The following is a 72,089-nucleotide window of genomic DNA, read 5'->3' on the forward strand; positions in this document are numbered from 1 at the left end:
TAATATATAAGAGTGACCCATTAGAAAATTTCGGTTGTGGTGGAGGAATTCACCTGAAGACTCTTAGTCGAAAACGGGGGAATTAGTCAGTATTTAGCCCATAACACCTCAGGCAACCAGTCACCAGGAAAATAAGGAATAGCAGCCCAGTTGTTTAAGGATGAATAGAAAAACAATCGTCTTTCTTCCCAGTCACTCTTTCTCGATCTCTCTCTCTTTCTCTCTCTGTGTTTGCACATTGAGCCTGCTGACATAAAACCCAGGGGGTTAGAGGTAGAGGCTTCCCTACCTGGAAGTCCCTTCTGTTCTGGAGAACCAAAAGGACAGCTGATATTTGTTTAAAATGAAACAAATCAACCCTCTATAACTAGAAGCGGTTACTGTAAGTTTCTTAACTCAGGAGGAATGCAGAAAGCTCTGACCTCTGGATCTATGAGAACTAAATCCTCTTTCCTTTTTGCTGACAAAATTGGGCTATCCATTGATAGACAGTTTGTGAACCCTGTAATTAATAGACGGGAACTGTAGATAGGTTGGAAATGGGCGGTGGAGCAGTTCCAACTACTAACAACACAAGTGAAAGTTGAGGGCTAAAGGTTTTTAGTGACATTTGTGCTTTGTCTAGGGAAGCAATCACAGGAGCGCCCTGCGCCTAGAGACGCTTACGGGTGATTGTGCGCTTTACAAATGTGGATTATTATTTGCACTTTTCTTTAAAGAACTTGTCTTGGAACATTTAGCTTTTTACTAATGGACCTGAACTGTCCTGCAGCTTACGAATAATTTATAGAAGTTCGCCTGTCTTTCCTTAAAGATTGCAGAAATGGCATTCCCTAAAAGGCACACAGTTCTTTGAGACCAATTCGTAGAAGCATTATCAACAAGGGTTCCTCTCAACCACACTTGCTCTGCAATGTCCAGAACTTTAGTTAGTGGGCCAAAAGACGAGGCAAAACTATGGCCTTCTAGGGGCCCTTAACCTGCATGGAAAAAATGTGACCACATTACAGACAACAATACAGTAGCAATATCGTTATTTACAACTGTTGGACGAGGGTTTTTAATTTTTATATTACAGAGCACTGATTTATGTAATGGTAGCTTTAACCTGGTGTGTATATACAGTTACTGACACGTTCCACTTAAGCATTGTTGTGCTGGCCCATGTTCTCCTCCCAATTTTCTCCTTGAGCCCTCCATTGTTCTTCCCCTCATCAGCATCCTTGAGCTTCCTTTCAACAATCCATGTATCGTTTCCCTATCCCCCTCCAGTGTGTTGCTACGGCATCTCCCCTGCCCATATTGCCTCACCATCCCCACTCTCCTCCATGTTGATTCTGCTTTACTGTTGCTTTCGTTCCCCCCCCCCCAGCATCACCCCCATATAAAGAAAACAATAAACGCTTTTGCATGCTTGATTTTATATTTAGCTTCTAATCAAGCTTGGATTGGCAACTTAAATGAAAAAAGTACCTGCATTAAATTGTAGGTGCATGCACCTAGAATATGACAAGGACAGCCCCTCAAAGGCCGTTTTTTCTCAACTTTAGCCATGCTGCACAGCATCAAGCATGCTGTTCTGCCTAGCTAAAATCCATTGGTTAAGTCAATAAGTTACAAAGGCAAGACCTATTGACTTTAGCAATGCTTGTTTTAACATCGCTTGTGCTGTCTATTTTCTCTGTCTGTGTAAGAAATCCAACTTTGTGACAGTGGTTTGATATTTTTTTTTTTGTGTGGAAATCTCACAGAAAATCTTCTGCTGGGTGGAATACACTGAGGTATGGCAAAGCCTCCTTCAAGTGCCCTAGTCTCGCCCTTCAGTAGCGTAAGCCAAACTTAACACTTAGGAAATCATTAAGGTGGAGCCTACTCCGCGACAGTGGCATGGCAGCCCGGCCACCATATTTAGAGTTCCTAACACTGTGGCAAGGAACCTGTGCCAACAGAGAGGCACACCGTCAGCACAGATGTCAATACTGCTTTATCTGCCATGTAATGGGGACAGAGTTTTTTTTTGCTTTTTCAGAATCAAATCCTGTGTTATCCCCTGAAACACAAATCATACATATTCCTGACATGCTGAGAGCTTTCTGCCAGTGCGTTGAGGACGTTTTCTCAGGATGAGGCTAAATAGATTCTAATATTGTATTGTAGTGTAATTGAATTTATATAGCGCTTACTACCCCTGACGAGGCGTCAAAGCACTTTTTCGGCGAGTAGGATGCTACTTCGGAACCCACAAAGGATTAGTGGTGAATTAGTATAGTGAAAATATGAAAGTAATAATATGGAGGTAACAGGTGTTTAAAGTGGAGAGGGAACACAGAGATAGAAAACTCAGCATAACAAAGAGAATAAAGAGGCCAGCGATTCTGCAGCTTTTCCAGACCATCACTACAATGCCAATGGAATTTCAATTTTTTTGTAATCCTTCGAGGTGTACATTTTCACAGCTAAAAATTACTGACCATAATGTAAACACTGCTTATTTGAATATGGATACAAATCTTCAGCCTACGTTTTGGTATGTCAAAGGTCTAACAGGCCACCTACTGAGTGTCTTTCACTCCTTCACCTCACTAGAAACTGACTTTGATGAGTTGTCAGTCTCTGAGATTCAAGGAACTACCTCTGTAGTCGTCTGGCTCCCTCTCTTCTCCTGGATGGTCACGTTATAAGCCATTCAGGTTTCTTAACACTTGAGCCCCACTCATCAGGCAAGCGAAGCACCAGAAGGCAGGCAGAATGTGCTTGGAGTAAATTATGAAACTCTCTCCTAAAACTTTGGTGAGCATGGTTAGTACAGAGAGGAAACAGGTGCAAATGAGATCGGATATTTTGCTTGTTACCCAGGGAAACAGATATCCTTTTACAAAAGTGCTGCAATGTTTCTTGGTACATTACAGCTTTAAAACACGATATAAATAACACATGTTGTCCTGTTAATGCAAATTCTAAGTCCTTAGAATACCAAACCTAACTTTTCTATTCAGCAGGGTGTCATTCCCACAATTCTTGCGAAATTTCGTTTGTGGCTGCTAAGTTTACCTGCCACACTTCCGGTAAATGTAAAATGGTTCATTCTTTTATATTCTGTGATAATCATAGGTCTCCTACTTTGCTAGATCGAAAGCAGAGTTTTAGCCATAGGAAGGAGGATACAGTCAACCACTGTGTGTTCTGTTGCTGGTTCCCTTGAGTTGAGAACAATTGCTACTGCCATTTGAGGTACCTCAGCAAGCATTCGTGGATTGTACCTTGATTCTAGAGCTTCCACTAGAGGCCAGCTAACATATATATGGGACTTTCAATCAACTGTCCGAATCAGAAGTGTGTAGATTTCTTAATGCCTGTGCCAAAGATACAATTTTCACTTTTTTCTAAAATATATCATTTCAGATTCGAGAGTTTTATATTAAAGACGCTATATACCTTCCAAAATTGTGCAAATCAAAGTTGCAACCAATTTAAAACATATATTTAATTCATTTCTAGACAGTGACTCACACAACAGCTTGAAGGATAATTGTGCACCATTTGTTGTCAAAAACAATCTGCTGACCTAATTTAAAAGTTGCATTCTGTCTGAGCTGTCTGTCTTTAAGCTCTCAATGCGGCAGTTTCTCTTTAGGTCTCCCCTGTGCTTTCTGCAATAATTTTCCGTGTGACTCGGGCTCCTTATTTCAATGTGCCTCCTATGTGTCTGCTGACTGTCCTGTGCTCGTCCCCCACCCTACCAAAACTCAAAATGACCCCTTTAGTTTTCCAAGGGTTGGATTTTAAGACTTCCACATCGGTGCCTGATTTTTGTTTCCTAAGGTTAAAGACAGATGCTTGATATCAGCAGGTAAGGCAACGTTCAAGTGTAATTGTATATCATCGCTCTACTGATGATGACATAAACCTGTACCTCGCGATTTGTCTTGAAGAGACAACAATATTTATTGATAATGCTAGGATCAAAAATAGAGGCTTTCCAACCCCATCTGCGGCTTCCATGTCGGCCGGACCTTCTCACGAAGTTCGGGGGCAGATGGTGCACCCCAACCTCTCATCGTTGAGTTTGGCGGCATGGCTCCTGAGATAGTACAATATGGACACTTGAACTTGCCTGACAACTGCATGGAAATACTCAAGGACGCTTAGAGACCATCCACCAGGACTTCTTATGCCTATAAGTGGAAAAGGTTCTGCATCTGGTGCACGTCCAAGAACGCTGGTCCTACTTCCTGCAAGGAAGATGTCATCCTTCCATACCTCGAACATTTTTTTCACCTTGCAGCTTTAACTGCGTATAGGAAATGCCCTTCACAAACATCCTTTTTCCAGATACCTGTAATTAAAGATTTTTGGGAGGATTTGAAGAAGGTATTTCTCCCGTTAGGCGTCCTTCGCCTTCATGGGAGCTGAATGTGGTGCTGTCAAGGTTGATGAAGGAGCCTTTTGAGCCTATTTGTAAGGCTTCTCTACAGCATTTATCCTGGAAGGCGGCCTTCCTTGTGGCTATAACATCGGCCCGCAGGGTGAGTGAGATTCAGGCCATGTGTTGCCAAGAGCCTTATACTGTATTCCATGCTTCTAAGGTTGTTATGAGGACTCACCCTAAGTTCCTTCCTAAAGTGATTTCTGATTTTCATGTCAATCAGACGATAACTTTACCTACCTTTTTTCAACATCCTTCCTCTCCGGCGGAGAGGTCTCTTCATTCCCTGGATGTGAGAAGGGTGTTGAAGTTCTACTTAGATAAGACCAAGGACATTCGCAGTTCAGACCAATTGTTTGTCAATTATGGTTCAGTCAGGACAGGTCTTGCTACCTCTAAACAGTCCATCTCTAGGTGGATTGTGTCCTGTATCCAGTTATGTTACCAAAAGGCTAACAAGACTTTAGGGGGTAAGCCTAAGGCTCATTCCACCAGGGGCAAAGCAGCTACAATGGCTTTGCTACGTAATGTTCCCATTGCAGATATCTGTAGGGCTGCCACTTGGAAGTCGGTCCATACCTTTACCAAACACTACTGCCTAGACATTGATGCCAGGGCAGACGCTCAGGTTGGGCAGGCTTCGTTGAGAAATCTCTTTGCACAGTAGTGGTTTTGTCTGTTTCCTCCACCGGCGGTTTGGTTTGTTGGGATGGGCTTGCCATTCTATTCACAAGATTATGACTATACACAGAGATCCCCTACTACAGAAGGAGTAGTTTCTTACCTGTAACTCCAGTGCTGTAGTAGGGGTATCTCTGTTATAGTCATAAGCGCCCGCCCTCCTCCCCGGTGGATTAAACGATAATGTACTGAATGCTACAGGCCTGGCTTTATACGCCTTCAAAAAGAACTGAAAGTAACTTGCCTTTGGCTGTGCATTCCGGGATACCGAGGGTCTCTGGAGAGTTCCTTAAAGTCACGGTATCCCTTTTCCAGACATCTAAATGGCAGCCTATGGGGCTTCTCTGTCCAACCCTTCCTCTCTATCATGACAAAGGATTTTTGTGGAGGGAAGTTTCTCTAGGTGTGAAACTTTACAAAGTGTGTAAAATTTAATATTATTTGGCTATCTTTTTCACTTCGAGATGAAGTGCTGGCCAATGTAGCCTTGTAGTTTTAGGCTGCATTATTTGTCTTTGATTTTCTCTTAAGTGTCTTTGCAGGACTGCAGAAGAAGACAACTTAAGAGACTATTTTGATTCCTCCGGGGTCCACGCATATGGGCGGGACTATTCACAAGATTATGACTATAACAGAGATACCCCTACTACAGAACTGGAGTTACAGGTAAGAAACTACTCCCTCCTTACTGGGATCAGTATGCTTCACTTAGGGGGCCGCTTTATGGTTTCTTATAGACATATTTCTATCTCTTCTCTAGCCAATTCTACTCCACGGGCACATCATTTTAAAAGATCTCGGTTACCCTGCTCATTTTACCTTATAGGTAAGCGCGCCATAGCTCGATCTTCGTTCCCGGTTTATGCTTGAATGTATATATCGGCAGTGCAAACTATGAGTTTATCAAGAGACTGCTTCCCAGCATTCATTATATTCTGCAAGCATACTATGAGTGAGCCGGTTACCAGTTTGGGCGCTGTGCATTTATATCATGTGTTTAGGTTGAGGCCCTCACCCACAGTACAGGTATATTAGGTTGCGGGCACTCTTTGAGTAAGCCAGTTACTACTTTGGCCGTAGCATTCTAACATCATGCATTTTAGACCCTTACCTATGTTGTGCATAATGATTTTCTCTGTGTTCTTAGTGGCACTGAAGCTTTAGCACCTATATAGAAATGACTGATATTTAATTGACCGTTTAAATGTATAAGAGCTGGACTCTATATTTTGTTCATTCGACTTCTTTAGCTCATGAACCTTGATTGGAGGATGTACGAACCACCTGTGCTCACCTAACTTTTACGTGTATTGGATTTCATCCCAAGTATGTGGACTATATTGTTCATACCTAGTTTTACCTCTAGGTGTTTATCATGGGGTGCACTATATATTTTTTCATTTTTCTTTTATGTGACTTTGGATGGTGGTTCTGCCAGTTCTATCATCTTTTTTACTTCATTTCTTATCTTTTTCTGCATCTTGTCATGGTATATATAGCCTTTTGGTGGTAGTAATATTTCCTGTCACAGTTTTGCTCCGTACTTGGACTATCTGGAATGGTTATTTGCTCCTTTTTTTAATGAAAAAATGATCTTTACTTGAAGTATTCATTATATGTTTCCCTCCCACAGACCAATACTTTATTGTGAATGAAGCCCGGTATTTATTTGAATATGTGTTTACAGCCAAGATGATGGTTATCTCTAAAATGAATAAACAATTTGCGCCCTGAAGAAGGAGCTTGTTGACATACATGGGATCTCCTAAAACGCGCGTCGGCGCTTCTTTTCTTGTCCGCTTTTGTTATTCTTGTACTTTATTCTGTCATAATTTGTTTTGTTTAGCTAATTGTTAGTTATTGTTGGTTTTTCCTCATGTGGTGATTGGGGTGATTACATGTATATTTACAAATAGGTACCCTACAATATTATTGTGCTGGGCTTTTGTCTTGTTTTATTGAATTTTAGTGATGTCTCATGCATTGTATATGAAAATGAAGAAAAATGCATAGAAAATCATGAAGAAAGATATATTTTGATAAATAAATGAACTGGAAAAAAAATAATAATAATTCTATAAAAAAAATTTTGGTCTGTAGGTTTCTGTAATTAATGGACTTATTGCCAATGTTAGATGTACATGTGTGAGGGAAGTTTTGTGTGATTTGGTAGTTTCTTCCCCAACCATTATAACTTTTCAGGGTCCCTCTTTCGTTTATTGTTGTCTGGAAAGGTGCAGCCATAGGTCGGATGGGTCCTTGGATGCAGATGAGGCAAAGGGTGGAATTGATCTCTTGATTCAGTGGCTCTCATTTGTTGCAAGAGAGGCTCAGATCACACCACACTCAATCACATGACACAGCAGCTCCACCAACAACTTTGGCTGTGTTGGAGATTTTTGTACATTTATATTTTTGTGCATCATTAACAAGGTGCAGAATATATTTTCACTCTTCATTACACATGTACACACTGCTATAGTGCTGTTGCTTTTGAAACTAATTCTTTATGATATATAAAAGTTACATTTTTTAACCGTTGTTAACTAGGCTTTAATTGAGGCACAAACTCCAACTAGTCCAAAATGGAAGTCACCCATGTCACTCATGGTTCGTCCCTGCACCTCACACTGCCTGTCATTTCTGCAGCATGTAGTCAAGCAGATTAGTATTATTTGTTTATTTTCACTGTTTTAGTTCCTCCTGGCTTCAATTAGCTTCCTCTGCTCAGTCATGAAACTGCAACTATTTCTTAAAGTTCTTCCTGCTACATCACTGTGCTGCATTCATTCATTTAACACACTGTGGTTCATGTATCTAGTTTGTTCAGGCATCTCTGGATGACTTTAGTCTAGAGGACACAGAATAATTATTCCTGTAGTGGGATAGTGTTTAGATGTTAAGGTAATATGATATTTAAATTTACTGTGCTCTGATTTGCTGATGAAATTATACATGTTTTCCCACCACAGTGATGCTGCAGTTCTGATAATTTCATGTGTGAAAGTAATGTTTTAAAAAAACCTGATTTCGGAAAAGAGTGAGCCAAAAGACTTTCCTATTCTACTTGGGATGTTGTCTGTTACTCTCTCGATGTTGCTGCCCACATGGGACTTAGACTAATTTCTGATTTTGTGTTTCTTTGTATTGTCCTTTCCATTGAGAGCCTTCGACTCTGTATTACTCACTTTTCAATTTTGTAATAAAAGCCTTGAACTTTTCACTGATCTAGTACTCAGTTATTAAGTGGACCCTACCATTTATTTAATTGACTGAATTTATGATTATTGATGCATTTGGGAGGTGTATTAATACAAGGACACATTGCCTCATGAAATGCAGTTTTAACACCATCTCCGATCCAGATACGTTGGCATTATGATTGAGATGATTTTTTGGTTGTCTAAGATTTCAGGGTACCCCGTGCCCATAAGTGTAGCAACTACGTCCTGCCTTGTCTTCACGATTTTGACTGGGAATAGCTGGAGAGCTGACACTTACACTGGAGTCCACAGATCACTCTAGCTAGTCTTCTGCTCCAGGGGCGGCTTCTCCATTAGGGCGGAGGAGCGCCGCCTCACTGCTTTTTTGAAGTGCTAGAAGATCACACATAAAATTGTATTTTAAATACCATTTTATGTTTCTGCTTCGCGCGCTGCGAGAAAGCAGAAGACAGGGGTATGCCTGGTTGGGGGCGGGCGGGAGGGAATCCCTGGTTGGGGGGAAGGTGGGTGGGCGGGTCGGGGAGGAGTGGCTTGCACCATTCTGAGTACCCTGACCGTTTGGTCGGCCCTGGCGCGACCAAAGCAGTCATGCGCACTCTACATTTTTTCTATGTAGGCTGCGTGCAGACTACATAGAGAAAATGGCCTCTCTTCACGTGTCCGGCTGGGTGCTGTCCGCGACTCCTCACCAATCACAATGCTGCGACTGCCGCGTTGTGATTGGCTTACAGGAGGGGAGGGAGCATGCCTGTTCCTGTTTCTTTTGAGGAGCAGGAAAACACGGAACCCGGCCCAGGAGCAAGAAAGGCGCAGGATCTGGTCAGGTAAGTGTTATTTTTATTTTAAACACCCCCCGCAGTAACCCCTGTGTGCCTCCCGCCCCCTCCCGCGAGTATTGCGAGCCGCAACTGTTCTGCTCCTTCAAAGCCACTGCACCAGGGCCAGGTTGAACCTCCCTCCACCAGTTAGTTTGGGTAGTTCTCTTTTCAAGTATCCTCTCTTGGTTGCTCACCAGACTAAACGTCTGTGTAGAGTTATGCTTCTCATAGCAGGGTAGTCTCCCACCTGGAACACCCACAACAGATGCACATGGTGGTGTGAGCTTATTGCACTATGGGATACAAGAGAAGTACAAAAGTGAGAGACAGCAAAGCAGAGCAGGGGAAAGAGAGAAGCACACAAGCAAGAGAGATCAAAACAGAGGGAGGGAGATAAGCACACGGATTAGAGAGAACAACATGGAGCGTAGGGGAGTGGGGAGAAGCACACGAAGAGAACTAATGAAACAAATATGCACTCATGGAGTGCTAAGCAAAAAGAAGAGTGGTTCTCTAAAAGTGAGAAGTGAAAGGTCACAAGTAAGAGGTGTTGCTCTATGGAAGGGGCAAACATAAAATGGACAAAGCAAGCCTTCGAAAACGAACTAAGTAAATGAGAGTGACAAAGGCAATCAGTGGTATGGTCTGGGAGGGCGTTTTGGATCACTGTCAGTTTTTTGGTAAGCTACCAATAAGTCATTTTAAACCAGGCAGGGACCTGAAAATGAAATTAAACAGAGGTCACAAAGTTAAAAATAAGCATTGTCAAAACCAAAAGGTCTTGTCTATGGGAACAACTGCCGTTGCCAATGACTCTAGCCATGGTATGCAGCATCCTAGATGCTGTGCAGCATTGCTTTTAAAAATCATAAAAAGCATTCACAGCCGGATTCATCATTGTATAGATCTGTGCACCAAAAGCAAGTATGAGCGCACCTAAAATATGACGTGAGCTCTTTTTGGAGTTTGCTTATCCGTATCGGATTGGTAAACCCCAACTTTTTTTGCATAGGTTGGGAAAAACAACATGGGAAAGTGGGAATCAACGAGAGAGGGCAAAATCGAGAGTGGGGGGAAAGCAACACAGAGGAGAAAGCAAAAGGGGTGCACAAAGCAATAGGAGGGGAGTGTGGATGGAGGGAGCACCCTGGTGGGTACAGCGAAGGAACGCGCATAGGAGAGCAAATGGAGAGAGGGAAATGTGGGGGAGCAAAGGAATGAGAGAGAGCACAATACGGAGGTTGGGTTAGAAGAACACTGGAGAAAAAGCAAATTGGGAGCATGGATGTAATTTTAAAGTAGTCTGGGGTCCCAGCTCCGAACTCTAACTTGCTCCCTGCTACTCCTGGCACTTCCTTTACGACCACTGGACTCAGAAGAGGTAAAGGCTTTTTCCCCTCTGAGTCCAGGGGTCACAAAGGAAGTGCCAGGAGTAGCAGGCAGCAAGTCAGAGGTCGGAGCTGCCATCCCTGACTACTCCCAAATGACGTCAATGTGTAGGTTTGGGATAGCCATATACAGGCACAAGCACAATGGCAAATGAGGAGAAGACGTGCACAAGATAGACAGCAGTAAAACACAGACACTCTTGTAAAGTGTTTAAACAAAAAGAAAAAAGTAGCATCGGAAAACGAAGCAGTGGATGTCCACAAGTAAGGGGTCCATGCTCTAGGGGAGGGACACACCCAAGAAGAGAATGTGAATGAAGCTCACATGCACTAACAAATTAGAAGCAAACAAATGAGAGTGACAATGAATCCAAGCAATGGTAGGTGATGGGTGGGTTTGACGCCCACTGTAAGGTAACAAAATGTCTCACAGCCAAGACCTAATAACACGTAGCAGCAGTTTATTCCTTCTATAAAAACTTAGCAGAAGCTGCCATAAAAGCACAGTATGGACCACTTTTTAGTATGTATTTAATCTTCTGGAAGGATATCTGGAGGTGCTACTGCACCCTACTTTGAGAGCTGTTTTTCAAGTTTTTTCAGCCTCTCTGTGTTATGTTGTCCTTCTGCTGTCTCGTATCACGTCTTTTCTCCAGTGTCTCTCTTTAGCACGCCTTTTGCTTGTTGTTTCTGTTTAACTTCTCTGACATCCACGCAGAGAGCTATTTAGCTTGTCTCCTGTCAGATGATTCCTCTTGCCCTTAATGGTTCCTTCTGTGTTGTCTCTTGTCTCTGTTTTGTGTGTCACATTCTAGTATCCCCCACATCCCTTCCCTCTCTCTAGCTTTTTTTCTCTCTCCCTCTCTCTCTTTCTCTTTCTCTCTCCCCTTTTTCAAATGATACACTTTAGTTATCTAAAAATAGACACCGTGACCTTGACAATGCTAAAAACCATACAGCAAAAGGAAGTAAGATTCCAAAAAGGAGGGGGAAAAAGCATGACATGCCTTTTCAGCCAAGCTACGGAAACAAAGTTGATTTGTGGCTCGGTGCGCAAAGGGAAACAATGGAATAATATGAGAACTGAGTAAAGATAGCTCTGTATGGTTTCAATTATAGGCCTGACTCATGCAGCGCCAGCGAGTATCAGATGGTGTCCTTCAGCAGATAGCTGGATGCAGGATGTCGTGGCTCCTGCACGAGGCTTTTACAGGAACAGAACGATACTTTACGCGACGCTCTCCCCTTACTGCGCGGGAGGCGGGCACACCGTGACCACTGCCAAAGTCATAAAGCACGGGGCCTACAGAGGTGCTGTAGAAACAAAAGAGTCACTTCTTTGTCCAAGGCCGAAACTGACAGCTTTAGATCATGTTTCTTTAAAACATTAGCAGTGCAATGTGTACGTACCTGGAGGGTCCCATACGGTTAGGTACACAGAATTCACAGTTCCCTTGGATGAGATGAGGCCCCTTTATTTGTACTCGTTCATAAAGCACTCTGCGCACCAAAGATGAACTATCGCCTGTAAAGTAGGAACTTTGCGAATGCAAAATCCCATTCCTTGTGCCCCCGTGTTTTTCTTGTCTGTGTTTAAACTGACATATGCAAGAGCGGGGCATGCCCTGTCCCGTGCTCAGAGTGGTATGTGAGGGCGCACATATTCCCAAATAGCGTCATCATGTTGTCATCATTCTGCTGACTACAGCAGGTTATGCAATGCAGGCCCCAATAAACGCGCCCCAACAACTCTCCAATAGAAACTCATAATTCACTGGCTGGGTGGCATCCTCAGAGGTTTGTTTACAGTAGGTCGTCGGCCCAGGACACAGCTGACAACAACCCATTCCAACTATATGCACTGCCACAAATACCTGAAACCGACTGGCTTCAAACAATTGCATCTCACTGACTCAGGGATCACAAGGTCACTATTCAACTTAATGAAGGTTCTTAATAAATCTTCCTTCCTCTTCCTCACTAATGCTGGGACACATTACCCTTCTTCAGAATACCTAGGTAATCTTTGTGACTTGGGTAAACCCCACAACCAAGCTTTGAGTGCAGAGGGCCTGCCTACCCCATCACCCACGTGGGCTGGTTGTCCATTCAATGGTGACTCACAGCGTATGTGCATTTACTGCCTACATAAACCATCAGGGCAAGATTTTGTGGACTCCTCTTAGTCTCCTGCACTGTGTGCCTCTTAAAGGCAGGCCAGGCCTAAGAAGGCCAGTGCTGCAAACCTCTCTATTCCCAGACTATGTAGCTCTCAGGTGCCAAGCAGCCCGTTCCACAGTCCAGGAGGAGCCTATTCTAGAATCATGGAGCTCCTGAAGGGAAATGAAAACCCTCGGTGAATCAGGAAGCCAAGGCCGCATTATGGTGCCACACAGGTAGCTCGTCAAGCTCCCTGTGCTGTGCAGACTGCTCTGAATCTGGCATCTTCCAGAACATTCACAGATACGTCATAGGGCCAGCCCTTTGCAGGGGCACACTTAGTCACTACCCTGCAAATACAATCTCTCTGGGCTCTGGCCAAGCATTCATAGTAGCCCATTTCACATATGGTAAACAAAAGCGTCCTATGCGCGCAAAATGGCAATGCTGACACATTGCACAGGTGGTACCGATCCCACCCCTATTTCAACTGGTCAGAGGTCTTGGAACCTCTCAACACACCATTCACATGGTTGAGAAAGTAGGGATACTATTGGACTCCAGTAGGGTATTTGTTGGATAGTGTAGGGGTAAAAATGACTATTCCCACTCCAGTGAGTGCAACAGAAGGGTAAGTGTTGGATAGTGTAGGGGTAAAAATGACTATTCCCACTCCAGTGAGTGCAACAGTAGGGATAGTGTTGGATAGTGTAGGGATAAAAATTACGTCCCCCAAGTCATCCCGCAAGTCAATGCAGTAGACAAATATACCAAGCTCCAGCTCTACACACTCACTAAAATCCTTCCACTTCTTCATACTAATATAGAGGTGTAGAAGGTAAGATCCCTTTCTATGGTACCCCTGGAATATAATATAGTCTAAATGAGCCTCCTGAAGAAACTCGTCAATAGTCTAAAAGGTTAAAAAACCAGGCATCAGGATCTTGCCTATGTCTCTCCAATTGTAGCCACACAAGCCTGCCCGGAAACCTCTCTACTGGCATACAGGAGAAGCCAGGATAAACTCAAGGGCGCATATTACCAAGCAATAGCGATAATTATCGTTATTGCTTGGTTAGAGACAAAAATTTATCGCCAACCTGCGGCAATTTTTATCGCAGATAAACCTTGGTATTACCAAGGTTTATCGCAAATGCGATAAAAATCGGCCGCAATGCATGAATATCGCTGAAAAGTACGTGATATTCATGCCTTACCGAGCTAATGCTCTTAGCCATGTTATCCACCTCCCATTGGATAACATGGCTAAGAACTGCTCAGGGCAGGTGTTAGCTTTTGGAGATATTCGCGCTTAGCGCAAATATCTCAAAAAGTTGGTAATAGGAGATAGCGATGTTAGCGACTGTTTCCAGTCGCTAACATCTTGGCACGCCCACTTTGCATGTCATTAGTGATACATTTCTCTGACATGCAAAGTGGGGCCCAAGATGGTCGCTATCTCCTATTAGCTGTCGCTAACTGGTGTTAGCGACAGCTAGGAAATAGGGAGATCATTTTATCTCCGCTTTCTTGGCTTTTAAAGCCAAAAAAGCGGAGATAAACCCCCTTGATAATATGCCCCAAGGTTCTCTACACCATCTACAGGGCTTACTGTGTTGAAGACCCACATGCATGCAGCAATATAGATACACTTTAACCTCAAGTAAGACACCTCTAACCAATGTGGAAATACTACTATAATTAGAGAATCTCCCCATTTGCAAGATTGAGGTTATGGACAAGCCTGGAGGTATTGCTTGTGTTGCCAGCCTGCAAAAGTAGGTGAGCACACAAAAACAAGTTTCTGGGTATTTCCTTACCTCTTGCCAGTGGATTTCTATCCCTGAGTCACAGGAAAAATTAATCCTGTCCAAGGCAGTGGTGAGTACATTGCCGAGACAAGAATGGGGGAGGGCACCAACATAATTAAAAGGAATGTTAATGAAGGGATTTCAATAGTTAGCCAATGAAGATAAAAAGGTTTACATCTGCTAATACACATTTACATCACAGTTTCACGTGCAGATTTTTCAACATGTCCAAGAATTCCTTAGGTACTCCTCAGAATCTTTTTGAATCCATAAAAAGCCAGAAATTGACCCCAAATGTAGGAGGAATCCAACAGGATCAGCACATTTCAGACTTTTCAACTGCGAAGTTTGAGAGTCGGGTCCTGCTTATGATTATGGGGTGAAACACGTGAGTGAGTCACTTTGTGCAAGCCACTGATTGTCATGGATTAATGAATTAATTAATTAATTAATGCATACATGAACTAAGGAGTAAATGGATGTGACGCGATCCTTAGATTGTGAACTCTATTTGAGCTGCACTATGCTTATGAGTTGTGGGACAGATTCTGAGTGGTAGTGAATTGTCAGAGAGGACATTTCTTTTTTTTCAAGTTATTTTCCTGACGTTTATGTGTATTTACTTATTATTGTATTAAATGCAGACAAGGTGCCTATCAGCATTGTACAATATTTTAAAAAGCAAAATATTTTTTTTAAAAAATACTGTAGATTGACTTCATGGTTAACGAAGAATGCATTGAATTTGAGCTAAGTGGGAGACAATGTAGTAAGTTCCAGGTCCAGGAAGGGGAGCTGCACCCAGTGCCTTTCCTTTAATTCATCTGTCTGTCTGACAAATTGTGGCTCACTCAGAGGCTTCAAAATAGATATTATGGCGCATTCTTTCCTGCCCTGCTCTTTGCCGAGAACAGGTTCTTTTATCAAGAACACCAATTTGGATTTCAAAACCTTTTAAGCAAAGTTACTGAATTATGAGATACTCGTGGTTAATACCACTAAAACTAAAATCAGGGGTCTATATTTACAAGGATGTAACGCAGTACTGTGCCCTTTGGCTGCACTGTGCTGCATTACTTCCAAAGCAAAGGGATGTCCTGTGTACCTGGAGTGAGATCTACAGGCTCACTCACTTTTTTAAAGTTCTGCTCCTGTCTGCTTAATCACTGTTGGCCTACATCAGGTAGATGGAATATATGATGTTACAACACATGCAATTACAACGCATGCTTTCACAACGCAGTCTTTACATTGCAACTACCATTACATTGCATGATTTTATAACACATGCCATTACTACGCAATTTTAAAACTACAATTACAACGCATTCCATTACAGCGCATGCCATTACAACGCAAGCCATTACAACGCATAATACTTTTGGGCAACAGTAGGGTACGTGTTGGATAGAGTAGGGGTAAAAATTACTGCTGGCAAAGTGTAAGATTTTGGCACATCCCCTGGTTTACAAGTTATCGTATATCTGGGGATATTGCATGGGGACATCCGTGCAATACCCATGGAAGCCTTCCCAGGGCAGGGAAAATCAATGCAGCGATTTGTGCTGCATTGTGTCACTCTAGATGTTTGTAGTATCTCAGAGCCACGTAAAGTGGCTTTGCATGGCTTAAAAAATCTGGCTTAGAGGTTTACGTCATGCATGTACCACGTTGCGTGGTGCAAATGTTATGCAACCCTCATAAATATGCCTCTTGGTGTCTGGCAAAAAGACTAAAATAAAAGGAGGAAGAGACCAAAAAAGTGTAATCTGACAAGCAGCCAGATGAGCTGTGTGAGAAGAAGAAGCTATGCGGGAATTCTGCCTGTGACCAGGACTTGAGGCAAAGGCTGCTAGTCTCTCTGATGGATGAGGGGATACCACCCTGGAAAGCCAAGATAACCCACCCTGGAGCAAAAAGCACCAGCATTTGCCTTCTTGCCAAGATCAGTGTGCCCTGTGAGGAACAGGAGAGCACTGGAGGGAGCAAGGTGCGAGGATTCAACTGAGCCTCAATCGGGCCCGTGTGCAGGATTGTATTTGGCGACCCCCATATGCCAGCGGAGGGCCGCATTGGACTGAGCTGAGCGTTGTGCACCATGTGGGTATCGCTACGCCTGTAGTGCTGCAGTGTTCCCATTTGGGGGCCACAGGCAAAAGTTACTACTTCGAGAAGTAGAAAGACTTGTAACTGTCTGAGCCGGGCTCATACCCCCGGAAGAGCCTGCGCCCGTATTGTCATGTACCGCAGCAACCCCGTATGCCAGGAGGGGCAGCTAGTAACAACATTTTCACAAGATTCGGGCCACCACCTAAAACGTAGACTGAGACTATGATTGGCAGTTTGGACCTGCACTGCAAGGGAACTCTCTGCTTGACTCACCACTAAGGACTGCCGAAGACACCAAGGATGATGTTGCACCCTTGCTGGCTCCAGTCAAGAGCTGAATAAAGGATTCACCCTCCGCATAGGTTAATAGTCATCATTCAGTATCTTCACAAGCTGGAGGCTGCTCTGACAACAGAGAGACTTTCGGCAGTGCCATACAGGAAAGCAAGCCTGTGCCGCTTGGTGGTGCCGCATGGGAGGCAAGCTTCGCGATTTCTTTAGGCTCAGCAGAACAGGTGCACATAGAAGGCACCCACTGCATTTCTGAACTGTTCCATGTTATGAGACTGGTAAATACATGAATTGGACTGACTGGGCCCCAGGGGACTTGCTGCTAACAGTGCTGCAGCAGCATAGGCACTTTTGACAAGAATACTGAAGAGTCAAAGGGGAACTCTTGAGTACGGCCTGATGGGAATCATTTCCTGGATGCAGTCACTGGCGAATGGATAATAACTCGCCTATATTACACAAAGGAGTGTGGAACAGGGATTTGCCAGCTAACTACTGGTGCACCAACCGCAAGGGAATTGTGGTATTGCTTGTGAATGTCATATTACTTTGCCTGTGTAGAGATAGAACATAAAATAGTACTTTCTTTATAAAAGAAAGTATTTGGCTGGACACTGATTTATTGTTGTACTGTTTGCACTTTGAGTTACGAGTCGTGTTCACTGATCTGTATCTACAGTCTCCTGAGAGAACCTTGATTGCTCGACCACAGCTACCACTGAAAGTTAAATGCAAAAGGGGTATTAGGCCCAGTTGAGCAGGATCCCCCTGGAAAATTAGTTTGGTCCCAGTCACTCCTACATACCCCGTTGTCCTCTGAAAGGGATTTTTACAGTCAATTTTGATTGTTATAACGGTGTAGAAGAGTGATAACTGGGACTTTTCTCTAACCTGGTTTAATATAGTTTTTGGAATTTCATACTCTTAAGAATTGAAGAGTGTAAATGTGTTCTGTTGTGTTGTGTTAATTTGAATACACATCTGTCTTTTGGTGCGCTCCTGAGCTTTGAATCCATAAGGTTGTTCCTTTTACCAGGGGCTTTGTTTTTTAGTTTAGCTGCACCTTTAATATTTCCGAAGGGTTGCTATTACAATTGCTTTTTCATTATCCTGTGAAAAGATCTCCTCTCAAAATTAATAAAATGTCATTTGAAAGTCAACCTCAACTGTTTTGGACTCCAATTCTAATGGCTATTATTATAAAAACAGGAGTGTGGACATGCCCCATGTTTCTGCCTGCTTTTTTAACAATACCGCCAAAACTATATGATCTCTTACAAGAAATTCACCTCCTATCAGGATTCTGCAATCCTGCCATCACTTGGCATTCACAAAGGCCATGTAAAGATCATGCCTCCAGATGAGTTTGTATCATATCGCTCTCAGGCACATTGCGCACCTTCACCCTAATATCACTTGGATTACACCCCTCCGTTCTGATGCATTATTGTCCACAACATTCTTTGGGTTGTTAAACCTTGACTAGATCAGGTCCTGGAGATGGAGTTCTGTTCTGTACCTTAGTTCATTGTTCTTATAGATACAATATCCTGTCTATGTCTTCGGGACTTTTCTCTCTCTCAACTCTGATCTCATTCCATTTCTGGTTTTCTGTTTCTTGTTTGTGCTTGCTGGCTTTCTTTACCTTTCCCTTTCTAGTCCCAGTCCAGCCATCTCTTCATTTATGGCTCCCTGGACACCAGCACCTGGTTAGTTTCTGAAACATGTCTCTCTTCCTGCACCTATGCCCATCTCCTGAGTGTCCAGCTATTTCTTTCTTGTGAGCTCACTGCTTGCCTTTCTCACAAACGTCAAAGCTCTGCATGACGTGGTGCTGTCTTGCTGCTTTTCTTTAATATTTGCTCCTACTTTCTGTGTGCTTTGGGCATGTTTTATTACTTTTTTTCCCATTACCTGTGCTACCACTATTACTCTGTTCCTGTCCCTTGTTGTTACAGCCTGTGTCCCTGTTGTACTCCAGTGATCTTTTCAGTCATATCCTTGTCTGTGTGCAGCTTTGTGTCCCAGACTCCCAGTGTTCCTAGTTCTGTGCGCATACTTCCAGTCCTTTCCTTGTTTCCTAGAATCTGATTCTGCTTTTCCCTGAGCCCTGTTTCTGCATTCAGTTTATCTTATTTTGTTTGTCCTCTTGTCTTTATGTTGAAATCTAAATTATTGTTATCAGAGAGTGCCAGCGAGGTCCAAGGCATGTTGCCTCTTCCAATGAGTCTCTCTCATCACCCCCTTCCATAAGAGTTACTGGGTGTCTTACCAGAATCAGTGATTAACTGACCCTTGCTTTACTCTTAGGTCTTTTCCGTTACAGACAGATTATTTCCATAGAGCATGCAAACCATCATTTATGGTATTTTGTCTATTTTTGCTCTGCTTTGTTTTTTCATATTGCCTCCCCATTAATTATGGTATCTCTGTGTTATCTTTTTAGTTATGTCTTTTTGTAGGTTCTGCCCAGTTTATGTCTAGTGTCCCTATGCCAGCCCCTTCCAACCTGATCCATTCTTTAGTTTCCGTCCTGTCCTTCTCAGTGCAAGATTTCAGGTACTTCTGTGGGTGTTCTAAGCCCCTCCTCCTGAATTCCTTGGTACCCGAAGAGAGCAAGCTCTCTTAGGGGGATATTCACAAAGACTCAACTCCGAATTCTCCCCACCATAATGCAACAGATGTGGAGCGAGATTTAACACCCCATTCACAAGCTGGTGCAAACTACAGACATCACCTGTGTTGCCGCTATAACTGCCCCAAAATTCATCTCCACAGTGGACACCACCAACTAACCCTAATGAGAAGCAGAGTAGGCGTACCCGTGCAAAAACACACAAAAAAACAAAACACCACTTTCACAACGAAATGCAAGATCTGCGATGTGAACCACAACCACGCGATAAGTAGCGGTAGCAGCAGGTATTTAACACCTGCCTCCTGCAGGTGTAAAGCTGAACGACTACCTGCAGTAGGCAACGGATCCCCGCACCCAGCCACACCCGAAGAACAAACAATGCTATGGAGCTACTCATCATGCAGCATGGAACCCCAACAGGGCCACAACACCCACCGCCACCATCCCCAGGACCGCCACCACCACCAACCCCAGGACCCGGACCCGACCCCCGCGGACAACCACAGAGGCAGCGCAGAGTAAGACAGCGGACCTACCGAAAACGCACCAGTCTCACAGACATAACACCTGAGGAAGTCATTGCCCACTACAGGCTCAAAAGGACAACCATCATCTGCATCATGACCCACATCACCTACAGGTTGACAGTCCCAACACAGCGGAGAACCAACATCCCTCTGCAGACAAAGCTGCTGGCTGTGCTGTACCTGTTGGCCTCTGGTACCTTCCAACCAGCAATTGCCAGATTCGGAGGGTCTCACAGCCAGCCCTATCAAAGTTCATCACACCTGTCCTGGATGCCATCCTCAGCTTCATACCCCAGTACCTTCACTTCCACCACACTGCACAGGAACAGCAGGAGACCAAGCAAGGCTTCTACACCATAGCCAGATTCCCAGCTGTGTTGGGGGCAATAGGCTGCACACATGTCGCACTGGTGCCCCCTCCGATACAGCACAGCACACCACTACCGTAACAGAAAGCACTCGCAATTCCTCAATGTGCAGGCAATAGTGGACCACCGGGGTCTGTTCACCAATGTCGTCGCAAACTACCCAGGCATTGTGCATGATTCCTACATCTTCCGGCATTCCATCATCAACCAGCTCTTCCAGGATGGCACATATGGAACTGGACTGCTCGTTGGTAAGTGCCAAATCAACATACCACACACCTCAAAGCCACCATCACACAACACACAATTGTGGGAATGTACACATGACCAAACCACATACAACATGGCAATGAACATGCCCACCTACCAGGCACGACAATACCACTTCATGGTGATCCTGGCCTACCCGTGCACATAATACAGCTATATCATGGCACCAGAGCCACACAACAGCTGAACGTGTGTAGATGTGGAATGCAACCATGTGTGTAGGATGCAAGTGACCTGTGAATGGCAATGTACACCACAACAAGTGAGGCGTGGATGTGCAGGACAGACATGCGTGGGCAAACCACAGATATGTCCATGCAGACCACAACTGCTGGTGACTGGAGAGTAGCGAACAGTGGACGCAACCATGTCACAGCAGGCCGGGGCTCAGACAGTGGAAATGTTGCTCGCTCCCCCTCCTGTGTGCATGAGCATAGTGGGTGGGCCCTGAGTACGCCAGGGCTGCGCAGGAGTGTGGACAAAAACCCCGCGGCGCAGAACGTTGTTCTCTCCTGCCCGCACCCGCGCACCAAAGTCGAACCGCTCACCTGACGACACCGTTGTGTGTCAAGGAGGGCCCACGATGAGCCAGGGCAAGCTCCACGCCCCAGTCCCGCAATCTCTGCAGCCTCCGCAGACCATCGCTGACCCCCAGGATGCTGGGCCACATTACTCCTTTCTCATTGACATCCACCACCAGCATCCTCTTCGTCACAGTAGGCCCCACATGTGGAACTGTGTCCTGAGTCCTGAATGGCAGTGACCTCAAATCCGTGGCAGCAGCCACAGCGCCAGCGTCCCTTCGATCAGGGAGGCATAATTCCATATGGCAGGCCCTCGACACGTGGTACCACTAACCCTGTTCAACGCAAGCCAGCGACACATGGTGCCACTAACCCTGTTCAACACAAACCTGCGACACGTGGTGCCACTAACCCTGTTCAACGCAAGCCAGCGACACATGGTGCCAATGACCCTGTGCACCGTGAGTGACTGTCAGCCTCTGGTAGAACATCGTTAGTGTCTGAGCCTGTGCCTGCTGGGCCAGATGAGATTTGCCACGTGGTGCACGTTTGCGGCACCAGTTGTGGCCTGTGTTCTGTTGTGGAGGTGTTGCTGTTTGTACCGGGATGTTGTCAATGTCAAGGTGCACTCATACTTATATGCGCATTCTGCACAGTGGGTGGTTCGCTCCTGCGGCTCTGATTTGTCTCCCACTGGTCCCTTTCATGTGGTGTACCTGTCAGTTCAGTGCTACAATGGTGCTGAGATGTTGCAGACTTGGGTTACTTGTGCTCTTTGTCGAGTTGTGACTCTTGGGCATGGTTTGTCCACAGATGTGTCATTGATGTCAAGGGTTGTTTGTGCAGGTGGCTGTGTCCGAGTGTGACCTGCTTCATTCCCGTTGTGGTCCGCACTCAGCCACCTTTGTGTCGTGCTGTGTACATTGTCATGGTGATTGGACAGCAGCCATGCTACTCGTCATGTGGTGTCTCTTGCATTATCAGTGTGCAGTGTGGCTGACATATATGCCTGTTTGCTGTGTTTTGCACATGCACATGTGTTGGGTGTGTGCTTGTTATTGTGTTGTGTGGGTGCCCCTTTGGGCACATGGTGTATGTGGGACTACTTGGTGTTTGTGTGCTGAGGTGTTCCTGTGAGATCAGGGACATGATTCTGAGTCATTGTGGATGTGCAATGTGCACTGCTTAGTTGTGCATGTGTGTCATTGGGCCTGTCTCGCCCCGTTCACCCACTGCCTGGTCGCTGCACACCCTGTTGATGTGGTCTCGGGTCATGTTGGACCGTGTCCGGATCCCTGACTTGTCACCGTCTTCCGCCTGGTGACTGTGGCCACCATCTTCTCCATGTCTTTCAGCTACTGGTGTTCTGCTGGTCCCCTCCTCCGGGTGTGTTGCTGCTGCTGTGTTGGCAGAGAGTTTCTAGATGGTTTTGCCATTCACATCAGTCCAGGGCCTCTTGTGATCTTCCATTGGCCTCCAACACCATGCGACAGCATTCAGATGGTCCGAGGTGGTGTGCCATCTTTGCCTCTTTGTTGCCAATGAGGTTACGTGCAGTTGGTGGTGGTGTTCTGGCTCATACGTGGTGGTACTCGGGTTTTCCTGGCGACTGTGCCCCGTCTTCTTCTTCTCATTGGCCTTCCACGGGCCCTGTATTCCTGGGTGGTCCTCTGTGGGGATTGTGGGGTTCATGTTGTCCTCTGCAGAGGGTCAGAGTGCATCCCTGGTACTCCACAGTTGATGTTGTTTATTTAGTGGCATTTTCCGTCTGCTGTTCTTTTGCTTTTTCACGCATTACATGTGGGTATTGCTGACCTCTCGCTGGTTGTCACTGTTTTCTTATCACGTTTGGGCACATTGCGTGTTTTTCCGTATTGTGGTTTGTGTTTTTATCTCTGTTGCGGTGGTTGTATCGCGGACATTGCCCGCGGTTTTGGCAGACTATCGCATACTACCGCCTTGTTGTGAATTCCACGTTAATACAGGGATATTTTCCCGCAATCGGCTGCGATGTGTAAAGGTGCGTTAGCATTTTTTGGTGATGTTGAGCACACGTTCTTGTGAAAATACCCCTTAGTTAGTTAGTTAGTTTAATTTTGGACTCAGTACTGACATTGACACCTACCTACTTTTTTTGCACGATTTGATTCCCATGAGTACTGCTGACACCTCACAAATATTATGCAGCACCTTTCATTTTATTTCCACCGTATTGTTTGTTTTGCAGTCCTAGGAATACAGAGTAGCAACATTAACTATACATATGTTGTGAGCTCATGCACTAGGACAATGGCATACAGCGGAGGCGGACATAAAGCCTTGTGCTGCTTGTTCTTCCACTCCCTCCTCATAAGGACAGCTGTGAAGCCGCAGCCCGATGCATAATCTGCTCAGCATTTTAGCAACAGAGGCAGATTTTTTAATCCAGTCTGCCATCAGGTTGTTATTGTCTCCATTTAAGGAAAGAGAAGCAGAATCCGACCCCCCCCCCAACTCTGAAATTGACAGGAGTGCACCGGAAATACAAGTGTGCATAGCTGTGCACAAATTGAGGAAAATGGGGGGCAGATCTGGCACACATCTTATTTGCATGCCTTGCAACTTATGTAGAGACTGGGGCCCAGATTCTAAAAGGTGTCAGGCAGCGCAGCATGGCACTCAAAGATTCTGCGCTGCGTTGCATGACAGGGAGAGATCAGGAAAGCCTCATATTCACAGAGCTATGGCATTCTCCTGCCCTCTCCCTAGCGCCGGTGCTGATTTCAGCTGCTGTGCGTCAAGCACACACTTTAGCGCCATAGTGCTAGGGTGTGTGCCAGAGTCTAGCATATGTATTGTATAGGAAGATACCCTTCCTGTACAAAATACTATGCCTAGACAAGTTTAGAAGCTGTTCCTACTTTGTATGTGTGCTGCACAGTGCAGTGCGCATGCAAAGTCGGAAAAGCATGGAGAAATAAAAACATTTCTTTATTTAATGCCCACTTTTCAACTGCGTTAATTTATTGAGCTTAACCCTTTCTAATAATGTTAGTAAATAGGGTTTAGCATCAAAAAGCATGGGTGTTTTCATGGGAACACCCATGTACCACCCTTGTAACAACCCCTTGATGCAAAGTAATACAGATCAGAGGTTCGCTCCGTTAGATTACTTTTACATACAAACCAACGCTAATACCAATTAGTGTTGGTTTGTAAATCCCAAAACAGGTTTAGTGTCAGGTTTGCGTTGAAAAACAAATGCGAACTCAATCCAAAAGCTTTGAGAATCTGGGCCTGGGAGGTCTATTTACTAAGTTTTAGCACTGTGTTTACCTCACAAAAGGGGCACACAACAATGCTAAATCTTTTTTTTACTAATTTACTTTCCAGCGCTAAATTTATTTAGCTTTGGAGTTTCACTGGAGAGTAGCACCAAGGGTGCATACCATGGGTGGTTCCCATGCAGCCACCCAAGGTATCTGACACTACGCCCTATTTACTTAAAAAAGTAGACAAGGTTTAGCATCAGAAAAGAGCACCCATTTCAAATAGGTGCTATCACAGTGAAATGCTTTTATTACTTGAGTCTATTCTGATTTTGCGCGCATGCTGCACTGTGCAGCACACATACAAAGTGGGAAAAGGTTTTATGTTAGTCTACGTTTGCGACTGATTTACAAAACAATGACACAGTGCAACAGCACAAGCCATTTTCCTGTGCCAGGCCACATCATTTTAAAAGCACAGGGATGCATCATATTAACACCAATTACAACGCACCTGTTTGCTTTCCCTTGCGCTGGTGCACAGTTGTCTGCATGCGCCAGTGCAGGCACCCCTGTGTTATGTTGAAAGGGTGCCTGCGTTGCAGGATGATTGTTTTTGTGCAGGAAGTTACACCTTCCTGGACAAAAACAATAATTGATGGCATTTTCCTATTTATATGCATTCTGCAGAATGCAGCACGCATAGAAAGAGGCAATACCGATGAGAAATAAATGTATTTCACCTCATTGCGCTACTAATAAGCCTCCCCTGAGGGAGGCGTAGGTCTCTAACGCATTCCCAGCTTTACAAAACTTTGTAAACCTGGGAATGTGGCGGGTTCCATGAATGTTGCATGGGAGCACCCAGAGTAACACGCATGGAATGCCCCTTTCACGCAGAGTAATGCACAAAAGGGGCCATATTTAAAAGGCCATGAAAAGTCATTCAGTGTGACTTGACATGGAAATAAATAAGGGCAGGCACCCTGTGCCGACGGTGCGTCAAAAAAAGTGAAGTACCAACAGCACAATTGCCTTGTAAATGAGGCACATAGTATTTTGTACTGTATGCTTCTAGTACAAAACCTATGCTAGACTGACGGAGACACCCTTCCACTATGGTGCAAAGGTGGGTCCATGGCGCATGGCAGCACATTTCTGCACTGGCCCTAAGGAGAGTAGTGAAGAGTTCCATATTTCTGTAAATATTGTGCTCTCCTGCTCTCTTCTCACGTAGCGCAGCATTTGCGACTGCTGCAGTGCTCTGCATGAGAAGCTAGTAAATCTGGGCCCTGGTGCGCATAAGGCAATGGTGGAGCCAGAAGTGAAGGTTAAGCCTGTTTCATGTTTTTTTTTTCTTGATCATAGTGCAAGTAAGGAAAGTCAATGCTCACGGAAATCGCTTGTGTTGAAGCAGAAGCCTTTTAGTTCTGACAAATATCACAGCCGTGTGTTATGCAAAAAACTTGCATTCCTGACAGGCCTGAACTGTATCGTAGACGCATCAAAACACGTACTTATTCTCACCAGGATCAGGCTGCCAGAATTATGCTCATAACGGCAGACATATATGTAGTCAAATGTGCTGTCAAAGCTAAGTATGAAGTTTGTGTACGAGTAGCTGAAGATTCCATCTTGAAACAGTGAATGCCTGTGGCTGGTTTCCCCGCTGGTACCCTGTATGCCTTTTGTACCTCGAAGCCTCTTTGGAAGGTGATGCCTGTAAGTTGTGGGATCATCTCCTCTAGCATGGCGGCACAGGAGCCTGCCTTATCTTCAGCCCCCTCCGGCACTCCTAGTATTCTTACATTGCCCCTTCTTGCCCTGTCGTCCTTCTCCGCTAGCTGTTTTTGTACAGCATTTGTGGCTGTTCTCAGCTCTGCTATAGCCTTGGTGTGTCTGCTTGTTTCATCTTCTACCGAGCTTATTCTGCTTTCTGCAGCTTCTATTCTTGTGTTTGTTTTGTGGAGGTCCGCTCTAATGGCCGCCATCTCCAGTTGCATGTTCTCCAGCTTGAGTTTTGTCTCTCTTCCCACCTCATTGCCTTCGTTCACTTTTCGCAGGATGGTCTCCAGTGTGACAGGCTCGCCTCTTGCTTTGGACGGGGACCCTTGATTGTCAAATTTTGGTTTCTTCTGCTGCTCACTTGCTGGTTTCCCATCACTGCCCGCCATCGTTCTGATGCCCCTTCTTGACAGGATGTTGACCAGCCTCCCTCCCGCTTGTACAGCCTTTGGTGTGCTCGTTGATTTTGAAGTAGGCGGTTGGGCAGCTTGTCTGTATCTGCTCGGTTCCCTGATGTGTCTTGTTCTTGTTTTTGCCTTCGGTCCTGCCAGCGTGCAGGCTGCCCTGTTCACAGGGCTCTTTGCTCTTTTGCTCTTTTGCGTCTCTTTTGCGTCTCTGCCTTCGTCGAGGCGATGCACAAGGAGCGCCCGTGGGCTGTTTTGGCGCAGAGGTGGCGTTTCGCCCTACAGCTGGGGAATTTAGCACTCCCTTCGCTCTGTGCACTCTGTGCCCACTCTGTGGTGCATGTTTGCTGCCTGGGCTGGTTTGGCTGTTTATGTTTATGTTTATGGCTGTTTTTAAGCCCGATTAGGCTATGGTCGTTTTGGGGAGGGGGTGCTCGCTCTGCCCGTTCTGACTCCCTGCTGTTGGTGCTCGCTCTGCCCATTCCGACTTCCTTTGCCTGTTGTCTCGCAGGAGTGGCCGATTCAGCTAGAGTTCAGCAAGCTCAGTGCCTCGTGCCTTTGTGCCTTTGCTGGGGCGCTGTCCCCTTTCTTTGACCCCTCTTGCGTCTAGCGTGTGCTCGGGGGTGTCAGATATTGCGTCCCCTGTTGCTCTGTGCAGCCCCCCTTGTTTCCCCCTTGTCCAGTGTTCGTTAATGAAATATGCCACGTTCACACTAGGTCGCACTAGTTCCTTGTCCCTGCCGGCCCCGTCTGATAGTGGGCGCGCTTACTGAGCTCCTCTCCGTCTTGCCTTCGCTAGGTTCTCGCCTTGCGCTCTCGGCGCGCCTCGCTTCTCAGGCGGCAGTCTCGCTCCTCAGCCCTTCCAGCTCCTAGCGTCAGTTGCGCACCTGTCTTCAGCCTCCGATGGTCGCGCGTCTCCGTCTCCTTGTCCGCTGTCGCTTTCTCGCTGCCTTGTGCCTCCCCTTCCGCTTCCGGGTCACTCGGTCGCCTACCCTCCGTCTTCCGCCTAAAATCGGGGAAGACTTCCGGCAATGGCGCCTTGTAGCCACTTACTTCCGGTTCTCTTGGTTTTGGTCCCCCGACGCTGGAGGCAGCTTGGCTTCAGGATAGGTAGGAGTCGCTTGCTTCCGCTCCTTTTCCTTTTGTGCCACGATCTTCCTCCTCTTTTTTATTGTCGCTGTGCTGTGACTAGTCGTCCGCTTGGGCTCAACAGACTTGCCTTATAGTGGCTGGAACCGATTTAGCCTGTCCTGACAGGCCTCCAGGCGCCGCTGCCTTGCTTCAGAGGTGGGGGCCTCTTTCCCGTCTCTCGCTCCGTTCCTTCGTGGCCGTCCCCTTCTTGCCTCACACCGCCATCTTGCTTCTTTGCGCTGTTTGTGGGTGCTCGGTGGGTTCAGGCGCTCATTCCTCTTTCTGTGGTTGCGCTCTTCACCTCTTGCTCCTCTATCAGTTGCACCGATCTTTCCCACGCCTCGTGCTGTCTCTTTTGTTCTTCTGTGACCGGTTTGGCTGGTTGTTTACCCCTCAGGGATGTGGAGCTGACGGACCTAGACGACCGTCTCCATTGCCGTCCAAGCCACGCCCCGCCATTGCCGTCCAAGCCACGCCCCGCCTAAGAGCGATAATCTGCAACCCGCTGAGACTAAATCAGACGGAGGCCATATTTGCCTTCGCCAGGAAAAATCAGAATCTAACGTGGGCCGGCAACAAGATAGTATTGACCCAAGACTATTCAAAGCCGACAGTGGAGCTAAGGAAAGGCTTCCTGGCACAAAGAGACACCCTGCGGAGAAGAGGAGCCACGTTCAGCTTCGTCAGCCCAACAAAATTCAAGGTAACAGACAAATGGAAGACGATGTTTTTTGAATGCCCAGAGGCTCTAAAACGATACCTGCAAGGTCCAGCAGTGGAGGACATGGAGGAGAACAAAAGCCCAGGGGCAGCAAAGAGGAGCGCGTCGCCGCTGAATGAACAGTCGGAGTAAGAGACACACGTCAAGCTTCAGCAGGGGAACACAGAACAGTGGTCTACCTCAGAATGTAAAGACAAGGAAGTTCACCGGCAATAGAGAGACTGAAGGGCATAAAAGAGACCCGAGTAAAGAGCACACCAACAACGAAAGAAGAAACCAACTCTACCTCAGGGATGATGCGAGCAGAGGAACTTTGTCGTCGCACACCCTTTTTGCAAGTAAGGGAGGGAGGGGGGCGGGAAGGCGAGAATGGGGGAGTGGGGAGGGGGGGAAAAGGGGAGGGGGGGGTTCTGTACATGGGCTTACTGACTATCTTTCATTTCTCTGCAACTCTTGCATCTTTTATTTCTCTTTCACACTCGCACCAAGTAGGAGCAAAAGGAAACATGAAGACATGATTAGGCACATGACGAGGAGAGCAAAAGAGCCTAATGGTAGCCCACCAGCACAGCGAACACAAAGCAGCATTAATGACACATAACGGCCAGAATAGCATAGGGTCAGATATCAAAATAGTCTCCCTAAATGTCAAGGGGCTGAATAGCCCGGTAAAAAGAAGGAAGGTGCTCGAACACCTAAGGAAACTTAAAAGCGACATCTATGTGCTACAAGAGACCAGACTAGAAGAGGCAGACATCCCGCGATTAAGAGCTAACTGGATAGGGGAGGTGGTGGGATCGCCAGCCCAGAACAAAAAGAATGGGGTAATAACACTAATCAGCAAAAATTCGAACCTGTCTCTTACAAGCTACCAAGCAGACACCCAGGGCAGGACACTAGTGACCAGTCTCAAGCGAGCAGGGGAGACCTACCATGTCGCAAACATATACGGCCCTAACAGTGAGGATAAACAATTTTGGGAGGGGATAGGTGCCCAGCTACACAACCTACCAATGGAAGATCTATTGATCGTCGCCGGAGACTTTAACCAAGTCCTGGACCCAGCAATAGACAAGCACCCCTGCAGACGCTACCCAACTACTAGCCCTAACATCCTTAGGAACCTGTGCACAAAACTGAGGCTTAAGGACCCGTGGCGCCTAAGCAACCCGGATGCCAGAGAATATACATTCTACTCCAACCCCCACAACTCCTATAGTCGGATAGACTATATACTAATGTCAGAAACACACACACACCTCATAGACCACACAGAGATAGGACCCAGAACAATATCAGATCACGCACATATAAGCCTATCCCTATCAGGCAGACACAACGAGAAGCCAACACGCAGGTGGCGATTCGATGACGGCCTTCTCCAACACACATCGGCGAAGGCAGAGATAGACACAGCAATTAGAGAGTATCTGACAATCAACGACACACCAGAAACACCTAGAGAGGTACTATGGGACGCCCTTAAAGCGACCATACGGGGGATAGTAATGACAATAAAAGGGAAAATGAACAAAAAAAAGCGGAGGCGGACATAAAGCCTTGTTCAAAAAATGAACAAAGCAAGGAACAAAAGGATCGCCGACCTGGAGAAAGAGATCAAAACACTAGAGAACAACCACATAGCCAGCCTAGAAGACAACAACACACTCACAGAGCTAACCAAACTGAAGTATGAGCTCAACAGGATATTAAGCGAAAGAGCAGGGACCTGGATCAACAAATACAAATCAATCAACCTATGCACTGCCAACAAAGCGGGGAAAAACCTAGCAACCTATCTGAAAGGGAAACAAAAGCAGCACACAATTGGGGCAATCAAAGACAAACACAACAAGGCCCAGACTGCCAATAAGGACATCCTGGAGGTATTCAGGGACTTCTATGAGGGCCTATACACAAGAGACGACACGCTAAAAGAGGACGGGGGCGAGGAATTCCTTAACAGCATAGCCACACCCACACTAACAGACCGAGAACGAGACGTCCTAGAGCTCACAGTCACGGAGGATGAGATAAGGAAAGCCACGGCCAGCCTCAAAGAAAACAAGGCACCAGGGCCTGACGGCTTTACAGCAGGGTTCTATAAACAATACCTGACCACACTCCAACCCACTCTGAAACAGGTATTTCAGGAGTGCGTCCGCAAAGGACGCATTACCCCATCAATGGCTGAGGCAAATATAATAGTCATACCAAAGGAATGTAAGGACAAGACAGAGGCGAAGAACTTCAGGCCGATCTCACTCATAAATGTAGACTGCAAGATATACACGAAGATACTAGCCAACAGACTTAACGCCTACCTACCTAAACTCATACACAACTCCCAGGTAGGGTACCTCAAAAACCGCATGTCCCATGACAACACCAGACTACTATGCCATATAATCAACCACTCGGCCCAGAGTAGCAAAGCCGCCGTAATGATAGCCCTAGACGCCGAAAAAGCGTTTGACAGAGTCTCATGGCCCTATCTAGATCACTGCATGGGGAAATTCGGGCTAGGACCCAACTACAGGAGGATGGTGATGGCGCTTTACAACAGCCCCAAGGCGCGAGTGGTAGTGAACGGCGGCACCTCAAACATACTAAACCTGGGCAGAGGTACACGACAAGGCTGTCCACTCTCACCCGGCCTCTTCCTATTGGCAATAGAACCACTTCTAACAATGATACGAACGAACGAAGATATAGCTGGGGTGCCAATAGGAGGAGAAAAATTTAAGCTAGCGGCGTATGCAGATGATGTGTTAATAATGACAGAAGACCCTGAGAGATCTATCAAGGCACTGACAGACACAATTGAGAGGTACGCCCAGGTCTCAGGGTACAAACTCAACAAGGACAAATCAGAATGCAAGCCCCTAAACATCCACACAACAAGTACAGTACTCGGAACGTCAGGCCTAGCGTGGCAAAATAAACCTATTAAGTATCTAGGCATTCTCTTCGAGAGGAACTTGAGCACGACACTTGAACATAATGAACAGGTTATAATCCAGAAAATCAAGGCCAAAGTAGACGGATGGTCGCCCAAGTTCACAACATGGTGGGGGAGGGTAGAAACAATAAAAATGATGCTCACACCAATGATCAACTATATGCTAACCATGTTACCCCTAACCAACACAGATGACTTCCACAAAAAGATAGACAAGATACTGAACGATTTCCTATGGAGAGGGAAGAGGGCCAGAATAAGCTTGCAAAAACTCAGACTATCAAAGGAACAGGGGGGGCTAAACATAACAAACTTCAAACGATTCCACGAGGCGTGCCTAGCTAGACAGGGACTGCACTGGCTAGACCCAAGACAGGACTACACACCGGCATGGCTAACACTAGAACAGGGGTTGCTAAAAGGTATGAAACCCATAACCCTCCTCACGGCCACCAAACACCCGGCAATAAAAGACAACCCGGTACTCAGAAACACAAAACGAGCTCTGCTAAAAATTGACAAACTTCTAAACACGAGCATCAAAGGAGGGCCCTTTGAATCAATCTGGCACAACCCATCCCTAAAATACAGGGGTAAGGTCCTAGACATGCACGACTGGTATAGCCAAGGGATATCCACAGCCAGGGACCTTAGGAACAAGGGCGCTGACGTAACATTCGACACCCTGAAAGGAGAGTACAACCTAAACAGCGTAGAACTATACAACTTCCTGAAGATAAAAGTCGCAATAAGGAAGGCGAACCTCAACACCCAGACACCCTCGATAATACAGCTGGCTAACAGCCTGAACACGCTAGGACACCAGGTAGCACACCTTTACAAGATCCTAGGCCCCAAACACACCAAACTCAATGACAAGGTCATAAACTTCTGGGGGGAGGCAGCAGGTCAAGCACTCAGTGAGGAAGCTAGAGCAGAGCTATGGAGGTCCACTAGTCGGAAAAAAGTGACGGCCACGCTGAACCAGACAAAATTCTGGCTGATACACAAGGCATACTGGACACCAGCCCGATTAGCCACCGTAGGCATTAGAGACAGCGACGTGTGCTGGAACTGTGATAAAGAAAGGGGAGACTTAGAACACCTCCTACTAAAATGCCCAAAAATCAAGGACTTCTGGGGGAAGATCAGAACACTTATCCACGAGATCACAGGCATAGACATACAAACAGACCTCACAAGCCTGGCCCTAGGGTTCACGTCCCAGGCAATCACAAAGACAGAGGACCGGGACCTCATAGATCTCCTGCTGACAGCCGCAGTCAAAGTAGTCCTAACTAACTGGAAGGACACATCAAAGGCGGCTCCACAGGCGTGGCTCAACTGGGTCACGTTCCTTAGGGGGGGCGGACAACATGACAGCAAAACACACACCGAAGACGCACAAGCAGTCGACCATGTGGGGATCCTTAGACCACTACCTGTCATCACACAAGCCACCGTAGGCGTGAGCGAGATACATCTGAGGGCGCTTGCTGAAATAGGTCAGGGCTAACGGAACAACGTGCACATCTCCTACTTTATCTATATCTCTCTCCACTGTCCCCCCGGGGCGGCGCGGGGCACAAGATGATTGATCACAGAGACGTACAAATGCCATGGAACACCAATGGACGCAATATGGACTATGAGACTATGAGACTACGAACTGGCGAATGATCTCAAGAGTACGGACTACCGCCCCCCCCCCTTTTTTTCTTTTCTTTCCTTATTTCCTCCTTTCTTTCTCCTCCTCTTCAGCCTATTTTCTTTTCTCTTTCTTTTTCCACTCATGTATAAGCCTCTTCCCTGTATGTAAAATTATATTTTTCTATATACAATAAAGAATTTCGGAATTTAAAAAAAAAAGAAAGAGTGAATGCAAGCACTGATTTGTATAAGCACGTGTCTGTGATCGTGGGGTGTAGGCGGACCGGAATAACAGGCGTGAAGGCCGTATATAGTGGGCTATCTCTTAGCCGGTTTTTATTGTCAATACACAGTTTGAGGCGGGGGGGGGGAGAACAGTGTCCTGAAGTGGTGCTTGGCCCGATGTCAAGACGATGGTTCTTCGGAAGTCGTGTTGAGGGCTTCTTCCAGAGGGGTTAGTCGATTGATCACCGGGATGGTGGCTCCTTGGAGGTATGGGAAGGAGAGAGAGAAAGAGGGCCGTTAGTCCGACTAGCTAGTAGAGGCTGATGCCGTATACCTTCACCAAGGGGGTGCGGGACTTCAAGCGAATGTGAGGAAGGTAGGGGGACGGGTCGAGAGGGGAAAAGAGGAAGAATGGGAGGGTAGAAGGGTGACTGAGTGCCGGGCGAGTGCGAGGATCTTATATACAACTGTGCCTGTGACTTCAAACGGGTAATATACAGATTTCTACAGTGCTGGGTGCAAGGTGTGGGCTTGACTACTTTACACGCTTGTATTTACACTCTCTGTACATGGGGGAATCGGTACTCACTTGCCCCGCCGCAACTCTCCCGCGAGTTGCGGCCGCTCTCCAGCCTCCTCCACCGGACTCCACCAGTCCTCGGTCCAGACTTCGTCTTCTTCTTCCGCTTCACCGCTCGTCTCCTTAGGTTCTCCGCACGCTGTCTCCTGCCACGAGTCCTCCTGCTTGAACACACTGCTCTCTTTAGTTCCGGCTTTTCCGTACTCCGCCTCCGGGTTGGGGGAGGGACTTCCGGGGTTACTGGCGAGTCCTTCCGGTTTTCCGCTTGTTGCTATTGGCTCCTGCAAAGAAGGAGAGAGGGGTGGAGTCCGGGTTGCTATGGACGCCACAGGATAAAATGGCGAGGTCCGGGGCTTCGAGGGACGAGGTCGCCCGGACGAGGTAGGGGACGTGGATCCGTCACAGTGTCATTTATTAATATTTATGAGACTGAACCTGAAAAAAATATTTAGATCTTTCTAACCTATTTGGACATATTTCAGCCTCGCTGAAAAGTTATATACTGTACTTATGCATTACAATCTATGCCATTCAACAATAATAAATAAAATAATTCGGACTGTAAAGTTGGGAAATGGATGATGGTTACAGGAGGGTTCGACAGCTATTAATGCATACAACTACATAATGTTCTCAAAAGAGCAGCGAGAAGTTCTGGTAAACTGTGTGAATTGCACACAAATGTATTTCTCCTGGTTGCAGCAGAGTGCTAAAGCACCCCTGTCAGTGACAAGGGGCAGAGTTTGTAGGAGGTGGGTAAACGGAAAGTTTAGGTAAACAACACCTTGGCGATGAGCTGTGACCTTAATCATTGTGATAACTGCTCAATGTAACTCCAGCAAACAGTTTTAATTCACAGCAATACAAAGAACATAGATGCCACAGACTAAAATGTTAAATGTACAGGGGCAGATTTACAAGAATGTGCCACAGCGTGGCACCGCAAGCCCTTTGGCACTTTCAGAGTACAGGAATGCAACATATTTACAATGATATGTCGCATTCCTGTACTCTCCCCTGCGCTGGCGCACAAACAGCTGCCATTTCTCCGGCACAGGCATGCTTGAACCATGAGGAGATTGTTTTCCCCCATGTGGATATTGTTTTTGTGCAGGAAGGGGCACATTCCTGCACAAAAACAATCACTACAGGCATTTTCCTCTTTCAATGCGTGCTGTAGAATGCAGCACACATTGAAAGAGGAAAAAAACGAGGAGAAATTAAAACATTTCTCCTCGTTGCACCTTGCTAGGCCTCCCTTGGGGAGGTGTAGCAATGACACGCATTTCCAGATTTACGATTCCTCGTAAATCTGGAAATGTGTCTCGGTCCATGGGTGTTGCGTGGCAACACCCATGGAATGCCCCTTTCACGCAAAGTGCTGCGTGTAAAGGGGCCATATTTACAAGGACAGGAAACGCCACGCAGGGTGGCTTTTCCTGTCCTTGTAAATATGGGGCAGAAAAATGCGCTGCCAGTGCGTCACAAAAAGTGACATACTGGCAGCGCAAGGGGATTGTGAATCTGCCCCACAGACTAGAAGTTCACTGCACCATAACTTCTTAGCCTCTTCTAGATCTAGCGATATGGGTGTCAATGACAATTATTGTGGCTGGACTTGTCCTTCTGTGGCCTTCTGATGATGGGGCATGAAGCTATTACCAGTAAGTCATGTTTCACAGGCAAGTGCAAGTTGTAGAAAGGTAATGAAATATGACCTTAGGCTCTGTAGTCGAAGTATATAGAATTTCAAAGAAATTAGTGTTGTCCTAGACTAGCAGGATTTAACTTTATTCTCTGGACACGAGCTTAATGCCCTCGAAAGCTACTTCACTCGTGAAAATGGCTCCGTGCGCCTTGAAATTATGGGTTTCCCTTTGAAACATGATGTTTCAATGTAACATAACAACCTCTAAGTCTGATGCTTGCGGACCATTCCTCTTTAAGAGGCGTGCTTGCTTTGCTGAGAGCCTGGTTTTATCACGTGCAGATGTGCCCTTTCCCTGGCCCCTTAGCAGCATGTATGAGGCCTGCTACACGTTATGAATCTAGTGATGTCACTGCAGATCAAGAGTGCGTGATCTTGAGCTGATCGTGAGTGTTTTGTCTTGGGTCACGTGTCCTTAGTTAAAAATTCGTTTAAGGATTTTGCCTTCTTATTTTCTCATTACATTCTATATATGATAACCCGGGTCACAAGAGCAATGTTGTAAAGCATACATGCAAAATGGTTCACCTTTAACTCCTCAAATTCTGCCCTGCTGAACCCTCCATCCCCAAGGATTCCAAGGTCATGTGCGACGCCGCTTAATGTAACGTTCTCATCCGCAAGGAATGTATGTATGGGCAAATGTTCATAAAGACGCGACATTTTAAAACGTGGGAACCAACGCTGAAGAATCCCCCCTAGGCAGCAATTCAGCACTGCAAACGAGTTTGTGCATTTGTATGTCAGACCGCTTTTGTTATTCGTCATTATCGAAAACAAGTTTTCTCAGTAGTGATTTGCAAGTCGCAGCATTCTGATTACCTCGTTGTCCCACGCCACCACACCATTTATTCAGTTTATTGGATCATGTATTTCATATATTTTTTCAAAAAATATTCTTGTTTTCTCTCTTTATTCGGATTGCTGATTTTGTATGGTTATTTCTATTAACAACCCTCAATGTCGTAAGGCCCTATCACTCCTAAAGGGGGCTCTACGCATAGTCACATCAGGGCCACAGGAAGTCTCCCGCCCCCTAGTTCCCCAAACGTGCAAAATAATACACAGACATCGTATTAGTTTGGGAGAAAATTGCTGCAGGTTTATTTACATACAACATATGTAATGATGGTGGGTAAACATTACGGGCGATCCCGGGCAGGCCGCATTCTCGCCACCTGCCCGCCTGTTGAGCCAAACAGCACAGTGGCAAAGCACCCAACTGCTGTATAATAAAATTATAAATACTGACACGCCCCCCTGTGGGGCGTGACTAGGCCAACCCCCGGTTGCACAGGCCCACAACCGCCTGAAGGACTACTGGGGCGCCGACACGAATTCCTGCACCTCCCATGAGGATACAGGTTATGCTCTGGCACCCCCAGGTGCCCGCTGAAGTACATCGTTTTCACCTCTCTTCTTCCGGATCGCCCAGTAACTCCGCTTAACTCCAACCTGCAACGATAAAATGGACACATTAAAAACCTCCACAAATCCCCCCATACCAACACTCTGGGTTAGAGGCAAGGGAGGGAAAAGAGTGTCCCGATGAGCACACAATGTCGTCCGGGGCGGCAAAGAGGCCCTCCAACGTGGTGCAGTAGCCTAAGTACCCCGGAGGCCCCTCCCCGCCGCCCCGGACGAGAATCACGACCAGCCGCCTCCTCCAACCAGCGAGGAGGAGAAGCTAACATCCTGCTGGGGGCGGGACAGCCCTAAGAGACTAGTGGCCCGCCCTCTCTATGGCCACTGCGTGGCCTCGGGCAGGCGCATAGTCACATCAGGGCCACAGGAAGTCTCCCGCCCCCTAGTTCCCCAAACGTGCAAAATAATACACAGACATCGTATTAGTTTGGGAGAAAATTGCTGCAGGTTTATTTACATACAACATATGTAATGATGGTGGGTAAACATTACGGGCGATCCCGGGCAGGCCGCATTCTCGCCACCTGCCCGCCTGTTGAGCCAAACAGCACAGTGGCAAAGCACCCAACTGCTGTATAATAAAATTATAAATACTGACACGCCCCCCTGTGGGGCGTGACTAGGCCAACCCCCGGTTGCACAGGCCCACAACCGCCCGAAGGACTACTGGGGCGCCGACACGAATTCCTGCACCTCCCATGAGGATACAGGTTAGGCTCTGGCACCCCCAGGTGCCCGCTGAAGTACATCGTTTGCACCTCTCTTCTTCCGGATCGCCCAGTAACTCCGCCACAGCCTGTGCGGTGGTACCCGCTGCCGCACAGGCCCCCCCACCTTTGCTACCTTTACTACCTGCAACCTTTGCTCATGAGTGCTTCTTTCAAGTCCAGCAGAAAGAGGTCTAAACCTACAGGCGTGAGGTGAACACCATCCTCCTCAAAATAACCCTTCACTTTATCTTGAATCATTTCATGTTTGATAAAACCTAGGCCTCTGCGCTGGGAGAATTTTTTCATGGCAGCATTGATCCGCCTCCTAGACCTCTCGATTGCCTCAGAGGAATTAGCACCCCGCCAGGATCTCCTGGGCACAATTTCAGACCACCAGATCTCGCATTCCCGCAAAAGGCCACTGATAATGCCCAAGTCAGTCTTCATTTTCTGTAAAAGAGTGGATTTCCCCAAATACGTAATGTCATTGCCACCCAGGTGGATTATCAAGTGGCGGGGAGGTGGACCACCCCGGGCCAGGGCCTCCCGAAGTCTGAAGAGGAGACTATGCCAACACATGCCCGGGAAACCCCACCACACACAGTGGATACTTGTGAAGGTGCTGGTCCACTGCCTGACCTCTGCCCATCGGGCCAATCTGTCAACCATGGAATGCCCCATGACCCATACTTGCGAACCTGCCAAGAAAAGACGCAATAAGTTCAAGGGTCTTTATTTAGAAAATCACAAGTAAAACAAATAACGCCACACCAATACAGCAATCAAAGCATGACATATTTTACATCCTTTTGTAGCGTAATCAAGGCCTAATGTAACGTTTGTAGCAAGAAGATTCCCAGCGCCCCACCGACTGCACCTGTACTGGCTGCATGCCGGCGCGGAAGGCCGATGTGGCCGCCCCTATGCGGAAGGAATGGCTGGAGAACTTCTTTCCCTGGACTAACAGACCAGCCCTGTCCAGGCAGGCCAGCATTATCTTGTCCATCTGATATTTAGTCAAGGGGCTGAGGTCAGCATGGACAAACAAGTAACCCGGCCCCGCGGGCCGGATGGCCACGAAGGCCCGAAGGACCGCTACCGGGCAGAAGCGCGGATCCCCCAGGGGGGAGAGCCTAATAACAAACCCCTTACCAGCCTGATCAGTCTTGGACCGCCTGAGCGGGATGGACAACACATCCCCAAAAGCGATATCCCCCACTCCCAGCGCATCCCCCGAGACATCTGTCTTTGAACGGGCAACCAGCTCGCAACTCCGGAATGCGCCAAAGAATGCTAGACAGAAGGCTGCAGAAAACAAGGCCGCTTCATACTGGGAGTGCACAACTGCGCGCAACACTTGTAGCATAGCTTGAAGCGATGGAAAATCAATGGGGGACCTGTCATCCGGGACCCTTGGATCCTCCCGAGCCCACCCTTTCAGGGCAGCCCTAATGACAAAGGAATTGGCTGGATCACTCCTACCGCACAACCTAGCCTCATGACTAATGGCCGCTAGGTGGCCGCAAACCCAAGAGTGGGACTTTTTCTGCTTCCTAGCCCACACAATGAACGCCTGAACTCTAACCTCCAGTGCCAGGGCCTGCAAGCCTAAGTCAGCGATGACTTTAAGGAAAGTAGCACGTTGACTCGCATAGCGTTTCCTTGTACCCAGTGCTAAAGATTTCTCTCCTAATTCTCTCAATTGCTGCTCCACTCCAAGATGTGCCAGAGCCTTGGTGCAAAGGGGGTCATCTCCTCTCTCGCCTGGGGGCATGCCGCCCGAAAACGGTCCAGCTGTAAACGAGAAAGAGCGTCAGCTGCGACATTCGTGACCCCCGCAATGTGTCTCGCTCTAAACTCAACATTGCAGCGCAAGCACCTACTAGCCAATTCCCGGAGTAGAGACAGCACTAGCGGACAGTTGGCCGATAGACCATTGATTGCCTGCACGACTGCCATATTGTCCGACCAGAACAGAACCTTCCTGTTGGACAGGGTATCCGGCCATAGGTGTAGAGAAATCACAATGGGAAAGAGTTCTAGGACAGTGATGTTAGCAGTAATCCCACGCCTGCGCCAAGCATTGGGCCATCCCTGCGCGCACCAATACTCTCCCAGAATAGCACCAAATCCCTCGCGACCAGAAGCGTCAGTGTACATATTCAACTCTGGGCTCTCCACCCACGGGGACCTCCAAATCACAGTACCATTAAAATCAGAGAGAAAATCATCCCACATTAGCAAGTCTTTTTTGAGTGCCGAGGTCAACCTAACAAAATGATACTGTCTGTGGACCTTGGCGGTAGCCCTGGCGAGACGCCTCGCAAAAACTCTCCCCACCGGAATGACCCTGGCAGCGAAGTTCAGCTTGCCTAGAAGACTCTGAATGACCCCCAGAGGTGCCTTATCCTTACCTAGCAAAGCATGGATATCGTTCTTCAGACCCACCACCTTTTCCGGCGGGAGACGAGACACTCCCTGAACTGTGTCGAGCTCAATTCCCAGGAAGGTCAGCACCTGAGCAGGACCCTCCGTCTTACCTGGCGCCAGCGGCACACCTAAGCGACTAGCTAGGTCAACAAAACAGTCCAGACCCTCCTGACACTCCTGCGTGCCCTCCCTTCCAATGAAGAGGAAGTCATCCAGGTAATGTGACACTGCTGACACTTTGTATTCTTCTGTGAGGGCCCACTGTAGGAAGGTGCTGAAGGCCTCAAAGAAGGCACACGAGACAGCGCAACCCATTGGCATGCACCTATCAAAGTAGAATCCCCCTCTCCACTTGAAACCCAGCAAGTGCTGGCTGTCTGGGTGTACAGGTAACAAGCGGAATGCTGCCTCAATATCCGCCTTTGCTAGCCAGGCCCCCTCCCCAGCTCTCCTCACTAAGTCGATGGCCATATCTAGGGAACAGTAGACAGAACAGGCCGCTTCTGGAAGCCACGAATTGACAGAGTTGCCCTCTGGGAAAGACAAGTTATGAATCAGCCTGAAAGCCCCAGGTTCTTTCTTAGGGACCACACCCAAGGGGGACACCACAAAGTCAGGAAGAGGGGGGGGAGGAAAAGGGCCCGCCACCCTCCCTAAGGCCACCTCCTTACTAATCTTCTTGTCAACCACCTCAGGGAGCTCCCTGACCGATTTCTGGTTCGAGGACCCTGATATGGGATTTTGATACCGTCCAAGAAACCAGAAGTCAGGACCTCCCTATCCTTTTCATTGGGATAGGCTCGCAACATGCGCAACAGGCTGTGGATGATGACTGGAGACGGGCCTTTTGAGCTAAGGGGGTGGGGGTCCCCACAAGGCCGCACAGCGACTGAACACCCCCCGAGGGGGGTTGAAGCGGAAGGCAAAGCTGAGGGGGGGGACACAGCAGGGGGACCAGGGAGGTGGGATGGGATCTCGGGGTCATTATTTATCCTTATTGGCAGCGCTGGCTGAGGAAGACCGCTTCTCACAGGAAGATTCTGGGTGGGAGCCACCACATTTGTTGCAAGCGTGTGAGAATCTACATGCTTTCCCCCACGTGCAATTACCTGCGTTGAACAACCTGCAAGTGGAAGAGACATTCTTCTTGGCATACTGTCTATTGAAACTTCCCCCCCCCACCCCCCCTCGAAAGGGCTGCCTGAAATTATTTTTCCTCTGAGAAAAAGACTTATCACTTTCTGACTTCTTGACTTGTACCACACTATTGGCACCACTCTCAGCTTTTCCTTTACCCATGTGGACGATCCACAGTCTAACTTCAATCTGGTCCCACTCAAGTTCTGGACAGACAGACATCTTTTTGCGGAACTCACAGTCATATGAGTACCACCCCATCCCGGAGGCTGCTTCAGCTTCATTGGTTATGATACTATTATACTGGAATAAACCTTGCGCCTGATCAGGGAAGCGCTCTGTAATTACCGCTGCCAGAATAGCGAATGCCTGCCGCCAGTTCTTTAATGTCTTTTCTGGCCATGACTGAAATCGGGCCTTCTTGACCTCCTCCTTGGAGCCCATTCTCGTCACATCCGACCCCTGCGCCCCCAACATCAACAGGGAAAAAATGTCTATAAACTCTCTACGCCATATGCCCTCCTTCGCTGCCTGCGGAACTAGCCAGGCTAGGGAACATTTGCCTGACAGGAGGGGCGCCATGGTCATCAATACTGTGGGCGCAGGAAGGGCCACCCCCAAGGTCGAGGAGGCCGCGGGAGTACTGAGTGCCAAAGGGGGGGGGGAGCAGCCGGGGACACCGCCTGTGTCGGGGCCGTGGCCACCGTGGGAGTAAGGGGCTCCTGGGACACACTTGGGGCCGATGGGAGCACTTGAGTAGGGAGCGCTGAGGACACAATGATGGGTGGCGTGCTGTCAGGCAGATCAACCACACCAGACAAAGGACTGGCAATGTCCCCCCCTTGAACTGTAAGCCCACCCCACACCCGTGCCACGTCTGCCTCCCCGGCGGCGTGAGGTGGCACCGCAACTGACGGAGCTGCAGTCTGAGAGTGCATTACATGAGGGAACTGCACAGGAGGTGCGCGCAGACCGGCTCTGATTTCCGACATGAACAAAGCCAGCGAGTCTGTAATCTTACCCAGATCTTCCCGGGTAGCAAATTCCACAGTAGGCACCGCCGGGCGAGGGGGTGACGGAGGGCACACCCGGATCACCGCCGGGGGGGATGCCGGGGCGTGCACAATGACATTCCTGACAGGGTCCGCTGCCCTGGTCTTAGTGGGGGGTTCTGACGGGAAGTCCTTCACTGTCGGCTTCCTAGTGCGCTTAGGCCTCCCGGTAGCCGGGTCCTCTGCCACCTCTATTTCAGAGATCTGTGGGGCAGGGGGTGGGCCGGGGGCTTTCGGGGGGTTGGCCAACAAAAGTTCACTGGCCCACGCCACCCCATTAGCTTTTATCATGTCCAACAAGACTTTCATCTGAGGGTCCTGGGAAGGTCCTAGACCCGAGTCATCAACCTGGGACGTCTGCGTAAAGAGCGCTGGGGACCCCTGACTCTCCATGGTGCCTTCAAGTGTATCCTGAAAAAGAGATAACCATGAGCCACCATCTCCAACATCTTTGTCACGAGAGCACACACGCCCCACCCAACGACTAGCCGCCCCCCCAAACCGCCAGGTATTCTCCCACCAAGGGGGGGAGAAATGGTTGCTCGGTATCTGTTGGCGAACGATCGGATATCGCAGGAATCTAAGAACATACTTAGTTCAGGCCCACTCTTATGCGTACATACCTCAACTGTTATTCCTGAGAGAGCTCACAAGGTCCAACTGAGAGGGTGCCCTGGGATCTGCTTCAATGGCTGGGTGCACTGTGTGAGACAAAGGAAAATAAAACACTGGACCTAACATATTGTACCGGCCGTAGCCGGAAAGCAAACGCCCCTAACAGCACTAAATTTGGCCGATAGGCGTCTCCCCACCCCTCCCGAGCCCCTCGGAAGGACATTATCCTTTGATGAATGAAGTAGCGCCAACCTCTCTGATTCGTACATACCTTGCGCTAGCCCTGTGCGCGGGGGGGGGGTGGGCTGGAGCTCTGAAAATGGGGGGGGGGCCACGATGCGTAAATCGAATTCGCAACAGAATCTGCAAAACAAAGTTCGACAATGTCACCCAACGCACTCGCCTTATGCATTAACGACCCCACACACCTTGAATAAAATGAACGTTAAAACAGCGCTGTGCACAACCTGGGAGGAAACAACTCTACACACTGCTAACAGAATGAGGTGCCACCCGAGCTTGGACCCACGCACCGTCATTGGGTGGGGCAGTGCGGGCAACCTACCACGTTTATCAATGGCACGGAAAAGTGAGTGCCTATCCCAGGCGACAACGCCGTTCCTAAATGGAAACGCAACATTCATGAAACCTAAATAATTACGTACGTCGCAGACCCTGCGCGGGGGCAGACGGCTGCCAGACGCGTGAAAACACATGCGTGAGCCATGATGGGGCTGTCTCTCTCTCGTTATTAACACATCCCCTCAGCACTGTACCCTTGCGTGCCCACGAGGTGCCAAGCGATGGGGCCACCTGCCCCCCCCCCCAATCCCGAGCCGATTACCATGCGCTCGAAAGCCCGCGGCTGTCGGGGAGGGGCTGGAAGCACTCGATTAGATTAACAAAGTAAACATTTTTGGAAAATACGGGCATCGATCCCGCTACCTCTCGCATGCTAAGCGAGCGCTCTACCATTTGAGCTTGACATCTCTGTTATCACGAATACATTATTGTGCCCCAAGAGAATATGCGCAACCGCGGAACTCAATTAAATTAGCATCAATACGGGCATTGACCACATAACATTCCTGGCATACGAAAACATTGCCTGAATACCTCATTGTGCACCAGAGAAAATAAGCGCAACAGCATCATTGTAAACACAACCCGAAGCATTCGGGTCCCAAACCCGCCTGGATCGGAACTCAAAATTATACAGGCAACACAGGATGGGCAAGCAGCCACCATGAACAAAAGCGAAGGGCGGGCCCCCTCCTAAAATGGCCGCTGGGGCCGTCGAAAACCGTGGTGGGACAAAAGGTTCCCCCCCCCCCCCCACCGCGACGAAGTTACGATGCAAGCGTCGCCACAGCGGTGGGACCGGACAACGTTCCGGGTAACCCGGCCTGGGGACACTCATCATCACGGCCGAAAAAGCCGCAGCGCGGCCGACAGATTACAGGCCGGCCCGCTACACCCCACCCGCACCAAGCGAGGGGGGGGGGCAGGAAACAGAGGCCACATCGGGGAACCGGACGTCCCCCCCCCACAGCAGCCCACGCAACATGGGCCGCCTCGCCAGGCACACGCTCCAGCGGAGGGCGCAGGCGGAGGGGAAGGGGGAGGGGAAATATAGGCCGGGAAAGGCCTCGCTCACCTCCAAGAGTGACCCAACGAGCTCCAGGGTGAGGCCACATCGGGGCAACGGACTTCCCCCCCACACAGCGGCTCACGCAACATGGGCCGCCTCGCCAGGCTCACGGCTCCGGCGGAGGGAGCAGGCGGAGGGGAAGGGGGGGGGGGAAGATAGGCTAGGCCTCGCTCACCTCCAAGGAGGAAACCAACGAGCTCCAGGGTGAGGCCACCTCGGGGAACGGATGTCCCCCCCCACAGCGGCCCACGCAAAATGGGCCGCCTCGCCAGACTCACGCTCCGGCGGAGGGAGCAGGCGGAGGGGAAGGGGGGGGGAAATATAGGCCGGGAAAGGCCTCGCTCACCTCCAAGAGTGACCCAACGAACTCCAGGGTGAGGCCACATCGGGGAAAAGGACTTCCCCCCCCACAGCGGCTCACGCAACATGGGCCGCCTCGCCAGGCTCACGACTCCAGCGAAGGGAGCAGGCGGAGGGGAAGGGGGGGGGAAGGATAGGCTGGGCAAGGCCTCGCTCACCTCACAAAAGAGTGTCCCGATGAGCACACGATGTCGTCCGGGGCGGCAAAGAGGCCCTCCAACGTGGTGCAGTAGCCTAAGTACCCCCGGAGGCCCCTCCCCGCCGCCCCGGACGAGAATCACGACCAGCCGCCTCCTCCAACCAGCGAGGAGGAGAAGCTAACATCCTGCTGGGGGCGGGACAGCCCTCAGAGACTAGTGGCCCGCCCTCTCTATGGCCACTGCGTGGCCTCGGGCAGGCGCAATCCCTTAAGAGATCCTTAGAAAACTAAGGAAAGAATACAAGCTGGCTATTAAGAACTGCAGACGGGAAATTAAAAAGGATCTTTGGGAACATCTTTATGAGAGCAGCCGAATTAAGGACTCCTCTGCTTTCTGGCGAGTGGTCAAATCCCCCTTTCTCTCTGAGCCAAGCTCTGCACCTAGGTTAGAAGTGGCAATAACTGCTGAGAGCTGGGTCAATCACTTCTCGCAAATTTTCTGTGCAGATATTTTAACACAATCCGACAGCGAGAAGGCCAGAGAATGTGCCTCTCACCCTACTTCAATCTTACTACCCATTTTTAAGTCTCGCCTGTCAATGCGTGTTAGAAGGCGATCTCAGGAAAGGACAGGAAGTGCCCCAGACCACCCTGGGACCCACCTCCCTAAGTACAAAGACGAGCACTGGCGGGAGACTTCTCAGGGGGAGAGTCTCGAATCTAGGATCGTACACACTATACCAACACCACACGACAAAGAGACACCACACCGTAGTTTCTTAAGAACGTTTCTTTATCTCGTACTTCAAGAGATCTTTATGATCGGCAAGGGCAGGTATATACAGAATAGAGCAAGGGCTCCAAAGAGTCTCGGTTCGGGTAGGGGTAACGGGACAGTCTTAAGGTTCAGTGTCAATAACGGTGCTTATCCGGCGCGCAGCTCTCAATCCTCGAGCCGGGGGATACGCTGCGATCTGTGGGGTCCAGCCGGACCAGGAGAGTCAGGGAGCTGCGAGGCACTCAGCAGGGCTCAAGCAAGATGCTGGAGGTCTTTACGATCTTCATGGGAGCCGTGAGTCACTCAGCAGGGCTCAGGTGTTCCAAGGTTGCAGGGGAGCCGCGAGTCACTCAGCAGGGCTCAGGTGTTCCAAGGTTGCAGGGGAGCCGCGAGTCACTCAGCAGGGCTCAGGTGTTCCAACGTTGCAGGGGAGCCGCGAGTCACTCAGCAGGGCTCAGATGTTCCAAAGTTGCAGGGGAGCCACGAGTCACTCAGCAGGGCTCAGATGTTCCAAAGTTCCAGGGGAGCCGCGAGTCACTCAGCAGGGCTCTTGTCGTTCCAGAGTCGAATCTGTCGATAGTCCTGGAGCATCCCTAGTTATAGGGCTGCTCCTCTTTGATCCCCGGGGTCCTGGTCGGCAGGGGTATTAGCACCTGGGGGCCGCTTGTTGGGGTTTCCTGCCACGCGGCCCTTTGATTCATTCATGTCAGGTTCGGGAGGAGTCCCAGACACACAGCAGGTGTGGAGCCAGCCCTCAGGGTGGCCGGAGGGGCGATCGAAACCCATCTCTCGAGGGGAGGTCGGAGGTGTGAGAGAGACTGCTCCTCCCTCTCTCACTGAAGGGGAGCGCGCTGTCCTCCAGCCAGGGTGGCGCCTCTCGGCCTAGGCCGCGCTGGATCGGACGGCCATCTTGGGTCCCGGGAAGTGGGCACATAGGGCCTACGGGCCGGGAAGATGGAGGCACGGACGGGGCAGTCCGGGGACGGGTGTGGGTAACATTGAGGGACGGGTCGGCGAGGCCGGGGGACTCAGGGGTCTGTTGTGGTGTACAGCTCGGACGGGGGTTGCTACGGGTCAGGGAGGACCACGCCTCGAGGCCGGGTCTAACAATGCGCATGCGCATTGAGCGGAGCGAGACTATAAGGGCTTAAACAGAGTTTAACAAGACTGGCGATTTGATGCGGTGCATGTGCGCTTGTAGCTCAATGCGCAAGCGCAATGAGTTAAAATGCGCGTGCACAGCATCAAATCGCCAGCCATCTGTTGCCCAGCTTGGTGCCGCCAGCAGCTCTTCCCGCTCCACCCCCTGCTGCATCAAAGGCTTTCACGGCCGGCCGGCCGTGCTTGCCCAGCTTGTTTTCCCTGTTGTTCTCATCTTCATCTCCCCCTTTCTCCTCCCCCCTAATTATTCACCCCTGATGTTGTTCAGACCCGCCACAGCAATGCTGCCCTCCATCGCCGCCGGCCGTCAAGCATTTTCTGCCTGCAGTCAGAGCTTGTTTAAACCATCGGCCACGCACCTTTCTTTATGCCTTATTTGCCCTATTATTAATTAATTAGTATTCGTTTATGTAAAGTAGCCCGATGCGCATCCTCTTTAACAATAGTGGCCCAGCTCAACTTCTTTTAGCATTTTCTGCTCGCCGTCGCCACTGCTCGTCAGTACCTGTTTAATGCTCCCACTTTTTGTGTTCTACGACAATTGTTGGCATGGAAGTTATTTAATGTCAACGCGAGTGTGCTTGAAAACAGCTGCTGCCTGTTCACTTCTGAACTGCTTGTCTTTCAGCTGGTTTACATTGAGCGGCACGCGTCATTGCTCCTGGTTAATCTCTCTACTGCCTATGTAGCCGCCACAATCTGCCTCACTTCCACTTCTGTATCTCCTCTGTGCCCCTCAATGCCATGGCCCTCCCTCTCCCTCTCTCACTCCTCACCCCAGCCTCCACTCCTCTCTCCCCTTTCCATGTCCTCTTTCCTTCCCCTCCCGCTCCTTTTTTTACCCTGTTGTTCTCATCTTCATCTCCCCCATGGTTACTCCTTTCCCAGGTCTATCTCCATTGCTCTGCCTTCCACCTCTCATGCCTCTCTCCCCAACTCATCTTCTCCCTTTCTATACTCAACTCTCTCCCTTTCTATACTCTCAGACTCCCTCTCCTGCTTCTTTCTCTTGCTTCGCTCTTGGGCTCCCTGTCCGTACTTCTCGCCCCTGATACACTCTGTCTCCCTCTCCATGCTTCTGTCCCCATCTGCACTCTCAGGCTCCCTGTCCGTGCATCTCACCCTTGCTTCACTCTTGGGCTCCCTCTCCGTGCTTCTCTTCCTTGCTGCACTCTCTGCTCCCTCTCTGTGCTTCTCTCCCCTGCTGCACTCTCGTGCTCTCTAGAGATGTGGCCTAACGACCAGAGCTGCCATCTAAGTCATGTAAATACAAAACATGTTGCATTCCAAATGCTATAGGTGTCACATTCGCGAAAGTTATAACTATTGGCATTGTAAATGACAAAGCTATCAATTTAGCTATTTTAAAAACCAACACATAAATAAAATATTTGTCATTTACAAGACCAATAGCTCCAACTTTTCTAATGCGAGACCTATTGCATTTCCAATGCTTGTTAAGAAGGGGGACCGTAATAACCCTGCATGCTACAGGCCCATATCCCTCCTGGACTCCCTTGGCAAAGTGGCCGGTCGGCTGGTCCTAGAGCGACTGCAGGACTGGGCCACTGCTAACAACGTCCTGACCGACTTGCAGTATGGATTTCGGGAGGGATTGGGAACTGTGGAGCAGGCTTTAAATCTCTCCCTTTTTATCGGTAAATATGTTGGGGCCAAGAATGGCAATCGGCACTTACTGTACGTAGACTTGTCTGCAGCATTTGATTGCGTGTCTCACTCCAAACTCTGGTTGATTCTTGCCGAATTGGGTGTCGACCCTCCCCTGGTCACATTCCTACGAGAACTTTATTCTGACGCCTCGGCAAGAGTGAGATACGGGATGAACGGCGACCTCACACCATCTTTCGCCGTCACCAGGGGAGTTAGACAGGGCTGTGTCCTGGCTCCCTTCCTCTTCACCTTTACACCAATGGCCTTGAGTTGGCCTTGTTGGCAGGGAGCCAGGACCTACCATCAATTAATCACCGCCCTATTCCCGCATTACTGTATGCAGATGATTCCGTGCTTATGGCAAGAACCCCAAATCAGCTGCAGCTTCTTCTTAATAATTACTGCAAGTTCATGTCATCTTTGGACCTAACGGTCAATATTAAAAAGACCCTATTAATGCATATTGGAAGGCGGGTTAAGAAGTCATAATCGATTTTTATCTCAAATGATAAGCTGGATTGTACCACCACGTACCCTTATCTAGGCATTATTTTTGATAGTAAAATGTCCTGGAAGCAGGCCATGTGCAGCAGGAAATTAATGTTTCTACGTGCAACAACTGCCCTGACAACTTTCGCGCGTAAACTTGGCAAACCACCCCCAGAAGAAATTCAAAAAATATATTATGCCAAATGTCACAGTGTGGCAGTTTATGGCGCGGGCGTGTGGGGCTACGCTGCCGTAGAAACCTTACAGGTGGTGGAGAATGACTTTATTAGGTACACACTGGCAACCCCAAAAAGTGCTCCAACCTATGGTAGTCACATTGAATTGGGAATGGACTATATCGTGGATAACATCAAAATCCAGCCCATTCTCTTATGGCACCGAGTTTGGACCACGGAGCAATGTAATCTTACCCGCTCACTCATTATGGACTGCCTGGGCCTGGCCAATTGGCAAAAAATTCCCTGGCTGGCCTACGTGTGTAACTTCTTTAAGGATTTAAATATGACTATGTCTTTTTTAGAGCCGTCATCCCTATTAAGTCTGTCAAGGAAAAATTAAAAAATCCTATGCATATCACATCTGAGGGAACTTCGCTTATCTCAGGAAATTACCAAGATCTCTAATATCCAGATTTTAAGTGTTCAATCTTCCTTAGGCGTCCAACCCTACCCGAAATATTATTTGAACGCTCACGAAAAATATCGCCTGACCCCGTTTCATTTTAATACATTTTTTCGTATTGTTTCTTTTCCGAAAAAACAAGACTGGTCAAAATCCATCACCAAGTGCCCATGTGACGATATTTCGGAACAATCCACAATCCATGTTACCCTTTTTTGCAGATTTTATGATTTACCTCGAAAGCGTTGGATTATTCCCCTATTGTTAACAATGGGTTTGAGATCTTGCCGACCCGCTTTTCATGCTATGCAACTTTTAGATTCTGAATTTGTTGCTAAACGTGTAGCCGTTTTTCTTAAATCTTGTATAAAATATCGATGTAACTATGATTAACTTGATTTTTAAACGTATTTGCACTTTATTAACATTCTGTCTAATAACTTGCCATCCCGCTTTTTACGCTTTGCTACCTTTAGATTTTGAATCTTTTGTTAAATGAGTAGCTGGTTTTCTTAAAACGCGTTCAAAATATCGGTGTGATTATGATGAACTTGATTTTTAAATGCATTTGCACTTTATTAACATGTTGTCTAATAACTCTGCCTGTTTGTTTCTAACTTAAAAATGTATCCTGTTCATGTAAATTCTGTTTTTTGGTATAACTCGTTTTGCCGTCCCATTTTTATACACTGTTTAATGCAATGTACTTTTGATGGTTCCTAAAAAATTTTGGAAACCGAATAAAAGATATTTGACTGACTGACTATTAACAAGCATTTGCAATGCAATAGGTCTCGCGTTTGGAAAGTGTGAGCTATTGGTATTGTAAATGACAATTTTTTTAAATATGTGTTGGCTTTGAAAATATATAAATTAATAGCATTGTTATGTACAAAGCCAATAGCTTTCACTTTCCTAATGCGAGTCCTATTGGCTATGGCAATGCTTGTTGGTAGCAAGCAAGGACAGTGCTGTTGTGGTGCTGAATGATGATATGGTTGGGCTGAGTGATGTGGTGGTGTCCCAGAGTGATGTGGTGGTGTCTCAGAGTGATGTGGTGGTGTCCCAGAGTGATGTAGTGGTGTTCCTGAGTGATGTGGTGGTGTTCCTGAGTGATGTGGTGGTGTCCCTGAGTGGTGTGGTGTTGTCCCTGAGTGATGTGGTGATGTCCTTGAGTGATGTGGTGGTGCACCAGAGTGATGTGGTGTTGTCCCAGAGTGATGTGGTGGTGTCCCAGAGTGATGTGGTGGTGTCCCAGAGTGATATGATGTTGTCCCTGAGTGATGTGGTGGTGTCCTTGAGTGATGTGGTGGTGCCCCTGAGTGATGCCCCTGAGTGATGTGGTGGTTTGCCTGGGTGATGTGGTGGTGTGCAGCAGTGTGAGGCGTGCAGCAGTGTGAGGCGTGCAGCAGTGTGAGGCGTGAAGCAGTGTGAGGTGTGCAGCATGCAGCAGTGTGAGGCGTGCAGCAGTGTGAGGCGTGCATCAGTGTGAGGCGTGCAGTAGGGTGAGGCGTGCAGTAGTGTGAGGCATGCAGCAGTGTGTGCCATGCAGCGGTGTGTGGCGTGCAGCGGTGTGTGGTGTGCAGCAGTGTGTGGCGTGCAGCAGTGTGCGCATGCAGCAGTGTGCGGCGTGCAGCAGTGTGAGGCATGCCGCAGTGTGTGGCGTGCAGCAGTGTGTGGCCTGCAGCGTGCAGCAGTGTGAGGCGTGCAGCTGTTTGTGGCGTGCAGCTGTGTGAGGCGTGCAGCAGTGTGTGGCATGCAGCAGTGTGTGGCATGCAGCAGTGTGTGGCATGCAGCAGTGTGTGGCCTGCAGCGTGCAGCAATGTGTGGCGTGCAGCAGTGTGAGGCGTGCAGCAGTGTGAGGCGGGCAGCAGTGTGACGCGGGCAACAGTGTGGTAGTGCGGTGGAACTTTAAAACAATTATATACTTTGTACAATACCAATGCAAGATGGCTACCCACTACTATATTTTAGTTTAATTTTGTATTGTAAATACATGCTGGTAAGTTTTTTTTCTACTTTTATTCTTATAATTTATTTTCCACATGCCTATGGGATTTTGTGTGTCCATTTTATTACGGATGGGGGAGTGGGAAAGTGCAAGAAGGAGTCAGCGAGTGGCTAGCATGATGTATGAGGGCAAGAATGAGTGCCAGAGTTCATGCATGATGATTTATTGATAGCCTAAACATATGTAAAAGACACTTTCAGCTATAAGCCAGGCCTATTGACATTGCCAATGGTTGTTTATTCTACCATTTGTCTTAATTTTTTATTGCTATTTGTCTTGTGGCACCAGGGACCCACATTTATAAATACCTTTTTACATTTAGAAGCACTTACACCCATGTTGGGTCTAAACGGAATGGTGGCGAATGGTAATGAAAAGCACTATTGTGCTGCGTTTATCTTTCCAAGACCCTACTTTAATGGAGCTGACTTTTCTACAAAAAGGTTAGTGAAAGTGTGAGTAGTTGAGCGCAATATTGAATCAATGGGTGGGAATGTGGAAAAGTAAATTTTGCCATGTTCTGTGTCCCTACGCCTCATCCATCATATGTTATGTGTGCATGATTAAATATGCATATGCATTCCCCATGTCCGATTAATGACGCAATTACAGTTGTGTCCACCTCTAGTATGCCAGTTTCCAGTCCTCGTGAATACTACGAATATCAGGCCTATGTAAAGCTACGTTGCCACGTTTCTCAGTGTGCACGTTATTCTATTATAAAGTCCCCGTTTCTAGGCCTCAAAAGGGCCTGGACACCAGATTCAGCTCCTGTCTCCTGAAGCCTCGCTGAGGAGCGATACAGCCCCCACCTGTATCCTCGACCCTTCACTTACTTCCTGCCTCGCAGTGCCCGGCCCAGCCTGGCTCAGTCTCTGAGTCTGCCAAGAAAATGTTATAGTTCCAGTTATCAGTTCAGTCCTCCTTCTCTGCATTCCTAAGCTACTGAACTGCATCAATAGTTTCCGTCATTGTCTAGCCTTTCCGGCTCCACGTTAGAGAAATACTGCATTTAATGGTCATTTAGTATTCTTCATCACGCACTACATTTAGAATAATGCATGGTCCAGTCTTAGAATCAAGTTAGCCTTTCCCCTCCTGACTTCTAGTTTATATCAACATGTTCTCTAAACATCAGATACTAGATACTGTTTAGGTACATGTCGCCCTGACTCTCCAGACTTCAGTCTCTGCTCCTAGCACAGAGTTCGAAGCCCCCAGCTTCTCCTAGTGATACGTCATTGCTAGTTTGCGCGCACCATCAGGTTAGAGGTCCCGGCTCCTCAGGTAGCCCCCTCCATGGTTTCCGCCCCATTCATGACATATTCTGTTACGTTTGCATCACATGTCTATGTATACGCCCGTTACACCTCTTTTCGCCCTTATCTTTCGCGACTGCTACGCGTCACGCCTTCTGCTCCACCCACTGCTACGCCTGCTGCAATGTAATGCTATGTGTTTGCGTTATGTATATATGCTCATGTATTGTTATTAAAAGTCAGCGCGCTCATCCCAGATCCAGCCCCAGCAGCTGCTGGGCCCTGTCATCCTATTCCTATGCAGGTTGTCCTGTTCCTGTCCTTTATGCTGTATTAAACCTGCAAAACTCCTACTACCTCGAATCTTGACTCTTATTTATTGAGCTATCTGTTATGATATATGTCTAGTCAAAAAGAGAGGTATTATTTATTTATTTACCACATAATGGCGCCCGAATAGGGACTTGCCCTTTCCCCACGCGTCGGTGAAGCCACGCCGACCCCCTGACCCTCTGCAGTCGTGACGGAACTCTTCTGTGCACCGGCAGATATTTCTGCTTCAAGTATCCCTCAGGCCCACGGAGGAGACGGAGGAGGCGGTCCAGCATCCAAACGAGACGGTGGAGGAACGCGGCGAGTCCCGACCAGAGCCCAAGCCAAGAGTCCAAGGTCCGAGGTATCCGGAGGCCCACCCGTAACTGAAGTCCGAAGTTCGTCGTCCGTCGTCGTAGCAGTCCAGTCCAGTCCAAGGCCTTCCGTTCTTGCTGCCCGGTGAGTACCATTACTGGGGTAGTATCTAGACAGGGTCAATCTAAAATTGACTCCTGGTCCGTGGGTTGGTGGTACACAGACTCACAAACGAAGTGTTCACCTAGGTGGATACGGGTCTTGATGCGTCCCTTTATGGGACCGGTATGTTCCGTACTGTTTCAGCAGTGCATCCAGTAACTCTAGTCTGTTCCGTTCTCGAGAAATTCTTGTGTTTCTGTTTCTCAGTATTCCAGGTAATATTCTGTCCGAACTGTTATTTTTAAATGTCCTTCATGTATTTTAATGTCGTGGTATGAATGGGGAATAAGTATCGTGTTTATTGTGTATTGTATTGTGTCTAGATTACAGTCCAGTCATGCCCTTGTTTTCCAAATTACGTCAGTTAAAAACTAGAAAGGGTCTGCTGGAAGCAGCAGTTCCTGTTCCGCCGAGGGACAGTCAGGTCATTTTATGTATCAGAAGCATGGCATAAGCGCCATATTGTATCTAGATTTATGGGTAGAGTATACCAAACAGTTAGAAGAAAAGTATAGATGGCCCGTATCGGGTACATGGGATGCCGAATGCATCATGCGAGTAGAAGAAGCATTATGGAAAAAGAAAGCCAGACAATCACAGAAAGATGCCATCGAGTTATGGCGTAAAGAATCTCATAAAATAACCGAAAAAGAAATCAGAAAGTCAGAATTAAGTAGAGAATCCTTAGAACGAGCACAAGAAAAAGAACTAATCGAGATTGGTGAACAAGTCAAAGCCGAACAGTCAGACAGACAGAGGCATGCCCTTATTAGGGGTATGTATCCTCTCCTTGCCGAGGGCTTGCCAAAAGCGACCCCAGAGGCATCCAGTAATTTCCCGCCACCATTAGTCCCGACCAAGCTACGTCACAAACAGACCGCAGCTGATATTTTTATTTCGTCCTATTTGGACGACACAGTCCCAGAATATGCAAATCCTGTTCGCGCTCCGCCAGTCCCTGTAAATCAGGCACTTCCCGCTCCTCCAGACACCGGAGTACCTGTTACGGTACCCCCGGTCCAGCCCGCCATACAAGTCCAGCCTACATTTCCATTTCCAACTCTGCCAGGACGAAGAGCCTCAGTAGAGGACTCTAGTTTAGGGGCCGCAGGAGGAGGTCCTCCTCAAACCCCGCCGCCACACAAGCGTTTAACGACAGCCGAATTACATGCACAAGCGTCACAGCGTACGCCCAGACATCAGACTATAGCAGAAATAAGAAAATCCCTTGCCGAATGCTGCTATGATCCAGTCCCAGGCGAGGATAATATGGTTTTATATTCATTCCGCGTAAGAAAGGTGGCCGAGTATCTAGTCACCTTACCGAATATGAAAGAAGATCTAGACAGAATATATCGTTTCATCCGTACAGGGGATGATCCAGAAAGTATTAGCGAGGCCATGTCTCAAAGGAAAGCCGAGATCCAGCTCATGTTATTAAAGTTTCTGATCAATTGTCTAATAAGAGAACAAGATTACCCGTCTAAAGATCCGGCCGAAATGAAAATCCTGACAAGGTGGAGTGATAATATAGCCGAGGGTAAGCACAAGACCGTCGGTGCTATGGAGAGTATGTACAAGAAAATCCGTAGAGAAATAATAAAGATACACGAACAACGTAAAGCAGCACAAGTAAGCGAGAAAGAAAGTAACTCTGATACCGAAGAGGTAGAGGACGAGAATCCCGCCAGAATAGCGTATGTAGGAAAATCTAGATTTCCAGATCGCCATTTACGCCTAGAACACAAGTCTATTTTTCATTCTCCAGCACCAGAACAAGGTTCACTAGAACAAGTATTCCAAGCTACCGATCACATTCTGAAATCACAAATCGGTTACAGTGAGTTAAGTACCATGCATGAACAAGAACTAGCCCGATCAGCAGTCCGATGGATTACTGATTCTACCACTTTTCCAGACGAAATAGTGGCACAAATGTTTCTGAAAATGCCCCCAGCCGAACAACGACTGGCGGGTATGTATATGATTCAGTACCTCATTACTTTGTATGAGGGTCAGCACTCTGATCCAGGCCCGTTACACGATATCCTGAACGAGTTACTCCAGTATAGATGGAAAGGTCTAGGTACCGATTTAATTAGTGTCATTCTAGAACAGCGCCACAAATATAGAACGTTTCTGAACCCGCATTTTGTTCATGTCTCACCCCCAGAAAGTAAACCATTTTACATAGACAGACAGAATCCGTTACGAGAAGTCCACCCAGTCAGAGGAACGGGTGGCGAACTAGAACGAGTGTTTGTATACACTCCGATAACAAAGATGGAACTCCTCGAGATGAAGAAATTAATTCCCTGTCATGACAAAGATCCAGCAGGGTTCCATAGAGAATTAAAAGACATGCTCCGTATGGGAGAATACACATATCCAGATATAATTAAAATGTTAAAGGTCCTGCTGCCCGCAGGGGTGTATGAGAAGCTCAAGGAAAAAGAATGGGAGGTGGGAGAGAAAAAGATCGATTGGGCAGTTCTAGAAGCTGAAGACAAGGCACGAGTACCAGGTACCGGTCTTGGAGATAAATGTAAAGAATTACCGGAATTATTAATACAAGTTTTACCCAGATTATTGACAACTAGAAAAGAAGACTGGGATGCAATCTCAGCCTGTAAACAGAAGCAAGACGAGGATATTAGTGATTTTTATTCTAGATTTGAAAAATGTTTTAGTATCAACAGTGGCCTCAAGACAAGTAGTGAGTCATACCCTCACCTTTTTGTTACCAAATTAGTCGAGAATTCAAGCCCACCAATTAAAAATCGAGTTTTGAAAGTCGAAAGTACCTGGCAAGCTAATACCCCGTCCCAGATGTTACAAATGCTTCAATACCACCAGAATAGAATCAGAGAAGAACAAGAACACGAAAGAAAACGTATGAAAGACACGAAAATGAAAGTACTAGTTGCACAATCTGTTCCTCAAGACAGTCAGAAGAGGGGTCCAAATCAAGACAGTCATCCTGCAGCTCCCGTTAAAGGGAACTGCAATTATTGTAAACAGCCAGGTCATTTTATAAATGAGTGTGCAGTTCTGAAACACAACATAGCTACCGGTAAGACTAAAGAAAGACCACGTCCGCCTAGACAAGAACAAGTTTCACAGATTCCTCAGCCACAGAATGCACAACAGACAGTTACAGCACCGCAGCCTATCGCTGCAACACAGCACGTTACACAGCAGATGTACCAGTATGCACAGTCTGAGTATCCTGAGTACCAGCAGTATTCATGAAACAGCCTAGAGAGGGAGGTAGGCTTGCCTCTCATCGAGATACCTGTAGATCAAGAAGGTCCCTATGTTCACAGTCAAGTATTAGGGAAAGACAGAAAGTTTTTGATTGATACAGGGGCAAGTAGGACCACAATTAGTCACGCCGAAGTTCCAGGGGCTCCGCTCTCAGGCTCAAGAAATGTTTCCCTTGGATTTTCAGGAAAACCTATCGTAAATGAGATTTCAAAGCCAGTTACTCTAGAAGTAGGTCCATTGTCCCGCACTACTGACCTGTTACTTACTAAGTCATGTCCAGAAAACCTATTAGGCATTAAGACACTGAAAGAGTTAGGTGCAGTTATATGCTGTTCCCCAGAGGGAATACGATTGTTCCTACGTGACTTTAAGGGTCACTATGTATTACGAGATTTTGATTCAAGACGGTCTAATGTTCCGCAGCATTTATGGGCACAAGGTCCAACTGATGTTGGTTATATGCAAATCACACCCTATCGTGTGACTCTCAAGCCAGGTGTAGTGTTACCACGAATCAGACAGTACAGATTGCCACCTGAGGCTGTAGCAGCCTTATCCAAAATTATTGACGAGCTTATTGCTCAAGGAGTGGTTGTAGAAACTGACTCCAATGTATGTAATTCTCCGATCATTCCAGTCATGAAACGTACTGATCCTAATGCACCCCCAGTATATCGATTAGTGATTGACCTACGAGAGCTTAATAAATGTATTATTCCGCAGTACCCAGTTGTCCCAGACATCTCTTCCCTATTAACGGCCATTGATTCCGAAGCCACGTTCTTCACTGTCATAGACCTCAAGAACGCATTTTTCAGTGTTCCTATTCATCCAGACAGCCAGTTCCTTTTCGGATTTTGTTTAAATGGAAGGAGCTATATGTTTACACGAGCTCCTCAAGGTTTCACAGAAAGTCCTAGTATTTACAGTCAAGCACTCAAGAGACAACTAGACAACATTCACATGCCAACTGACACTGCCCTGCTCCAGTATGTCGATGATCTACTGATCACAGCCCGTTCTGAACGTGCTTGCGAGCAACCATCCCTTACAGTCTTGTATTTCCTGGCCGAGATGGGGCACAAGGTGTCCCCTTCTAAGCTTCAATTCTGTGTCCAGCAAGTGGTCTACTTAGGACACTTGCTGTCCAAGAGGGGTAGGCAGTTGACACCAGACCGTATCCAGTTAATAGCGAGTCTTCCTCAGCCCAAGACCCAGAAGGAGGTACGTGCTTTTATCGGCCTTACTTCTTACTGCAGACAATGGATTCCTCAGTATGCATTTCTAGCTAAGCCACTGATACAGTTAACGACACAGGAGGCAGCCGTATCGACTGTCCTCCCTTGGACATCTGAACATACACTTAGTTTCAATGAGTTAAAGAAAGCTTTATGCCAAGCTCCAGTTCTAGCGACACCGAACTACAGTAAGCCTTTTACACTTTTCGTTACTGAACGCGAAGGTACAGCATTATCTGTTCTCACACAAGATCAAGCAGGACAATACAAGCCCTGTGCTTATTTTTCGAGCACATTAGATCCTGTAGCCCAGGCTCTGCCTGCGTGCCTCAAGTCAGTTGCAGCCACAGCACTAGCTATCAGACAAAGTGATTCCATAGTCTTAGGACACTCCTTGACAGTACAAGTTCCACATTCTGTGGAAGTTCTTTTAAACCGAACACAAACTCAGCACTTGACAATTGCACGTTTAACAGGTTATGAATTGACACTGTTCCAGCCACACATAGAAATCAGACGCTGCAACATCCTTAATCCTGCTACATTGTTACCATCAGTTAATTCAAATCCAGCCACGCATGACTGTGTGGAAGTAGTTAACATTACGACAAAACCAAGACAAGATCTGACAGATACTCCGTTACCAGACCCCGACCTGACACTTTATGTGGATGGTTCATGTATGAGAACTAGTACAGGAGAACTAGTCGCCGCGTATGCAGTGACTACTGACACTGAAGTTATTGAAACACACCGTATTGATACCCTGTCCGCTCAAGCAGCAGAGCTAGTTGCTCTGACACAAGCCTGTATACTCGCCAAGAACTTGAAAGTTAATGTTTACACAGATTCCCGTTACGCATTCGGAGTTGTACACGACTTCGGAGTGCTCTGGCAGGAGAGAGGTTTCATGACTTCTCATGGAACCAAGATTCAGCATGGTCTCCTTATTCAAGCTCTGTTAGATGCCATACATTTACCGACATCTATCGCTATCATGAAGTGCAAAGCACATACGAAAGTTACTGACATTATTTCCCAAGGTAATGATCTAGCAGATCGCACAGCCAAGCTTACAGCACAGACTCCAGACATTTCAGTTAATCCGATACAGACACACACTCCAGATCCGACTACATGTATGACAGTTAAGGACCCTACACAAGATGTCATAGATATCCAGTTACATGCTACTCCCGATGAAATCAAGAAATGGTCCGAACAAGGAGGGGTCCAGACAGATCAAGGATGGTTAACGAAGGGTAGAGCCACATGGTTTCTCCCCGACTCTATGGTTCAAGTCATTATTAATACCGCACATAGTCCAGCACATTTAGGAGAAAAAGCTATGTTAGACAGTATCCAGAACATTTGGTTCAACAAGCATTTACGAGCTGCAGCCAAGCAGAAAGTCCGTACCTGTATGATATGTTGTCAGTTTAATCCAGGTAAAAGTGTCCCGGTGGAACAAGGTGGATTCCAGCCCCCTGACCACCCTTTTGAAGTCCTCCAGATGGATTATATTCAGATGGAGCGATGTCGAGGTTTCAAGTATGTCCTTGTAGTTGTATGCGCTTTGTCCAGGTGGACAGAAGCATATCCAGTTCCAGATTACACAGCCGCGACCACTGCCAAGCAGTTGGTTCGTGAGTTCTTCCCCCGTTATGGACTCCCTAGAGTCGTATATTCTGACAACGGCCAGCCATTCTCATCTGAACTCATGAAGCATGTTTCCCTTTTGTTAGGGTACCAGTGGAAGTTTCATTGTGTACGCCATCCTGAAGCAGCCGGTCTCGTAGAGAGACATAACCAGACTCTAAAAATCCGTATTGCAAAAGTGTGTAAAGAAAAAGGTGTGGACTGGCTAGTAGCTCTGCCAGTCACTTTATTTTATATGCGCATGGTCGCACATTCCAGATCAGGTCTGTCCCCGTATGAGGTCGTTTTCGGCCGCCCCCCTAATATGTGGGGTACTCCTAGACCCCGAAGTATTACCGATGTTTCAAGTAATATGCTGACAGATTACCTAGCTTCCTTGATGTCTGCCCTCAACTCATGTCGTTCACAGGTTGCTGCCGCATTTCCAGACAATACCGAGGTGGCACCGCACGAAATCGTTCCAGGATCCATGGTGATGGTCCGCAACTTTGACAGATCAAGTCCGCTGGAACCTCGTTGGAAAGAGCCCCGACAGGTCCTCCTCACCACCCGTACAGCCGTGAAGTTGGAAGGACGCAAAGGCTGGGTGCACCTTTCTCATATTAAACTTTTTAATGGACTGAAACCCGTCTTAAAGAACATTTCCCAGGATTTGATTGCCAAAGCATTGTTCCCAAGGACTGTCCCGCAAAAGACATTGCTACAACCCCTCCCCTGTTAGAGAAAACTCCGCAGCAGGAGTACAAGCTAAAACTCCGGTCTAGTAAAATAAGTCAGTCAGTTTGATTGTCTAAGTCCTCCCCTAGGTGAAACGGTTAGACTGTTTCTGACATGTATAAAATAGACCCCCATAGTGAGAGAGTTAGTCAAAACTCAATCCGATGTATAGTTTTTCTATGTTTCATTTTATTTCTCAGCATTATGATTTCCTGCACCAGTTATGCATTTTTCCTGTATTTCCCAGTTCTTCATGTAAATAAGTCTGCTAATGCTACAGTAGAGCACACGTTTAGTGATCTGCCTCCTCATGAACTCTCTTACCGCCTCGCTATGCGAAATAACTCATTCATCCGCATGTTACATTATTCACACCAGTCCAGCAATACCACTAATTGTTGGGTGGGTGGTCGACTCCCCCCTTTCCAGACACCGAAGGGAGTTCTGCCACTTTTTCCTTATCCATTCTCACATAATGGTTCGTGTGGAGCATGGTCCACGTTAACATCATCCTCAACAGATATGTCTTTTCTTAACAGTACATGTTTCCCAGACAAGCAAGGTCTTCCCCACCGAACAGGTTTAGATCTAGAAAATGAAGTGTATAATTTAGGTAATTATTCGTCGAATTTTATGGTCCTGAATGTTCAGTCTGATACTACTCCAGACTTACCTGCTATTTCAGTATTACCAGTTAAAGGCGAATTATGTGTCCGAAATTATGGTTCTGTACATGTAGGACATAGTGATTGTACTACTATTGTCAAGTATAGTGACAGTGGGAAATCTATTTTCAAAGCTTCACGTCATTCTTATTTTATTTGTGGTCAAACCGCATATGTTCGTCTGCCCCTCGATTGGGAGGGAACCTGTTACATTGCCTTCCTACTGCCACCAGTTTTCCTAGCCCCACCTGATTATCATAGAAACACACATCTAGTACACATTAGACATAGAAGGGAGTCCCCAATTGTCGATTATACTGAAACTGCTCTAGAACAGTATACAGATTTCAACAGAGGTTTCTTCTTCTTTATAGGACCTATCCAGAATAGTAAACTGATCCGTAGGTTAACCAGAACCCTTGAAGCTGTAGTAAACGAGACTGCTTCTGCTCTAGGTAACTTAACCGAAGAGCAATCTGCTATGAGATTTGTCGTTTTACAGAATCGTCTCGTCCTTGACGTCATACTGGCCGATAGGGGCGGGGCCTGTAGAGTCATCGGATCTAGTTGCTGCATTTTCATTCCAAATAACGCGCCGTCTGTTTATTCAGCTATAACCCGACTCCATAAAATTGCCCATATGATACACCAAGACCCAGGCACCTGGACATGGTCCGGTTGGTTCTGGAATATAATTTCCGCATGGGGATGGAAAATATTGTCCTTCCTAGGTATTGCAGTAGCGATCATATTCAGCTGCTGTCTCTGTATACAATGTGGCCCTGCGATTTGCGGCATTTGTGCTGCCTCTTGTATTCCTAGTCCCAAGCCCCGTTCTAAATCCCGTTCCAGGATAATTCGAGACGAGCAAATGATACTGTATGAAATGATAGATGGTATCATGAAAATTGATGTTTCCTGATGGAAACGTAGTGACAAGGAGGGAATGTGGAAAAGTAAATTTTGCCATGTTCTGTGTCCCTACGCCTCATCCATCATATGTTATGTGTGCATGATTAAATATGCATATGCATTCCCCATGTCCGATTAATGACGCAATTACAGTTGTGTCCACCTCTAGTATGCCAGTTTCCAGTCCTCGTGAATACTACGAATATCAGGCCTATGTAAAGCTACGTTGCCACGTTTCTCAGTGTGCACGTTATTCTATTATAAAGTCCCCGTTTCTAGGCCTCAAAAGGGCCTGGACACCAGATTCAGCTCCTGTCTCCTGAAGCCTCGCTGAGGAGCGATACAGCCCCCACCTGTATCCTCGACCCTTCACTTACTTCCTGCCTCGCAGTGCCCGGCCCAGCCTGGCTCAGTCTCTGAGTCTGCCAAGAAAATGTTATAGTTCCAGTTATCAGTTCAGTCCTCCTTCTCTGCATTCCTAAGCTACTGAACTGCATCAATAGTTTCCGTCATTGTCTAGCCTTTCCGGCTCCACGTTAGAGAAATACTGCATTTAATGGTCATTTAGTATTCTTCATCACGCACTACATTTAGAATAATGCATGGTCCAGTCTTAGAATCAAGTTAGCCTTTCCCCTCCTGACTTCTAGTTTATATCAACATGTTCTCTCAACATCAGATACTAGATACTGTTTAGGTACATGTCGCCCTGACTCTCCAGACTTCAGTCTCTGCTCCTAGCACAGAGTTCGAAGCCCCCAGCTTCTCCTAGTGATACGTCATTGCTAGTTTGCGCGCACCATCAGGTTAGAGGTCCCGGCTCCTCAGGTAGCCCCCTCCATGGTTTCCGCCCCATTCATGACATATTCTGTTACGTTTGCATCACATGTCTATGTATACGCCCGTTACACCTCTTTTCGCCCTTATCTTTCGCGACTGCTACGCGTCACGCCTTCTGCTCCACCCACTGCTACGCCTGCTGCAATGTAATGCTATGTGTTTGCGTTATGTATATATGCTCATGTATTGTTATTAAAAGTCAGCGCGCTCATCCCAGATCCAGCCCCAGCAGCTGCTGGGCCCTGTCATCCTATTCCTATGCAGGTTGTCCTGTTCCTGTCCTTTATGCTGTATTAAACCTGCAAAACTCCTACTACCTCGAATCTTGACTCTTATTTATTGAGCTATCTGTTATGATATATGTCTAGTCAAAAAGAGAGGTATTATTTATTTATTTACCACAGGTTGATGAATAGATGAGTGAGAACGTGCATGGATAGATGAATAGATGGGTAAATTAGTACCTGGATGGATTGGTGAGTGTGTGGTTTATGATTTAATAGGTGAACGAATAAGTGATTGTGTATAAGAAAAGTACACGTTGCTTTTCACCTCATTTAGGTAGGTCTATAATTTGCTTGCTCTCCTACGCAGATTATTTGTTTTTTTTATCAGACTCCATTTGGCTTGCAGAGATTGTGAAGTTCCCCGACGATGTATAAGAACAACAATAAACTGTCAATGAGCATCTCCAAAACAAAAGTAACATCATTTGGAAGACATAGTGATAATCGCACTTAGGAGTCACTTTAGGCTCACCAAAAGAGGAAACATCACATTATAGACCTTACAGTTGGAACCGCAAGTTGCTTCAGCAGATTCATGTTTCAACATCCAGCACTGCATAGGTTACAGTTCCCCTTATTGAAAGTCTTCTCTGCCAAGGCGATCTCCATGTTGCTATTTTGTTCCTCTCTGTATTCAATAGAATTGAAAGCAGTAGGTTTTGCGAGCGCTTTCGCTTTAGCTAATGGACACCTCAATGTAAAATTAGATTAGAGTTGGCGATCCCATCAGCATCGATGCGAGCAGGAAATGCAGCCTTGTTATATTTGAATAGGCGACGCTGCAGCAGAGATGGGCCCTGGAAGCACTCGTTTGAAGATGAATCGATGGTAAATGGTAAACAATAGTAAACAAGCTCTCGGCATTGCTGTGGCGGGGGGGCGGGGGAGCGGGAGCGCATTCCTTTGAAGTCTGATGTGGGTGGCGGAGAGCGGCAGCTTTGAAGTCTGATGGGAGGCAGTCAAATGGTGGGCTGTGACGTAGCTGGTTTGTGCACGTGCCTTTCTCACATGAACTGTGGCTAATCCGCCCTTGGCAGACTTTTCAAACTGCTTACTAGAAATGTCGACAACAAGCATTGCTAAAAGCAATGCTTTAGGTCGAGACCTAAAAATGTGTCCCTGTGAATCATTTGTGGGGAGTAGCTGCCGGTGTGTCAATAGAGTTATGGGGAAGGGGCGACGGTGACGGGATAATAAAAAACTAAAAAACACTTACCCGCCGCATCGCCTCATCGAGCTCCTCTCCACTGCAGGTACAGGCTCCCAGAGTCCACTGCGGCCAATCCTGATGCTGCTTCAGGATTGGCCTGAGCGCCGATGATTTGTGCTCCCGTACACTGGCAACGCACCTCGGGTGAGAGAGCTTCAATGTGCATGACGGTTTGGCTGGCCTGAGACGGCCGGCTAGCAAGTTGTGCAAATTGATTAGCAGTGAAACCACTCCCCCACCAGCCTGTCATCCCCCTGGTCCCATGAGTAAAAATAAAACAATAATATACAAGGGTTTATTCTCGTTATATTTTCATTTTTTTAGACTGCTGGCAGGTAAGGCGATGCTCCTCTGCCATAGCAGAGGAGCCGCCTCTGTTTCTTGGAAGTGACATAACAAAGCAATGTACTGCAAGTGGGCCTCCTTATTCAGTCACCCTGCCTCCCACTGTTTTAAAGCACCTCACCCTCCTAACCTACCTTAAAGCTAGCAGCAGGTTTTGTTACTGGTACAAATAGCTCCAAGGAGTTCAACAAGTTCTGATATCAGGGATACATTAGGGCATGTGAATCTTTTTTGAAATTCCATCAAGACTTGTTTTTGTAGCTCTGCCTCGTTTGGCACGTATCACAGTTCCTGGGAGGAACTTAAATATGTTCCTGGTGATTTTGCTGCCATATTAGTAATTGGAGATCGGACTGATTTATAAGGACTCCGGACATCATTTGGAGATATATCTCCACTAATGGGACAGAGAGGAGGCATAAGAGAGAGGATAGAAGCATTTTATGTTGCCCTTTCCTGCTCTTTTTAACAGACAAGAAAACTGGCCCTGACGAAGCTCACATTGTGAACTAAACGGATTGCCTATCCTGTGTTCTCATCAAAGAAAAATAAAGATTTTTGGAACTTATGCAATTGATTGGACTGGTATATATATTGGACTATTGATATTGCAGTGCGCTCTATGTGTGTTTTTTGGATTGCCCTGACCTTTGGGCGGCACCTTTGGAGCAGCAGGTGCAGTGTTATGTGCACGTAACAAGATATCTCTGTGAAACAACATTTTGGGATAAAGAGGGAGTTGCAGTTTTGGTGCTTTGGCTCCTTGCTTAATTTTGTCTTTGTATTATTCATTTGCAAAATGAAGCTATAGGGTCGCCAAAAGGGAAACTGCTTGGTAACATAAAGGGATCCAAGAGCACAGTCATAGGGCTATGAACATATCAAGGACAATCATGAGCAAAAGTGGTGCCTCTGAGCTACGGACAATTCAATTTGCAACGCACCAATGGACCATGTTACTGGTCCTTTTAATTGCTCATATTTCTCAATCAATCTTTCCCAGTCAGCCTCACATCTGAGCTCTCATTCTTTCATCGCCTTTTCTGCTCAGTTCACCCAATGTCTCCTTCTTTCAGCACTGCTACCCTTCCCCAATACAGATAAGCCTCCATCTCACTAGCACTGCTGTCATTTGCCTTTGTCATTCTTATTTCTATAATTCACAGTTTCCTTGCTCCTCCATCTAGTTCTTCTCTCGCGCTCTCCCTCTTAATTCTACTTCTGTCCTTCGGTTTCATCTATTTCTCTGAGTTTCCCATTCAAACATAAGTTTATGTCCCTCGTTCTCATGCTGCTGTCATGTTCCCTTACACCTCCCCTACTTGTTCCGACAATTTTCCCTCTTCTCTATTTCTTGGCACCTCAGTCTATGATTAGTTCACTTGATCTCTTCTAATTTGCTGCTTACCTCCAACTCTAATCTATATCTCTGACTTTTTATGCTCACCTCTGTCTCTCCCAGTTGTACTGCCACTCTACCACTCAACACCCTACTCTCCCCATATTTACCTTCAACGTGCACATACCACACTCTCTAATATCTTTAGCACACTCTCTCTCACACATTTAACCTTACATTTGACCACCAAATATCTCTCTTTAGTTTATCTCTTACTCTCCAATGTATTCTTTTCATTCTCTCAATATCATCTTGCAATGCTACTTTCAGCACCGTCTCTGTCTCTGGTCTTCTTGCTTCTGCATCCTCAGTATCTAAACTACCTCCATCTTTATCCCTCTTTCTCAATTCCAAACTCCTATCACATTTATTTCATTACAGATACCAGATACATCTCTCATTCCCCTGCACCTTCATACTTCTTGTTTAGTCTTACTTTTATCAGTCTCAATTTTCATTACAGCTCACTCAACTTCCTGCAGTTTCCCTTACTCCTTACTATTTTTAATTCCATATTGTACACTTGTGTCATGTCTTCTTCGCATTCCATAACTTCACTCATCCTATAAAATCCATGTCCATCCAGTCTAAAGTCCTTTCCACTTTGCAATGTATGACTCTCTCCTTTTTGTGTTTACCTTCCATTCTTGAGCAGTCTCACAGTCATGGGCTCACGATTTTAATCTATGCCGTTGTTCAGCCATTGGTCTTACTGTCTCTATTATTTTTGTTCCAAGTCCTTTTTAGGTCTTGCCTAAGCAGCGCATTACATGCTTGGGCTGTGTCAAAGAGACATGTAGTAACTAGATAGGGGTTTCAACAAATGCCCATCTTTTTCATTGGTTCCTCTTACTGCCCTTTAGAAATGCTGCCTTCTTATTGGTGAATACAGTCATTAGTCTCTCCTTTTGTTCCGCCCGGGAGACTGGCCCTGCTACATGAATCCTTTCACTATGGGCCATATGTTTTCCTTCAGTGCACTACTTTGTCTTTATCTCTGTCCTCCCTGCGGCTCCCAGTCCACGTAATCTCCCTGCCATTCCCAGAACAACATCTCTCTCTGAACAGCTGCTCTTTGCTCCCTCTCATGGGCTGCAGCTGCCTCCTCCTCCCTATACCCCCTCGATGATGTAACGAGGAAGCTGGACATTTTTTTAAATCAAATACTGCCTTGTTGTTCCTTAGTATCTACAGATTAAATAATCTTTCTCGACTGTCCAGAACAAATGCACTCTTACGTCATAACCCTAACCCTGGGAGGCAAAGCTGCAAGCGGAGTGTAAGCTCTTCTTGTGCTCTGGGGACAGTGCATGCTGTATGGCTTGTGCCAATATGGGGAGTGGGAGAGGGAGACAGTTGCATTGTAACCCCTCTCTGTGGGAGTTGGAGCATCGTGCGGCAGTGTGAGCCCCCAGGGTTACAGGACAAAGACGGCCGCCCGCACTGGGGCAGCCGGTTTATGCCTCTGCCTTTCCCCGGTGCAAGTAGACCTGTGCTATGCTGTTGTTTTTGCATGCATGGAGGGGGGGCTTCAACTTGGCTTTTCCTGCTCTTCTGGACGGATTTGATTTCTCAACCCTGCTCTCCTCCCACTCTGTATCTGCTGGGATTTTCAGCAGAAGTAGGTACGCCTGTCGCTCCCTCCCCACCCTCACAGCTGGATCATGGCTGCCAGGACTTATACGGCCCCTTTCTATCAGTTATTGTCTTATCCCCCTGCCAGCTGAACTGTTCCCCACATGGTGGGCGCATTGGATGTGACATGTCTGATCCGGAAACCTCCCTCCCCCACAGACCATGCACGTAATCTCGGAATCATCCTGGACTCCGAACTCAAAATGGACCTCCAGATCAATGCTGTCACCTCTTCCTGCTACCACACCCTCCACCTACTCTGAAAGACCTTCAACTGGATTCCCCTCAAACACAGGAAACCCGTCACCCATGCCCTCATCAGCAGCAAACTGGACTACGGCAACACACTCTACGCCGGGCTCAACAAGAACCTCACCTGCAAACTTCAGAAACTCCAGAACGCTACCGCCAGTCTAGGCCTCAACCTACCGTGCCACTGCGACAACAGACAACACCTACGGTCACTAAACTGGCTCCCCATCGAGAAGAGAATCACCTTCGAGCTTCTCACCCAAGCCCACAACACCGGACCCGCCTATATGAACCCCTGTCTCTCGTTCCATGCACCCGAAAGATCCCTCAACTCAGCCCACCTCTCTCTCGTGACGGTACCACGCATCGATAAGACCAGAACAGGAGGATGCTCCTTCTCCCTCCTCGCGGCCAAGGCATGGAACACCCTTCCTCTCCATCTCCGATAAAGACTAACACTCTCCAAGTTCTTGAAGGACCTCCAGACCTCACTCTTTGATGAATCACGTGAGCATCCAAGATCCACGCGCCCCCCCCCCTCAGTGCCTTGAGACCCTTTTGGGTGAGTAGCTGCGCTTCACAATCCACTTGATTGACTGATTGTCTCTGACGCTGCCAGCATTTGCTGTTTTTTCACAGCGACATTTGGTCATTTAAAATGTGAGGGATGGCAAACTCTTATTTTTCACCCCTCCCAAATACACCCTACACATGCACCGTATTGTGTCTTGGCTCTGGTCAAACTTCACTGTGAAAGGAGAGCAGACCTGCGCTTTATCGGTTTTGGAGATATCACAAAGAAATGTATTTAATTTTATTGTCCAGTGGAGTTCATAAAGGAGAGAGAGTATGTAATAAAAACTTTCCTACTCACCCAGAACGTGCCCTCATTAGTTGGATGCACTATGCAAGACTTTTCCAATGCTCACATTGTAAATCTCTACTTGTGCTCATGTTATGTTTACTCAAGTGTCATTTCTGTTTCCTTTATTAGGTTTCGACCTGGCGAAAAGCTGCGCCGCGCAGCTTTTCGGCGCAGGTCGAAATGTTTTGAGTTACACTGTGTGCTTTAGTTCAGCCTCTCTCTTCCATTGGCTAGCTCCATAAATGGAGGCTAGCCATTGGAAGAGAGAACTGTCCGTCATTTCCCGAGGCGATTGGTGGGCGTTCCCGACGATTCTTTCCCTCTCTGCAACGTCATGAAGACGTGGGCACTGTGGGAGTGGACTTTTTTTTTTTTTTACACCGGTTTGTGTTCATTGTTGTCTTGTTCCCTGTCCCGCTGGCTGTTTTCTGACCACCATCCCTCCCGCTGTCCGTGTGCCTGCCTGCCCCCCTCCCGCTGTCCGTGTAGCCGCCCCCCCCCCGCTGTCAGTGTGCCCGCCCCCCCTCCCGCTGTCCGTGTGCCCGCCCGCCCCCCTCCCCTCCCGCTGTCCGTGTTCCTGCCGTCCCCCCTCCCGCTGTCCGTGTGCCTGCGTGATATTATTCCCTGTCGCCTGCATGACTGAAGGACAATGACTGTTTCTATAGGAAGATGAGAGAATAGCGGAAAACGAACTCTTTAAGAATGAAAGAAATGAGAATCTAAAATCACTAATGCGGTCTTGCTTCACGAGCGGCTTTTATCACCTGTGTTAGGCACGTGGCCGAGGGTGCGTGTCCCTCGCACTCTGTGTGCGTTAAAGTACTTGTGAGAAAGAATGTCACTTATGCCACTGTGTGCACAGAGAATGCATCACTCTAGTGCGGGGCCGGCGCCAGTCTCTGAGCCGTCTGAGCCCTGCCAGTGATAAAGTGCTTTGCACAACTGTTGTATCATTTCTGTCGCTTTGTGTGTACAGAGTGCATCATTCTAATGGGGGTCGGCTCCAGTCTCTTGGCCGTGTGAACACTGCATGAGATAAAGGGCTTTGCACAACTGCCTGATAAGCAACCTCGCGTGCAGAGGTAGGGTAGCCGCTACGACAACTTCAAACTCCAATCAGCAGCAACGTTGTTTGTCCAAAATCACTCACTGCATCTGGTGTATGAGCTGAGACCCAACCCTCTCCCTCCAGAGCAAGGAATAAACGCGTGGGGGTGTAGAGGTGTGTGTAGGTCAAAGGGGGGCGTTCCGTGTCTGTGCGGTACACTTGGCCTTCTCGTGGGGTGAACCTGAGCGCGTGAATGTAATATTATCGGCCTTGAACGGATGAAACTCAGAGTAGACTGCGCAGGACATGCACCAGTGAGAGTGGTGGTGATACCCAGCTCCCCGGAAGGGCTGCATTACCTCCACGTCATCTGTTCCATGCTGTGCAGGAACTGGGAAACAACATACTACAGGAGCCCAGCAATTGGATGTCAGGGTGTGAGGGTGAAAGGGGGCGGAGTCACGAGGCGGCGTCACAGTCCACGTTTACAATTTTTTTAAAATAATTGGCGTCACGAAGAAACATGAGAGTAAATTATAAATATTTAATTGGCCACAAAGAGGCTGCATTTTAAACTCTCCTGGGCCTGAGGTCCCGGCTGCGGTGATTTCTGAGTGCGCAGCAATTTTGAGGGGATAAAAACAACAGTAAGATATCTTTGGTCATTAATGCCCTTGCTGGAGGGATCTGTGTTTTGGTTAGTCAGAGTTTTGACTTTTAAAGTAGTGTAGCAGGTTAATGTACCTGCTGCAAAGCAAGAGGCGTAAGATGCAGATCACAGATTTGATGTTATGGGGATAGGTAGGCGGGTCACTGATCGTGACACTGACCCTCTGGTTACTTCCGGTTCATAAGTTGCAGTGCTTCTAAGATAGCTCAGTGAGCTACGAACCAGCATCAAGGAGCTGCATGAAAGTTGCAACGTTTGGGTTTAAAACCATATTGTTTTTCTCAATCTGTCATTTTTCACAGGCTGCTAAAAGGCGTTCCTTTGGTAGTAATAAAGACTCATCCTTACCACTGTGTCACGTTGTAAATCTCACTTTGTGTTGCTCCCGAACTTGCACTCTTACCTATAATGCCTGCGCGTAGCAGTTGCATGTCCTCCTGACTTGTAGGCAATATATGGCGTAACCCTCATTGACTCATGTAACACATTGTGTACATTGTGTACATTGATGTACACATTTGTATGATATATTGTCTTTGTAAAATTTCCTTTTATGCTACTCACTAAATATCTATTATTAGACTATTCATGTTAGCCTACTGTATATCGAGGTCCCCTCCCCTTGCTCCCTGGAACTTTTAGATACTTATAGCATAAGTTCTCCTGATTTTTATCGTAGTTGTATGTAAGACTCAGTATCGTCTTTTATTTTCGCTTATTTGATTGTTTATTGACATTCTATTAGAACATGACTGCTATCCGATCATGCTACTGATGTTTATATTTCACCCAATATTATGTCGCGTCACCCTCATGCTATCGTCACCCCCTGTTTTCTGTGAAGCGCTCTGATATCTGTAAAGATCTTGTTCGCGCTATATAAAACTCTGAATAAATAAAATAAATAAATGTATGCGTGGTGTAAACTGCTCTTACATCCAACATGGGGATGATACCTCTCCAGCAGTCAGCGGGGTTGAGGCTGGAACTCACTCACCGTGTGACCTCCGGCGCCGGCTGCACGTGCTGCTTGGTGCTTTGGTGCAGGGCCCGAGTCCCTCTGCTTACCGGAGCGTTTGGGGGCGTGGCCTTCGCGGTCGGGCCCCCGTGAG

This window comes from Lissotriton helveticus, chromosome 7 (genome assembly GCF_964261635.1).
Source record: "Lissotriton helveticus chromosome 7, aLisHel1.1, whole genome shotgun sequence".
NCBI classification, from domain to species: Eukaryota; Metazoa; Chordata; class Amphibia; order Caudata; family Salamandridae; genus Lissotriton; species Lissotriton helveticus.